The sequence below is a fragment of the Bidens hawaiensis genome, unplaced genomic scaffold, assembly GCF_021521415.1.
Source record: "Bidens hawaiensis isolate Kalapana, Puna unplaced genomic scaffold, B.hawaiensis_p1.1 tig00017458_1, whole genome shotgun sequence".
Lineage (NCBI taxonomy): Eukaryota > Viridiplantae > Streptophyta > Magnoliopsida > Asterales > Asteraceae > Bidens > Bidens hawaiensis.
In genome coordinates, this window is record NW_027492640.1 from 17,994 (window position 1) to 90,082 (window position 72,089).

The 72,089-nt window shown below is 35.0% G+C and overlaps 2 protein-coding genes across 4 annotated transcripts; one reads left to right on the top strand and one right to left on the bottom strand.

Annotated features, from left to right (window-relative positions):
* Window positions 1-5,207: 5,207 nt before the first annotated feature.
* Window positions 5,208-16,331, top strand: LOC143553941 (BTB/POZ domain-containing protein FBL11). 3 transcript variants are annotated; one of them, XM_077043820.1, is made up of 19 exons: window positions 5,208-5,384; window positions 5,453-5,503; window positions 5,582-5,699; window positions 5,862-6,000; window positions 6,773-6,819; window positions 7,044-7,132; window positions 7,209-7,299; window positions 7,400-7,436; window positions 7,542-7,693; window positions 8,028-8,547; window positions 9,169-9,444; window positions 14,141-14,286; window positions 14,370-14,669; window positions 14,748-14,991; window positions 15,241-15,296; window positions 15,488-15,568; window positions 15,638-15,682; window positions 15,764-15,832; window positions 15,930-16,329. In XM_077043820.1, the coding sequence occupies exons 1-19, from the start codon at window positions 5,209-5,211 to the stop codon at window positions 16,071-16,073; spliced, it is 2,781 nt and encodes a 926-aa protein (XP_076899935.1). In that variant the 5' UTR covers window position 5,208; the 3' UTR covers window positions 16,074-16,329. The 3 variants fall into 3 exon arrangements, with proteins under 3 accessions (XP_076899935.1, XP_076899936.1, XP_076899937.1); XM_077043822.1 differs by having other exon boundaries at window positions 5,226-5,384; window positions 5,590-5,699; window positions 15,930-16,326; XM_077043821.1 differs by lacking the exon at window positions 5,453-5,503 and having other exon boundaries at window positions 15,930-16,331.
* Window positions 16,332-17,190: 859 nt separating this feature from the next.
* On the bottom strand, window positions 17,191-54,443 carry LOC143553942 (ABC transporter G family member 39-like). The gene is made up of 20 exons (XM_077043823.1): window positions 54,364-54,443; window positions 23,793-23,913; window positions 23,634-23,722; window positions 23,469-23,553; window positions 23,073-23,351; window positions 22,634-22,724; window positions 21,597-22,497; window positions 21,359-21,519; window positions 21,018-21,121; window positions 20,724-20,889; window positions 20,345-20,428; window positions 20,111-20,241; window positions 19,697-20,029; window positions 19,293-19,583; window positions 18,872-18,955; window positions 18,666-18,799; window positions 18,355-18,582; window positions 18,058-18,229; window positions 17,585-17,839; window positions 17,191-17,496 (listed from the first exon to the last, which is right to left on the bottom strand). Exons 1-20 carry the CDS (start codon window positions 54,438-54,440, stop codon window positions 17,227-17,229), a joined length of 4,056 nt encoding a protein of 1,351 aa, XP_076899938.1. The 5' UTR covers window positions 54,441-54,443; the 3' UTR covers window positions 17,191-17,226.
* Between the last annotated feature and the right edge of the window lie 17,646 nt (window positions 54,444-72,089).

The window sequence follows — 72,089 nt, forward strand, 5'->3', positions numbered from 1 at the left end:
TGGTTATACTTTTTTTTTTGTTTTGCAAATGCACGTATAACATCATAGATAGTAAGTTTTTTTGTAGACTCTTTCTTGTAGGATTTTTTTTTAATTCTAACCGTAACATAAAGTAGTAAAAACATCTGTTATTTGTGTATGTGTTCTTTGGTGTATTATTATGTTGAGTCACTATTTCTCTTTCAATACGACTTTGGTTATTTTTCACTCTTTACCCTTTGTGTTTAACTAAAACAATTCCGGTTTCGGTTGCAGCGTTTTGCAGGTCCTAGTTTCGCAGCAATCAATGTAAAAAACAGGATTTAATCAGTGAAGGCTTGAATCTCGGGTAAAAATACAAGTTAATAGTTATGACTCAAAGTGGAGACATTGTTCTGTTAATGCCCAATCGAGCTCATATGCTGATGTTGCTTCAAGTTTTAGCAACTCTACATGTGATCTCTTGCAAAAAAAAATTATTGAATAAGGTAGCATCTTATTTTATTAATACGTGCATGCAGTATCAATTTGTTGGAGTTAAACAACAGCTATCAAGCTAGTCATGTACTACACATATGTAATACTAAGATTTTGTATGTCTACTATTGTCTACACAAATGTAATAGCATTTTTATGAATATTTCATAATTGTTACATTTTGTTATATGTACCTTTTTTTACCCAAACGAGTTCATCGTTCTGACATTCTAATGGGTTTTTTTTCCAAGTTGGTGGTGCTGATCAATAATGTAAAATATTATTTTGTATGCTACATACATGCAACATACTGTTACACATTCTTCATATGTCTGAATTTAACATGTATTTGTTCGGAAACAGTTATTACTCTGGAAATATACCATAATTTGATTGAACGAAATGCCTGAACTAGTTGAGCGTACGTTACACATATGTAATATAACTACGACTGCCTCAATAGTAGCTATGTGTTTGTCAACTTTAATATGCCATCAAAGACGAAAAAATCAACGAGATTGTCAATATTTAATGGTGTAACCATGTTTTAAGTATGATTATTAATCAAATCACAACCTTCATTCAACCTTATATGTGTGTATTACACAAATGTAGTGTAAGCTTTAAATAGTATATGTACATTTCAACATTGCATATCAACACCTAATTATAAGTAAAAGCAAACAATTAATATTTATATATGATACGATAGTAATACGTGTATTTGATATACAATAGTAATACTCGTGTGGAATACATTAGTGTTGCATATATGTTATACAATTAATATAATCGTATTAAAATTTTCAAAAGATATACGTACTGGAACTACCGCATATACGCAGTCAAAATACTACATACATGTAATGTAATCATAACTTATTTAAATTATGCAGTCAAATGTATTATATTACATACATGTAGTATACATAAACAGATGTTGCGTTAATATTATCATCACAATAATTAACACTACCATATGAAAGTACCATAATATTCATATTGTCTTAACACGTTCTATTCAAATCCAAGCTTCTGACATCTAATCGTTTATTTAACATCGCATTAACATCAACAAACAGTAGGCGAAATAGTTCCTATTTCAAAACATGTATTTTCTTTCACGCCTTAGGCTTTTTAAACTCCATACTTTTTCCACCATCGTGGTTTCTTTTTATTGATACCTTCCTTGCTTTTATGCCCTTCATCACCTAATTAAAAGCAAACAGTTAACATTTATATACAATACAATAGTAATACATATATGTAACACATTAGTATTGCATATATGTAATACATCGTTACTACATATATGCAATACATTAGTACTATAGGCCGACCCCAAGATAATAAATTAACTGAAGAACTTACTCAGTTTTACCCTGCCCTATAGTGTACATGTAATTTTCAGTCCTTATTGCCTAGGCAATTTAGTCTTGGGTTGAGTTAGGGAATAAGCCATGAAAACACCCACATATTTAAAACAAAGACCGATTACATGAAATTAGTGAAATCTGAAGGGTTGACATAATTCAAATGGAATATGAATAGCTGAGTCTTTAACCATACACAAGCATGTTATTATTAGAATAACATGTAGTTTCAAGAAATGCCATCAAGAATTAAAATAGTTTCTCTATGATTTGCTTGTTGTCATTTTCTTATATGCAAATAAGCATATAATCATTTCACTATTACAATATTATTTTGAGAAAAATGATCAATTTAACAATAATGATACACTAACTCAACAAAACTAACAAATATGAAGCCAAATTAACATGATAGTGTGTTATGATTCAATTACCAACAATAACGACTTCATTAAGATATTTCATCAAACAGTTGACGGGCATACCGTCTCAAAAGATTAATTTAACCTATAATGATCAGTTAAGCACGAAAATTGAACAATCATATATGCAATATAACTTAAACTAGTTCATTTACACATATGCATACGTTCGATACTATATATATGCAATATAAATAAAGATATTCAGTATAATATATCATTCATGTAATACATATATGTAATATTCAACTAATCATGTATAATACGTATGTGTAGTGGTATACACAAAATAATGTTTGATTTACAACCAAAACACACAATAATATCATATGTATGTTTCGATTATGTGTAATATACCAATTATTCATTTAATACATATGTGCAGTCATACATATACGATATATTATCAAATGTATTGTTACTCGATTTACAAAAATAAAACACAAAAAACAGAGTATAATGCATATGTGAAGTGGTATATGCAAAATAATGTTTGATTTACAACCGAAACGCACAATGATATCATATACATGCTTCGATTATGTGTAATATACTAATGATTCATCTACTACATATGTGCAATCACACGTATACGAGCTATTATCAACATATTGTTACCTGATTTACATAAATAAAGAACAAAAAACAGAGTATAATGCGTATGTGTAGTGGTATACACAAGATAATGTTTGATATACAACCGAAACACACAATAATATCATATGTATGCTTCGATTATGTGTAATATATCAATTATTCATGTAATACATATGTGCAGTCATATACGAGCTATTATCAACACATTGTTACTCGATTTACATATATAAAGCATAAAAAAATCAAATAATCGGCTATCGGATGATTACCTACTAGTGTTCTTCGGTTTAATCGCGTTGAATCAGCTGTTTAATTGTGTTCGTCTGGTTTGAAGAAACCCTAGGTTTATGGTTGGAATGAAGGAAATTGTGAAATCTGGAGAGAGAGAACATGGATAGAGAAAGCGATATTTTTGAGCGGGTTTTGTTATATTTTTTTAATTCCTTAATTGCCCTTTCCTAAGAACAACGGGTTTTGTTATAAATTTTCTTTTATTTTCAGTTTTATTAGGTGAAAACAATGAAAATAATAGAGTTCTCCACTTCTCTCATTTAGAGTTCTCTCTAGATCCTACCCATATATATATATATATGTGTGTGTGTGTGTGTGTGTGTGTGATTGATTTCTTTTTAGAACCTCTTTGAGTTTTAAGAACTCGAAAGAACTAAACGTAACATTTTTTTTTGAATTTTTTTTAAACATATGTAATACGTAAGTGTAAGTAATGTACAAAAAACTATAGTATTTTTTACACACTGAATCGACTCTTTACACATGTGTAACTAACATTTAAACTTGTGTAATCATCAAATATCTTTATTCTCTCTCCTGATTCATTTTTTAATCATACTTAATCTCAACCACATATTTCATACCATTTAATTAAATGTGTGGTCCAAAATTGAGTTCTTAAAGTTCTTACAACTCATCAAGGTTCTCAAAATATCTTTCCCAAATATATACATATATATATATATATTATAAAAGTTATATAAATGATAGGCTCGTTTAGGCTCGCAAATCAGATTGGGCTCGGGCTTGTTTATTAGATGAGCTTACTTTTAGGCTCGAGCTTTTTTAAGCTCGGCTGGATCTAGCTTATTCACGAGCCAAACTTGAGTACCTAGCGAGCGATTCGGCTCGTTTGCACCCTTAAGCATAACCATAGGTAGAGGAACTAGTAATGAAGAATGGAAGTAATGCATTTTTTTTTAATTTTACCTAAGGGTATATTGGTAAAATTATAGCTTTCTTTTCTTTTCCACCAACTAGGGAACACTTAGGCTATGTGTAGTGGAGGAGCTACAAAATGGGGCGTTTTGTGTCATGTGGCACCCAATCAACAAAGAGAGGGTTTTTGTTTTAAAGGTGTAATGGTGTTGTAGCCCAATATATATCTATACTATATATAATGCACCACTCATGTGCAAATTAAGACACTTATTTTTAAATAATTTACAACATTTAATGCATGAGGTAGATGCCTAAGTAGGGATACACTTGTCTTTTACACACATAAAACCCACGTTCATTTGATTTTTATCAAAATAATTAAAAGTATGGTACCTTAACTTTACTTAAATTTTTTTAATTAAGAAAATAGTTACAACTTTGATCCCTCATGATTACCCACTTTTTACTCAACTTTATTTCTTTTGGTTTTCTTCATATATGCCTCACAGAAATAAGATTAAAATTTTTTCGAACATACCTATTTAAACGTGTTTATTTTTGTTGACGTTTCAGTAAAATTATTTTTCAAAACATACGGCCGGTTTAAAATGTACAAGTTATTACTGCATGAATGTACAAAATTTTAAAGGATAAAATATACAATATCATGTTTCATTTAATTACATATATAGCCCTTTATCTTTTTTATAAAAAACATAAACAAACTTATTAAAATTCAAAGTTTAAGGAATACTTACAATTTTGACCACTTATTATCTAAATATTAATCAACTTTAATTTTTTTTCTTTTATATGTTTTATAAAAATATTATTAAAAGAACTTAAATTATATAAATAACAAAATAATCAAGACAGATTTGAGGTTGAACTCGGATTAAAGTCTGAGTCTAGTTCGAGCTAGGCTAACAACCTTTACATATTGTTTCCTGCTGAAAGAGAAAAGAAAGAAATGAGGAGGAAAATAATCACTTCATTTCATGTTCTCGAGTCTAATGAAAAACAGAAGAAAAAGAAAGAAAATGTAAGAGTTAACGGTTAGTTAATGTTATAGAGTTAATAGGTAGTTAATGATATACTTAAAACATTTTATCTCCTAATCTCTCCTATTTGAAAAGCTCATATATTCTTACATGACCAGATTATTCGGTTCACCATTTGCATACCTGATGGCTGTAGACGACGGCGATGAATTCGTAGTCTTGAAATGCATTGATCACCAGCAGCAGGCTGACGGCAATAATCCTATTAATATTATTATTATATCAACAACTGATGTTTCCACTTGGAACTTTTCTTCAATCCTCCAACACCCAATCATCAAAGTTAAAGCTCAAACAAACAGGTATTATTATTATTATTATTATTATTATTATTTCCTGTTCAATTGAATATATATTGACCACGGCACAGATTAATTGAAAATTCATCCTATTTTCATGGACTCCTTGGAGGAAACTTCAGGTAATTAACATTCTATTATTAATTGAAAGAACACTATTGATTTATGCTAAGCCTATCTACTAAATGAAAACACTTTAGGGATCCAGATGTTGAAGTCTTAGTTCTCTGGAACCGGTCGACATTTCTGAGGCTATTGGCTTCGTTGTTTGCTTCTCCTCTGGTTATCACCTCAGAAAATTTTCTCTCTCTATTTGAGGTAGCTAAATGTTAATGTTAATGTTGCATTATGATTTTTTTAACAAAATATTCTTCTTACATATAACATTTTCTTGGATTCAACGTCGTTGTATGTGAATGTGATATGATATGATATGATATGCTTTTCATTTTTCTTTTTCCTTTTCCTTTTTCTTTACAGGGTGCCCTTTATTTTGGTATGGAGATGATTCTTTCACACTGTAAGACATGGCTGACTAACGCGTTATCAGACGCCGCTGGAGTTCCCTTGCTGCAACTAACTGATCTTGTCAGCATTTGGGATTTTGGTTCTCAACTGCGTGAGTTTACATTTCAAATTTTGTATTTATTTAAAGCAGGAGTAATTTTATCAGTTTGGTTTTAGACTTGCACATGTAATGTTGGTCGTCATAATTAACCAAGATTTAGTAATCCATACTGATTTACATATTTGATATCTGGTTGCCTTATTATCACACAAATATACGTGGTTTAAGTCCTTCAACATCTGTAAATCACACGTGCTCAACATAATAAAGTCTATAGTTTTCATCTTCGATCTTGATTCAGGTGCTAAGTCTCTAGAAGGTGATAAAAATACTAATACTAACAACATGAAATAGCTGACCCAATACCTTTTAAACTTCTTAGTTTGGTGAGTGTTCAAGCTATCTTTATGCAATGAATGTAATTTAAAGGAGAAAATAAAATACAATATTCGCGTTCAACGCTTTTTGTGTTTCACAACTCATAGATTTCTTTTTAAAACTATCAAGATCTAACCAACTAATAGGATAAGAATAATTTAAAAGATAGAAATATAACTACCTAACTTATCTCTAAACTGTGATAAAACACACACACTCATGTTTTTGTACATACTCATGCTGTCCACTTTTAGTACATTATTGTTTAATTTATGAATCATAACTTATAATATAATCTACAAAGAGAATTTAAATAAAATTTTACATACAAATCTATACAAGGGTTTTCAACTTTGTTTTACTAGTTTTTAGTATTGTTAGAAATGGTTGATTTGCATGATCTTGTTAGCCTATGCTTGATAAGGTGAAGTGTTATGCTTTGCAGTGGACTATCTCCGTGAGCTTTGTACAAGCTATCTTGCAAAGAACTTTGTACGTTTGTTGCTTCACTTATCTGTACATTGTTCTATGAATTTTCTTGTTAGATGGTTTTCTTTGGATTATTTCAATAAGTTTGGTGTTTTATACCACAAGACCAGTATTTTAATTAATAAAAACCTATGTTATGTTCAACATATTTGGATCCACTTTCAAGAATATTTTTATATATTCTTAAAACTACTATATTGTTTGATGAAAGAAAGTTGTTTTTGCAGATTTGGGCCATATCCTGTCGCTCCTTTGTGGACGTTCCATACGATTTGCTGCTTTTTACCATAAATCACCCTCATTTAACCGTTGATAGGTTTGTTTGAATTTGCTATAAATCAGCTGTTATAAAGTGTAATACTTCAGATAATAATGTTTTTGGATGTCCACAGTGAAAAACAGCTTTGTGATCACCTTTTGGTTTGGATTGCTGCTAATAAAGAACGTTGTACTGAGGATGCATACATCACCCTTTTGAAGCAGGTACACAATAATGCATTTAATAATCAAAATAATAAAAATACGTTATCTTCAACTATAATCTGTCATCTTAGAAACATACTACCCTTTTGTTTGTTTACAGATTCGTATTAGCCTTCTACCACTATGGTTTGCTGCTGGTATGTTCAAAATTTCCCAAGTTTACATATTGTTAAACACTGTATACACGTTTACTGATTTGTATATATCTTTATAAAGTTCATTAGGCTCATCCATCTTTGTAGGGAAAAGCACATATCGGTTTTTATCCATGTGTTTCAATGGCAGCTCCTGTGGGGCCCTTACTTTGCTGAAACAACCTCTCACATGTTTAATGGACGGACATGGAGACAATGAGTTGCTTAATCTTAAAATCCGTTTGACTGAGTTCACTCAGGTATGTGGAAATATAGTGTTATGCAGCTACCTGTTTTACGGATGCTTTTCTCTGCTTTATGAATTAGGTTATAACTAGTAATACACCCGCATGTGTTGCTGTGACTGAGTTAGACCGTGAAATAGTTAACGTACCCGAAACTTTATAAATTAGTCAAAACTCAAAACCTTTACGTGAACCCACCCCTTGATTTGTACGTTATCACGCAAAACTCCGTTATAAATGAAACTCACATCAAAACGTAGATAAAAATAAGCACGTCTCAACAGTATATTCGAAAATCTAGTGATTTTGGTATTTTGGTTTAATATTAATTTTATTGTCTTACTTGCAGCGAGTGGATCTTGCAGGCTGTTCACAAATAACACCAGCAATTCTTCTATTATCCATGCTTCCGTCTTCTTTAATCACTGAGCCTGCGTTAAGAAACAAAATTGTGCAATTACTTATTAATCATGAACCTCTTAGTAAAAATTCTTTTAAAAGTTCATGTGAGATGTGGTCAAAGTTGACTTTTGAAGCAGTGCACGAGATGGATATCTCTAACTGTCCAATGCTACATCTTGAGAATGTGGTTGAATGCTTTAGCAAGTCCTTTCCATCATTGAGAAAGTTTAAGGCGGCTTATTATTTAAGATTCCGGACAAGAAAATTGCTGAAGTTGTTGGTGGACAAATGCCCATTGATTTGTGATATTGACTTAACTGTGGATGTGACTCCAGTAGTAATGACAGAAATGCCCTCAGTTGCATCATCAGTTGGCTCAGTCAGGTCTCCATTGCCTGTTTTAGGGTCTAAACCATTGTCATCCAATGTTACAAAGCTCATACTGGAGGGACGGATTGATGTCACTGGTATATGCACCATCTATATCTCTACTTCACTGATTTTCTGTAAAGGAGCCAAGCCCGAGCTCGACTAGACTCAAGCTCAGCTCTTTAATATACTAGTGCTGGAGCTCGGCTTGTTTTGAGCTCTATTTTTTAAGCATATATTTATTATTAAACATAAAAATCATATGAAGAACAGCCTCGATTAAGCTTGCGAGCCAGCTTGAGCTTGATAAGCGAAGCTCTGGCTCTGGCTCGTAATTAAACAAACTTAATTTTAGGCAATATATAATGTAATGCACAAGTATGATTACTAAAACATTGCATCTACAATATATTATATCTTTGAATAAAGAAATTTTAGGAGATTGTATCTGCATTATAAATACACTTCTGGGGATTTTGGACCTGTTGGACCCATTCAGCCCAATTTCTTATTCGACCCATTTGACCCTTTTCTTTGATCAACCATAATCCAAATGGATCATCTGTAAGTATCTGTTATTTTTATTTCAATTGAATCTCTACTATAAGAACCGTAACACGCTATTTCATCACCTACATATAATGTTTTAATATGCAAAAATGTTTGTCGCGTTTGGTTTTGGCCTGTGTGCTTATTTTCATCCTAAACTTTTGTGACAGATTTTGACCTCCAAAGCATATCTGAAATATGTTTTTCCTTAACTTACATAAACCTTAAAGGCTGTATTTTGGTGAGTGATGCTGGCATATCTTCACTCATATGCAGATGCTTGAAGTTAAACTCCATTGTGGCCTGTGACACTTATTTTGGACAACAATCAATTCTGGCACTTTGCTCTTTAAATGCTCGTTGTGATGATGTCCTTGCAGAACATAGTATGCAAAGCATTCCCCAGGGTTCTAATATTCAAATGCTGCATATGGGTGGCTGCAAAGGTACACAAGTTATTTCTTATGTCATTTTCTGTACAGTTGTCATATATTCTATCTATTTTTCATTCATATATATTCATACAAATTGACATGATTTGACATGTAAATTATGCCCCACGTTAATTTTTTTATGTAGTATTTCCTAATTTTCGTTGGAAGCTAATCTTGAAACTAATCATCAAGAAAGCATTTAGTATTAGTTTTTAGTTTGAGTTTAGGGGTTCGTGGAGACACAGGATTAAGCTTAAGGATATATATATATATATTGATGTAAATATATATATATATATTGATGTAAATTAAAAACTACAAAAACACTACATCAACTATAAGTTATTACTTATTAATGATCAATAATCAAATCATTTTCAACTTCCGGTTCAAAAGCATCTCCACCCACATCTTCCATTGAGTCAAAAGCATCTCCACCCACTTCCACATCCCACATCTTTACATCATCATTTGGCTTCCTTGACGAAAGTCGAAGATTATTGTGGATCTAAACCAAGTCTTCAGCACGGCTTGTGGTCAAGTTGTTCCTCCTAAGCAAGCAAATAAATGCATAAGTACTCCAATTACATTCAACACAAGAAGAACTAGGTTGTTCAAGTAATTTAAAAGTGGAGAAAAAGAGTTTGAGCACCAAAGTTTACCCACCAATTCTTGGGTTCCATAGATTACATTTGTTTAATGCTTGTTAAATCTTCAGAAGGGATAACTTTTCATTGAAAACATTGCATACTCATCAAGGACCCTACTATGCTCATCATCATTAGGAAATAATCTTTGAAAACATTTCATTCTTGTGAAATTTCTCTCTGTATACGTGGAGCAATTCTTGTAGAATCCTCAAGTAACCATGCATCACTATAATATCTACAAAAGTCAAAACATAAGTACATACTAGAAATCAAGCATATAGCAGAGTCCTTGAATATGATCCTTGTCTTGCTTCACTGCAAAGGTTGCACATAAATTTCCAAGTTCCTCCTGCTGCACCTTGCTTTTTGATTTTAGTCACATAGTCCCACAATTGAGGTTCTGCTACTGATGTAGATGATGATCCTTGTGTTTCTTGAGAAGCCCTAATCGATGATGATTGATGAATTGAGAAGTGAAGATTGTTGGTCGATAATAAATTGAATCATGAAAGGCCGAATTTGTATGGACGTATGTTGTATGGTTGTTTTTGGAATTTGAAAGGGTTAAAACCCTAAAGATAAATAGAAGACTTCCAGGATCCGTCCCCATTCCCGGGACGGGTACTCCCTCTAAATTGCCGTCCTCGTGCTACATAGATCGTAGCTAGTGTAAAGGATGGGAATCTATTACAAAAAGTAAACATAAACATGTTATGTGTGATTTTTGAATATAAAGGATGAATCTGCAACCTTTTGTAAACGCAAATGACTTTTTCTGCAATTTGTCTTGTTTTTTAATTTATGGTTTGGGTAAAGAGTTAATGATAAGACTCCACCTTATCAGCGGGTCAAGCCTTCTGGGTCCAAAAGGTCTTGGGTCAGTTACCTTGACCCAGTCAATCAGGAGCAAAGGTTTAGGGCTGAATTAGTGGGGGGTTGACTGTTGACCATTGACTGTCAAAGGCTGAATGTTAGAAGGCATTAATTACCTAAATTATGTTATAAGTATTCCATTTCTGTTTTAGTTTTCGATGTCTTGTTTATTTTGATTATCAAGTACATCTTGTAATTGGAGACTTACCATCTTGAATTGGTTAAATTGGAGACTAGCCCCTCTCGAATCGGGCCAACTATCTTCTTATTTCAATACAATATATATTTTAGTTTTTGGGTTCTATTAGTTAAAGTCAAGGTTGCTATGGTTGCAAGGCTCGAGTCGCTAGACTCCGACATGGCAGCCCTTAAACAGCGGTCTCAGCCGCGTGAAAAACCCAGCCAAGGCAAAAACAGATTCGAGGAAGTAGACGGTTCCTAGCGATCGCAACAGCAATTCAGACCCTACCATAAGATTGATTTCCCAACTTTCAGTGGAGGCGACCCAAGAGGATGGGTATTAAAGGCAGAGAAGTATTTCCATTTTTACAACACCATGGAGGAAGAGAGAGTTGATGTAGCAGCAATGCATTTAGATGGGGATGCTTTGGATCTATACTCTTGGTTAACATCCGAGCAGAGCAGGAATTAATCTACTGGGAGGAATTGGTAAAAGCACTGCAGAAATATTTCGGACCACCAGAATTTCAAAACCCCGATGAGTACCTTTGTGGTATCATGCAGACAGGTTCCGTCCAAGAGTATCGACAAGAGTTTGCGCGCCGATCAGGCCGGGTCTCAAACTGGTCCGACCATTGTTTACTTGGGGTTTTTCTTAATGGCCTAAAGGAAGAGTTGAAAGCTGATGTTAGGATCCATAAACCACGGACCGTTTACAAAGCGATGAGCTTAGCCTTGGAATATGAATCCAAGATAGAACACACCCGAACCAGGAAAGGGTCTGAAGTTAAGCCCACTTCCACGATTAACTCTTCAGCCACTGATCAGCAAAAGACACTTCCTCGTTTATCTGAAACTGAGAAACAGACACGTTATGACAAGGGGGAATGCTACAGATGTGGTGACAAGTATAGTCCCGGTCACCGATGCAATACGGGCACCTTCAAACTGCTCGAAATGGCTAATGATTTAGATGATCAGAACAGGGACAGAAGGGCAGTCACCGATACTTCTACCGATGACTTGGCTGAGATTAGCCTTCATTCACTTTTTGGCCAGTTACCTACATCGACTATGAAACTTCATGGTATTTTGGGTACAACTAAAGTTCTAATTTTGGTTGATAGCTGGTCAACACATAATTTTATTTCGGATAAGTTGGTTCGCGAGTTGAAACTCACTACCCAGTTTGTTACTCCTTTCGGTGTACAAATCGGGAACGGTGACATAATCAGATGCAATCAGGTTTGCAAGGATGTCCCACTGCAACTCTCTGGTCTTCAAATAACTCAAGAATTTTACCCGTTTGCATTAGGAGGGGCTCACGTCGTACTCGGCATTAAATGGTTGGCCACACTAAACACGGTTCAAGCCAATTGGAACGAGATGTCACTAGTATTTACCATCAAAGGTCAAGACTACAAGTTGCAAGGACTGCCTCCTAATCTTCATAGGTCTGTCACTTTCCATCATCTCACACTCAAATCGATTTGGAAACACTCCCAGAAGCTGCCAAGACTGAAGAAACACAGATCCGATCCCCTAGATGGGTCATGGATCTAATGAGTCCACAGGGTAGGATACGATAACAACTAACACAGTATGAGTACAACTCCCAAAGTCCAATGACCGGAACCTGCAAAACAAACACCGTAAGTCTCGTTACGGGAAGATAAGAGAGGGGGTCTTCCCGTAACCACCCTCCGGCGTGAGAATCAGTACAGTTCGTAAGAGAGAAAGTAATAAAGTATTGAGAGTAAGTACAGTCAGAGTATATGTGAGTGAAAGTGAATGAATACCTCATGCAGGTTGACAAGGTATTTACAGCCAAAGGATGTAGGAAGGTGATTGGGCCAGCTGTCCCCTTCTAGAAGATCTCAGTAACCATCTGGACGCGTGTCCCTTTGTGATAGGTTGAGCTATACATGTGCACGGGTATAACAACCTGGACACACATCACCTTTTGATAGGCCGGACTGAACCCTGGCCATGTGCATAGTTATAACAACTTGGCCAGGTGTCCTTCGCTCATTGGCTGATAGGTCACGTATTCTTCACGTAACAATCGTGGTTATTCTTCTAGAGGGTGATTAGTTATTTACAGCTTTCCTGTTGGCATTGCCTTCCGGTCATTTTAGCGGACAGGTGTCTTGTCCCGCGGATGCCTTTTGAGGGTGCCTAGATGCTTCCGCGTGTGGTGTAAGGATGTTCTTCCTCTACCATGTTGTGCAGGTGATCCGTATGTTCCGCGGGTAGTATATGAGGAGTTCCTTTCCCACCCGCGGATGGTACTTAAGGGTATTTGGGTCTTTTTGGTACCCTACCTCTATAAAGACAGATTCCATTTTTACGACTTGAGGACAAGTAAATCAATCAGGAGCAAAGGTTTAGGGCTAAATTAGTGGGGGGTTGACTGTTGACCATTGACTGTCAAAGGTTGAATGTTAGGAGGCATTAATTACCTAAATTATGTTATAAGTATTCCATTTCTGTTTTAGTTTTCGATGTCTTGTTTATTTTGATTATCAAGTTTTTCTTGTAATTGGAGACTTACCATCTCGAATTGGTTAAATTGGAGACTAGCCCATCTCGAATCGGGCCAACTATCTTCTTATTTCAATAAAATATATATTTTAGTTTCTGGGTTCTATTAGTTAAAGTCAAGGTCTAATCATAAATCAAACAATACTTGATTTAAGCATATGGGTTATGTTTTTGCTCTACTTAAATGTGTCTTATGATACAGTTATGATTGGTGTTTAATCATAAAATCCGTTTATTTATATGTGTTTTTTAAATCTGGGCCAACAATTTTAATAGGAAGTATGTTGTGTATATAAGGATTATTATCCTAAACAATGCCTTAGACAACAGGCAGCATAAATGAGTAGTTACATAGCAACATAAATAATTTTTTTGGTCTTTGAAAAGTGTATAAAGAAAGAGAATATAATATTTTCATTTTCAAGCAATTTGAGTTGAGACAAAAATGTACTATCTTACAGGCATCAACACGACTTATTTTCTCAACCTTATGTCGCATGCCCGCATGCTGAAGAATCTTTGTTTGAGGGACACTGAGGTTGTTGATGATTGCCTTTTTAATTTCTGTGGTTCTTCATTAGAGGTGCTTGATGTCTCCAATACCAAGGTTTGTAAACATTGTCAATGAAAACCGCTTTTTTACTTTTTATGTGGATCGTATTCTTCATTATCGTGTGCTTTCAATTTCAGGTTTCTACTGCTGCTTTGGCTCATGTTATAGGTCACAATCCCAGTTTGAAATGTTTAAAAACAAGAGGATGTAAGAATCTGCTTCAACTAGGAAGCAAAAACATTTTCATGGATCTTGGAAAGTTGTGCAAATTGGATGAAATTAGTGTTGGATGGGGATTTTCATATTTATCTCTTGAGCCTTTGAAGCCTGCCATTTCATTGCTTAAAGTGATAGAAGTGGGCTTAGGTGGGTTTTTGGGCCTTGATGGGCTACCTGTAACTTGTCCTTTACTTGAGTCAGTAGTTTTGTATTTTCAGGTATGCAAACATACACAAAAAAGTATATGAGTTTGTGTTTAAAAATCATATATTCAGTTTGTTGCTGAACTGTGGCAGGTGATTTCTGATGATGTCATAGTGAATATGCTGGAATCACTGCAACACCTGACGTCATTGGCATTATGTCATTGTCTTGGTGAGATATCTTCATTGAGTTTTAAAGTCAGCATGCCAAATTTGAGAAAGTTGAAACTGGAAAGAGTAGCACCTTGGATGAGCAATGGTGATATGATTAGTTTGAGTCAGAGTTGTGTAAATTTGATTGAGCTTTCATTGCTGGGATGCAGGCTTCTGAATTCAGGTTTGTAGTCATCAAATCATTTATTTATTTGCATGAAAGTAGGCATGTTTTGTTATTGACTATGTATACAATATACATTTAATTGTCATTGTATAATATGCTTAATATTATCATTACATGTCTTTCAATTGGTAATACTTTTTTTTAATAGTTTTGGTGTATTCATGTATGATCTCTGGCTTCCAGTGTATATTACTAAATGTACATGTTCTTCAACCGTATAATAAGATTTTGTTTTCGCCTATGTAGAAGCGCAAAAGATCATTTCTAGTGGTTGGCCTGGCTTGATATCTGTTCATCTAGAGGTTTGCAGCTAACAACTCTTCTTTGAATAACATAAATCCTTGAATAAATTGGTTCAAGTGGTTGTGTGTAATTATAGTAGAAATTGAATGGCTTAAAAGTCTTTTAACTGATATTTCTCATACGACCTGTATTTATTTGCGTGTATAAAAATGGTGATTATTGTAACCGATTGTTGTTAATACCTTCCTAGGAATGTGGACAAGTGACACTTGGCGGGGTTGATTCTCTTTTTGACTGCCAAGCCCTTGAAGATGTGTTGTTGCGCCACAATGTGAGCTTCCTTTAACTGTACTTTATGTTCTTACTAGACTTGGCTGCTAACTTTAACTTTCAAATTCAGGGTTCCGGGATTCAAAAAGGCTTCATTGGTGAAGCGGTCACCAAGGTATACATACATATAACATTATAACATCAACTTTTTCTATACAGTAGTATATATTTTTAAATTTATTTCTGATAAAAATAGCTGCCGATGCTTCGAAAGTTGTCGTTGGATATGTGTGATGCAAAAGACAGAGAGTTTGATATTCCAGAGGTAATTCATAATGAAATATGTTGCTGTATGTATATATACATGTATACAAATGAGTATATATGAAAATTTGATGGATTGTTTGTGTTCATGAATACAGTTGGATGATTGGTGCTTTTTAAGCTATGTGAAAATAGCAAGATGTAAATCTCTGACTGTTGGGGCGTCGGTACACAGGGAAACATTGGTTCTAATGTGGGATAGCAAACAGATGATCAGAACCCTAGTCAAGGAAAGAATCTAGTATTTCAGAAAGATCCTTACTCGTGAGCATAATGTGGAAAACCTCGACTGGGAGGACAATTCTATTGGTCCATCGTTTCGGACAGTTTGACATGTGTGCGGTTGGGAGGTAATGAAGTCAATTGTGGAGTTATTATGTAAGGTTGTATGAAGTTAATGTTCAGTATAGAACTTCAACACGAGGGAGGTAAGTGGCTGTGTCCCTAGAGAGAGGAAGATGATGCCTAGGCTTGACGTGTGATCTTATGGATCATTTCATATAGATATAAACTCTTGTACCATTGTAAAATCTATGCCAAACCTTAACTGTCTAATACATACACAGAAGTCACTTGTTGACCTAACTATGTAATTGTTGTGTTTGGTACTTACGCCTTGATCACATTCTCAAAGTGTTGGTCATAAGTTCATATTCTTGTTCGAACAGGTTTGATGAACTATTTTGGTTGAACCACTATGTTTCCGAAAGAGGTAAACCTAACCAGTTTGAGTTAGTTTCTGTATGTATTAAATTTTTATAAACGATTAAAATGGTTTTTGAGTATTATATGTTTGAATAACGGCATATTTGAAAAGGAGTTGACTTAGGTTTTCAATCCCTCGTGTTACCGACCGGAACTATTAATCCCTCGTCGCTCTGACCGAACCATTTTAACTACCGGCTGTTGTAGCCACTCATAATACAGTTTAGATGGCACTTTCTGAATGGAATCATAGTGTGTGTGTCAACTTTTGATCTCGGACTACGTTCTGCTCTGGAGTAATATCAGGTGCAAAGTGATTTTGATGCAAACAATTTAACAACTGATCATGTACATCCCTGAGATCATCTTTGGCATGTTTATGGAACAAAAAGTGATTTTACTTAAAACTGTTTTTATTTATATAATAAAAAGAAAGAAAGAAAGAAAGAAAACATGGCAATTGAATATTGAATTTGTAACTGTTAAACTCTTTTGAATGGAAACCTTGTTGGCATAGTAAAATTCGGCAAATATACTCAGCATTCAACTTACTCACTACACCAGGCTCCTTATCATGGTCTGGTCTGGTCTGGTCTGGTCTGGTCTGGTCAATGCTCTCTTTCATCATTTATTTTACAATTATTTGGGGTGAAAACATTGATAAAATATAACAAGGAAATGAAACAAGTTCTATCTATGCTGAAAATTAAGGAACTTGATGGCATAGACGAACGCAAAGAAAAACACAAGGATCCAGCCAACATGTGCTATTGCCACCACCGGAAGGAAGTCATACTCGTAACCCAAACCCTCTTTGATAAAACCTTTAATCGTCATGTTACCAGCTCCGAGCACCTCCACCATGTAAGCGTCCTCACCAATCTGGCCGGTCAAGAGACCATAAACTGTCCAGCTGAGAGGGTTTGCCCAGTAATACCACCTACACCATATTGGTATTTGCTGCGATAATATCCACATTCTGTTTGTTAGTATTTCCGAATACTGAAACTTTAAAAAATGATTGCCAAGGGCGTAAACAATAACATACCGGTCTTGGGACTAAGAAACCCGAGAACAAGTTCCAAAGGCATGTGAAAAAATATATCAAAATAGCAGAAAGTTCAGGTGCTGGTGTCAATGCCATAGTCATCATGCCAAAAAGAGTGAAGTAGATGAAACCCATAAACAGGTAGTGGTAGAAAGACCAAAATTTTGCAGGAGTCCACTCGAATCCAAGCATCGGGTACAAAATGAAGGCGTAAATAGTGGTCTGAATCGCGATATATATAGACTCTATGGTCACCTGAACAGTGACAGCATTCAAGTAATTATGCTTATGCGGGGTCGATTTGCGTTATGTTTTATCTTAAATGAGCGAATTAAAACAGATTAGGGGGAAATGAAACGGGTTATGAATGGGAAGTATGGATTTTGTTTATGAAAATTAAAATAAAAATTAAAGTGTTGGCTGGACATGTTAACCCGATATAAAACGTTTTGTCTTTGTTATCCCTTCATTACCTGGGCAAGTGCATAAGGTAATGATGAATACATCCCTGCAGCCCTTTCACGATAGAAAACGGTCCTCTCTACAGCAACAATCGGTTGCACAGTATTTTCATTCATTGATCCAAGGAAGAGAACAATAGCATATAGTGCTCCAGCCAAGTCTACAAGATCTTGTACCTTTTGTCTGTACGTGTACACAAACTCACAGGTAAGTTATTGATTGATACAGTACTTATTTATATTATGTTAGTTTGTTAAAATACTTGTTCTTGAGTTGGCCTGTATGCCGATCACCGGTGAGACACTTACATCTGTTCACCCTTTTTGAAGAAAACCGCAGCAAACATAGCAGCCATAACGATGGTGGTGATGAAGCGAACCGCATTATATTGCGGGTTCCTCCAATACGACCAGTGTTGTTTCCACAAACAGGCTTTGCATTGTATGATAAAGGGTTGAGCGTACTCGGTTGGAAAAAATAAATCCTTAGAACCAGTTTGAGGGGAACTAAGGTCCCTAATTAGTGTTTCATTGACCCTGGAAGTGTTCATATAACATGCATTAACTACACATACTATAATAATACAGAAATTGAGAAACAAGATTTAGAATGAATTTACTGATAAAGGGTGGAGTTGATATAAATTTGAGCATAGTCAACATTAAGTTGAGTTTCTACTGAAGAAGAAGTCACTTCCAACACCCATGTGGCAGGATTATAACCATTCTTGATCTTTGGAACTCCTGGAATAGCCTATATATAGCAGCAAATTTATATAATTTCAAGAAAGTTTCATTCAAAGTCCCCTTGAATAATATTACTCACTTCAAAATGCTCCACTAGCTTGTGAGATTGATGACCTAATGGCCCTGCATACATAATCTGTCCTCCAATCTTCATTAATAGTAACTGCAAAGCATCACACTCAATTTACCATTCACAATAATATTGTTATATTGTTATAAATTGTCTTAAAGGTGTCATCGGTTTTCTATAATTTCACGAAATAATACTAAACGATTCAAAAGGGTTGAAAGTCGTCCAAATTCTGTTTTTCATGCATACAACTTCCTAAAAAGATATAATTCAAAGACTGAAAATATTATTGTAAGAGTTTTATTATTATAAATAATTAAACATTATTTAATTTTATACAAAAGAAGTGATTATGGGTCATATGGTTTAGACTGAATAATTATTAAATAATATTTCTATACCACCTCTAGCTAGTTTGTATGCTACAAACCTCATCAAAGGATTCAAAAATGTCTATTCTTGGTTGGTGAATTGTACAAACAACAGTCCTCCCCGTGTCAACCGTGTTTCTTACGGTACGCATGACAATAGCGGCGGATCTAGCATCAAGACCAGATGTTGGTTCATCCATGAAGATGATGGATGGGTTCGCCACCAACTCCACTGCTATTGTCAACCTCTTGCGTTGTTCTATTGTAAGACCGTTTACTCCTGGAAGCCCAACTATAGCATTCCTCAGAGGATGTAGCTCAACTAGTTCCATCAGTTCATCAACAAATATCTACAATTCACATTAATTATAAATCATAGTAGGAAAAACAAAATATATAATATTTTTTACTTGATTAGTTAAAAAATTAACATATGCCAAGAAGATATTAGATAACTAAACACCTTGCGTGTTGTTGTATTAACATCCGAAGACAGACGAAGCCATGCAGAGTATAAAAGAGATTCATAAACAGTGACATTTGGTGAATGAATATCATTTTGCTCACAATAACCGCTAACACGAGCAAATGTTGCTTGATTCTTGGGGTATCCGGAAATGAAGATGTTTCCTTCAGTATATCCACTGGTCTTGCGGCCTGCTAACACATCCATCAAGGTTGTCTTTCCAGCACCACTTACACCTATAAGTGCAGTCAATATTCCCGGTCGAAAAGCACCACTAACATCCTTGAGCAATTGTAGTCGATTATCGTTAATTCCTCTAGCCTTCATTTCCTAGTCATATAATTGTGAGAATCAGTGGATGCAAAATACATATAAACAGTGAAAGGTGTTTTATTTTTGAATTTGACTAACATGAGGTGTATCGACGTAGTAATTGACATGGCTAAAAGCAAGGGAAAGAGGTTGAAATGGCAAAACCATTCGTCGTCTTTCCACGATTGAATTGTTTCTTCTTGAAGTGCTTCTCACTGCCATATCAGTACCTTCAAAAGCAGTTGCATTGTTTCATAAAGAATTCATCACCTTCATGGTTATTTAATTTTTCCCAAGACCGGCCGCGTCATAATAGAAAAGGCAAAGACTCACCTTCATAGACCTCTTCTTTGTTATCATTGATTGAATTCTTGCAATCATTATCCTCTCTGATAACTGGTTTAGCATCACCAAAAGCTGAAAGAAAAGGACTTGTATATTAAAAACTAAAGTACCAAACTAGAATGAAAAGTAGAGGGGGTGATTGTGAAAGTGATTGCTTGATTTTGATTAACTAGAATCATATATATGATTATTCTAACAAAACTGACTATAGTAGATAATATTGGGATTTCTTTTTTGCATTTTAAAGTTGTTTTAGTCTATAATGAGTTATCTAAGTGCTCTTGACCAAATGATGGAAGTCATATTGAGGTAAGTTGTGTTATTATTTTACCAAACACCCTTTTGATGCAAGCGTTAAGGTACTTACGATTTAAGAAAGTTAGAGCTACGATGGATAATATGTTAAAGACAACTGAAAAACCAAGAAGGACTCCAAGAGATATCCAAAACCAACATTCTTCTGTATAAAAGCTTCGTGATTTGAGAAGGGCTTCCCCAACCGTTGACGTGTTGATTCGGTGATCTATATTGGGCTGCATGTAGAAGACTTAAATTAAGTTGCAATGAGAAGAATGTTACATTGATTCTTTAAATGCAAATTTCAATGATAAATAGTCACAAGCTCTTGTATATGGTAAAATAAAGTATCAAGAAAACCTACACTACTCCATCTTTTGTCAAGAAACTCATTTATAACCAAGGCATTTTGTGCAAACATCATAGGAGAGGTATAGAATGCCCATGATATCCATCGCTCGCTATCGTCTGAAATTACATCATAACTAGATTTGTCAGTTTGTTTTACTTTGGAGACAATGATATATATAGTTTAAACCACAAACACGATGAAAGAAGATAACTTTATTGGACAATTACAACATAAACGTGTTAAAAAGTTGAGTGAGCTAACTGAGCCAAACCATTTTGATAGGCCTAAAAATTTACGACCCAACCCGCTTGACCGTTCATTTTCCCAAAATATCAACAGAAAGAAAACTGTACCCTTAGCCACTACGAATCCACCAAGGGTGACTATCATCATCAGAATGAAAGGACCTACAGTGTTTGAAAGTACTTCTGTTCTAGAAACCGCAGCAATCAATCGAAAAAGAGATGAACTCATTTGATGTATGGCAAAGAAGGTCAAGAACTGTTTACCCAATCTGAACCACAAAAACCGTTCATTTCGATGATGAAGAAACTGAATGATATATCAAGAAATTCTTGTGTGTTTGTTTACCTGGTGGCATCTGGAGCATATCCAATAGTGTAATATGTAAGAACAACCCAAATTCCTGATTCCATCAAAGATAAGGGGATTCTTAGTACCCAGATTGGAAGAGCAAAAGCCCATGCGGGATACAAAAACGAATATCTTTGTTTATAGAAAACCGGAAGTCTTATCACCGTCAGTGCAAGCTCGGTCATCCCGTTAAACATTACAATAATAAGACCAAAGAAAAGTGAGCCATAAAACTTCATTCCATCTTCCAAGCTTCCTGCATGCATTGTTGTTCTGAAAAACATAGCCATGCCCACCAGTGACATAAATGTTAACTGGACTGTCTTAAAAATATAGAGAAACCAGTTACGCTTCGATAACAACCACTCCCTGTCAAAGCATGCTTTCAGTAGGTCAGTGTTAGATATTCCATACTTTTCTTTTACCAAAGCATCTGGATGTGTTTTGTGTTTATCGTAAGGAATACGAATATCTCTTTCTAGCTTATGTCCAATGTGAGAAGACTTAAACGCACACGAAAATTCATCGATTGTAATGTATCTGTAAGGTTGATCTTCTAAGAACCAGTATTGTTCTTGGTCCTTTCTTGAAGTTACCTCTTGGAGGAAGTCAGCTACACCCTTCCTTTCAGGGCACTTAAATCCCATCAACTCGAAAAACTCAAGAACATTTTCGCAAGGTCCTTGGTACACAATCTGGCCTTCTGACATCAATATCAGATCGTCGAAAAGTTTGTATGTCTCGGGATCAGGTTGCAAAAGAGAGATGACCATTGTTATGTCCATTACATGGACCATCTGTCTAAAGAACTTGGTGATACGGCAAGTGGTGGAGCTGTCCAGTCCGGTTGATATTTCGTCCATGAAAAATACATTAGCAGGTCCTACAAGCATCTCTCCTGTATAAAGTTATTGTCAAAATGTATCTGATTAAACATGTTACAAAGCTAGTCCCACCAATTCAACTAAAGTATGTTGTAAAGTTTCACAAAAAATGTGTTCACTCACACTAATCAAGAGCAATATAAAACATACCAATAGTGACACGTTTCTTTTCCCCACCCGAGATACCTCTTCTCATTTGATCACCAACCATAGTATTAGCACAGGTTTCCAGTCCAAGAATCTATAAAAAATAAATAAATATAAATATATAGTAAAATACATACAGGGAAAAAATAGTCAGGAAAGTTAAAAAGAAAAAAAATAGCATAAATTAATACGATGGTCGGAAATGGGCAGGAAAATTCCCATCCGAAATATGTAGGAAATTTCTTTGAATTGCCAACCAAAGCTATTTTGTTGGAAACAGATGTTTCTTACGCATTTCCGATAATTTTTGCATAGGAAGTGTTCGAGTTTTCTAGCAGTAAAAAAGCTGCTATGTGTTGCAATTACCAATACGAACCATCGTAACCATATACCATATACGTACTTCAACTTTAAAGCAACTAACGAAGTTGATACAACAAACCTTGAGAACATAGTCTGTAATCAAATTCGTCTCTTTGCTTCCATTCATGAATGCATCCATATCACAATCGCGCTTGGTTCCTCCTTCTTTCTCCATCTTCAAAACTTCTGTAAGTAGTTTATATCTTGGCCCAATGCCCAAGCACTGTCTCGAAAAATCCAGTGTCTCTCTGACTGTCATCTCCCCGGTATGAATATTATATGGACTGATATAAGCACATGTTCTTTGAGGAATAAATTCAGAAAGTTGGTGGCCACAATACGTAACGTTTCCAGACACCTGGTATGTAAAACTATGATCCATTAGCTGACAAGCACAATGTGGATGCTTTCTAGGTACGACGTTAACTATACATAACTAGTCTAATAATATTGTTTGTAAGAAAATATATATTACCTTCAAATCATTAGCAAGTTTTGCAGCAAGTGCTAGCAGTAATGTGGTTTTGCCTGCACCTGGAGGACCTAAAAGTAGTGTCATCCTACATTAATTATATTAACAAAATTAACATCCGAAGAAGAGGATATGAAGATTAACTATTAACTAAACAAATTTAAGAACCTTGATGGTTTGATAATTCCACTAATAGAATGAAGAATCTTAACTTTTCTCTTCTTGGAAGGAGTGAGCCCAAAAAACTGTAGTGTATTCTGTAAATTGGATTTAGATAAAAACTAAAATAATAAATATAGAAATTAGAAAATGTAGGAGAAAATGCACCTCAATTGAGTTGATGGTAGCATTATATAGAGTAGGAAGAGCTCTATCACCAATATAAGCATTTCCTTCGACTAATAAATTCTCATATCTTACTTCAATATTTGGTGTTTCAATCCCACCCCTAGACAAATGATTGAATGAAGTTTTAAAAAATTATGAAAGAATCAGAATTTGGAAGTGATTAACCAAAGTATATAAATTTATTTTTTCAATAGGTTTTTGTTCCATCGTGTGTTACACTAAAGAGTTTTGCTCTTGTGGTGGCACAATGAATGTCAAGTGGCAGTTGGCGGTATGGTTTCCCGTGGGAACGCCCAAGCCAAACTCTGAAGCCATTGTGAGCCCGGTTAAGACACATAGTCTGACCAGAATGGGGCATCGGGGCTCTCCGAATTTAGTGAGTGCGGTAGCCTAAATTCAAGAAAGTCGTCATTCTAAAAAAAATAAAGGTTTTACTCATAAGCTATATTTCCTATGATCGGTAGTGTACATAAGATGCTAGAAAGAGGCAATTTCGGGTTTAATGAAATTCCCAACACAGTGAACCTTGGATCCGACATGAATACCCGAAACCCGACATAATTGGCACGGGTATTACCCGTGCCATTAGTGTTTGGGACGGTTTTGGATTAGTTTTGAAATTTTTCGCGGTTCTGGGACAATTATGAGATTTCTAAAATGCCCGATAACATTGACTCATTTACCCGATTATATACCCGACATAATTATATATAATGCGATGGTTTATGCCAGAAGTCATCTTAGTGCGATAGTGATTTCTTACCCTTGATTATTAAGATTGATTTGTGGTACACATTAATTGATTATGGTATTTTTGTAATTATTGTTATGTGTTTTTAATGTCATTTATATAAGGGGCAATTTCATATATACCCTTACAAATGTTGAAAATACCATATATATCCATGCGAAACTAAAAATATCATATATGCCATTACAAAGTAATTAATATATCATGTATACCCAGTTTATTAAAATATTTAAAAAATGACCATATTACTCTAGTTTGATTGGATACGATAAAAGGTTTATAATGTAGACATTCGATGCAATAAATCTTCGAATAGTTTGCAATTTTGAAGAAGTGAAGAGAGACGATTTGGTTGTTGTTAAAGGTGAGAAAAGTCGATTAAAATAATAACATAGAGTATAAACTTATTATGTAATTGGATGGGGTAGAATGGTCTATTCGTTAAAAATTAGCATATATAAAAGTTATTTTTTTATTGAAAAATAGTGATAAAATGGTCATTTATTAAATTATTATTAATGAATAGGGGTATATGTATGGTGTCCCATTTAGTGAGAAATATATAAGTCGTGAGTCTCTTACAAGTGGTCATGTCCCACTTGGGGGAAATATAAGTTCTAAGCCTCTTAGAAGGGGCTATTTTGCACCGGAGAAATTATGGTTATTGAGCCTCATGTGTGACATTCGTCATTTTCGGTTTAACTTGTACTTGTTTTTGTATCGGAAACCCGACCCGTTTTGGTCTTTCAGATATTTCATTATTAATAAATTATTGGGTTTTATGTTCGTTTATATTACACAATTGTTGGATCAAGAAATCATCTCTTTCGGTACGTTAAAACACCATTTTTGGCTAAAAATGAGTTAAAACAAACTTAAGGGACTAAAATTATCAAATAACAAAAGCATGTAACTCTTAAAAGAAATAGTATGGCCAACCCTTCACTCTTTCCCTATATAAACAATACCAACGCATCCCATTTGGGTTTGCTCATTCACCTCAAACTCTCCCCAATCTTGATCTAAATATTCTTTCTTCAAACTCTAGATAGTTTGACTTCTCAAGGTCAAACATATACTAATATTTGTTTCTAACCAATTCTTGCTAATTAAATATTGTTATTATATCTTGTTTAAAACATACTCCCATAGGTTTCTTTGCCCTTCCCTTCTCCGGCCATGTCGGTATAGGTGTACTTCTAGGCAAGGTTGCATTGAGGACTATTATAGTCCTTGTTAACACTTTATATTATGCTTTAAATTATGCAAGCTTACTAATGTTGTTTACTTTTTAATTAATTTAGTTTCCAAATCATTTTAATGAGTTCTATGGTATTGGGTATGTGGCAATCATCCTCGGTTTCATTCCGAGTCAAGGACCGAACCAAAACCGAACTCTTGTTTAAATGTTTTATTATTAACTTGTTGTATGTAAGACTTGAGTATTATTATTTCTAAGTTTATTTTAATAAGTTCTATGGTATTGGGTATGTGGTAACCAACCTCGGTTTCATTCCGAGTCAAGAACCGAACCAAAACTGAACTCTTGTTTAAATGCTTTATTATTAACATGTTGTATGTAAGACTTGAGTATTATTATTTCTAAGTTTATTTTAATAAGTTCTATGGTATTGGGTATGTGGTAACCAACCTCGGTCTTATTCCGAGTCAAGGATCGAACCGAAACCGAACTCTTGTTTAAACACTTTATTTTAACATGTTGTATGTAAACTTGAGTATTATCATTTTTAAATTATTTTAATAGTGTTCTATAGTATTGGGTATGTGGCAACCATCCTCGGTCTTATTCCGAGTCAAGGACCGAACCAAGACCGAACTAAACCGAGTTCACTCACTTAAGACACACTAGTGTGTTTTGGGCCACCGAATCTCATTTTCTTAAAAAAAACTATATTATAAACTAGTTTTAACTTGTTTCTCAAAATACTTGGTATGTCGGATCCAAGTTGATCTTATAACAAGTTTGGACCGACAAAGCCAATCACACGCTACACGGACCTTAAGGTTCTTCTTAATAGAACTACACACTTAGTTAAGCTTCTTTTGATTTCATTGAGTTATCTCATAACATTTATCACTTTGGAATCTCAACTTCGATCTTGACCAATTATCAAGGCTCGAACCGACAAATCCGAACACTCGTAAAATCTCGTCTTAGTATCTATTTAACAAAGGGTCTTGCAATAGCAAAATTATACCCAAATATTTGCTTAACAAAGGTTAAGTAAAACTAATGAATAGAATACCGAGACCCAATTTCGGGTAAACTTACGTTTCAAAAACCATTACTTTAATTTCTTATGTATTTACATTTTAACTCTCAAACTATAATTATTTATCTTAATTGTTATGTTATTTTGCTTCTAGCTTTTAAGATCCATCAACTAACTCAAGACCCTTTTTAATCTAAGTCTTGCCCGTTGAACTTACCTCCCCGTTTTATCGCAAACTAATCCTTCAAGTTATTTATTTCACGTGAGTACATTTCATCTCCCGTTTTCACTTTTATACTTTGGGGGTAACATGCATACTTATTCAAAACAAGAATGATTTATAATACTCGATCCTCAAACCACAAACTTTAGGGTGTATGATACTAGAATACTTGCTCTATTGTGTGTTATATGTTTCGTATGCTTTACGTGCACGAGTGTTTATTTTTATGTTGTTGTTGAGCTTCAATAAGTATGATCATACGCACCCCTAACTAGTCTAGCTTTGTGCTAGTAGAATAGGGCCTCATTATCCGAGTATGTCGGTTGTTACTGGTTAGAAAGGATCCTCATTTACTTTATGATTTATATACCGCAATACTTGCTCTTATTTATAGGTTCATATACGATTTGTGGATTTTGCATCATACATATATACATACATATATATATATATATACTCAAAACTATGAAATTTCTTAGCAGCATACGTATTGACAAATATTATTTTATGCACTGTTACAGGTTTGATTATTGGTTGATTGGATCTTGAAGATGCTATCTTATTTTGAGACCGTTAGGTTACTAGAAGAATGAACAATTAAATTCTTATATTTGGTGTTATTTTGTATGAACAAGATGTGCTACTTTTGGTGTTTGATTGAAATTAATGAGTTGTTTAAATATTGTCACTTTAGTAGTGTCTTGTGCTCTTGGGCAATCCGTTACACCCCATCATGTTTCGCCGCCTTTGGTCGGGGTGTGACAGATTTGTATCAGAGCCAAGACTATATGATAGGCGGTTAGACGTAACTGCCTAGTATAGTTTTGCTTTAGGGTTCTTATACGTGTTGCTTATATGTGTTACCCTACTTGATTGTTCATTACACTTATATATCAATTTACTTATTTATTTCATTTAATTCCAAAAATATACACATGCACACACCCTCATAGTATTCCAAAGTATCTTTACCTTACCACAAAAAGTAGGTTTTTATGATGTTTTTTTATGGATCACAAACTTAATTTGGATCCCTTTATATAATTTCCTTAAAGCTTGACTCTATAACGGGTTTGTATCCACATTAGGGGGGCGAAACACTATGAAACGATCATTTGACAAAAAGATTCCAAGAATCGAATGTGATTTACATACCTGTGATGATTGAATTGTGGTGTTCTTCTTCTAGGCCAACGAACTGTGTTATACATGTCAATAACTTTAAGTTGTCAAATGCAAGTGTTCCGGTTGCCTCCTTATATTTTTGTTGGAAGCATAAGAGCCAAGGTGGTACGTGGACTAATGGTTTCAACATCCCGATTACCTCATTGTTTACTTGTTATAGATATTATTACGATATTTTGGACAAAACGTGGAAAACACGGTGATTTCGTGCACATGTTCAATTCCCCACTTTACCGCGATTTTAAACATTTAATGTTGGGACAACTAGTCATGGTGGTTCTTGCAAGTTTTCTCGCTTTCAAATCCTAACACATTGTTTCAAACTTCAAAGATTTAAACTATTTAACATTTTATTTATTTACTTGATTTACTAACAAAAGAATTTTTTTAACATCCTCATAACTCTAGGACTCACAATCATTAAAATTCATTATTTACTCATTTCCATAATACTTATATCAATTACCCCAAACTTATATCATTTCTCTTTTATTATTTTAGAATGCCTTCACTTCGTCGCCAAACTCGCAAGCTTAACTCCGGTCATCGGATGGCCGCTATGGTTGCTAAAGAAATCGCCGATGTGATTCCCGGACTAATAACTCAAATTCAAGCCACCCAACCCACCATTACCCAAGCCACGCCTAACCCCGCACCATTCGCCTTGAAGAATTTCACCAGTTCCAACCCATCTTACTTTCATGGCAAGAACTGTGCCACTACCTTGTTGCAATGGTTCGAAAAAATGGAAAGTGTGTTCAATCTTTGTGAATGCCCTGAATCCAAAGCAACCACATACGCTTCAAGCATGTTCGAGGGGACCACCCGCACTTGGTGGAATAGCGAAATGTTCACCAATGGGTCGGAAGTAGCTATGATCTACTCATGGACCAAACTCAAGGAAGTTATGATGAAGAAATTTTTCCCAAAACATGAACTTCAAAAACTCGAATCCGAATTTTGGGAACTTAAGCACGAGAGTGGTGAAAACTCCGCCTACTCCAACCACTTTCATGAGCTTAGTCTCTTGGTTACACACTTGGTCACTCCCCTCGAACGGGTAATTGACAAGTATGTCGGCGGTTTGCCTATGCGAATCCGCGACTCGATGATGAGTAGTAAACCGAAAAACCTTCACGATGCAATTACTTAGCCGGTGCTCTTTCCGAAAACCATGTCAAAGCCGATACCCTCACTATCAAAAGCTCCAAGAAACCCAATGACAAGAGTACACCCGAACCATCAACCCTCATCAAAGTTAATCCTCAACCACAATCCATAAACTACTCCAACTCATCCCACCACTCCAAGAAGAAAAAGAAAACCTAATTATCGAAACTATGCCATCACCCACCCATCACAACCTCAATCTCAATCCCAAGCACTCCAAAACTGAAAGCCGTATTCCGGCTCGCATCCTTTGTGTAACACTTGCCAACACCATCACCCCTCCTACTCCACTTGCCGCCATTGCACGAAGTGTAACCGCTAAGGTCACCTTAGCAACGTGTGTCGGGAAGCCTCCCGTGGTCAACCCGCTCCACCAAGGTTTGCCCCACCTAATCAAAACTGTCCCGCCCCTTTTGCTCAAAATCCTCCTCCTCAACCTAGAGCTTGTTTCAATTGTGGAGTCCCAAATCATTTCCGCAATGCTTGTCCTCGACTTGCGTTTATTATCCAAGCCCAAATCTTGCCCACACCGTATTACCAAACCCAAGCCTACCAAGTTCAAACCTATCAAACTCAAGTCCCGCAACTCTTGGTTCCCCCGGCTCAACCGCTCCAAGCGATTCCAGACCTCCCACAAGCAACGCAAGCTCTTCCTCCTCCTCTGACTCAACAAGTCAACCACGACAACCAACGGCGTGCTATTATGATGAACGTCAACCAAGCTCAAGTTGCCAACGATGTGATGAACGATACGTTTTCAGTAAATGAGCATTTAGCTTCAATTATTTGATACCTGAGCTGATAGGAGTTTTATTTCTTTTAAATTTGAATCTATTCTTGTCGTACCCCGCGCTAAACTTTCTCGCCCTTTTTATGTCGAAGTCGACAATGGTAGTTCCATCACCATCGATTTGGTCATTCGTGATTGTATCCTCACTCTTTGCAAGCACAAATTCTTGATGACCTCATCCCGATGCAATAGGAAGCTTCAGCGTTATAGTAGGTATGGATTGGTTAGCTTTGCACTGTGCCGAAGTCGTTTGTTATGACAAATTCATTCGAATCCCGCTTGTTAATGGAAAAACCCTAAATTGGCAAAACGATTCCCAAGAAACTCAACCTCATGTCTTGCTCTTGATCTAGGAAGTACTTAAGCCAAAAGTACGTTCATTTTCTAGCCCAAGCGGTAGCGAAAGACCCCGAAGAAAAGAAAATTCAAAACATTCCCGTTGTTTGTGAATTTCCCTGCGTTTTTCCCGAAGACGTTTCTGGTCTCCGGCCCATTCGCCCTGTTGAATTTCGAATCGACCTTGTGCCCGGCGCGACTCCCGTAGCCAAGGCTCTTTATCGTTTAGCTCCTTCGGAATTTCAAGAGTTATCGAACCAACTTCAAGAACTCTCCGCTAAGGGCTTTATCCATCCAAGCTCTTCCCCTTGGGGTGCTCACGTCCTCTTCGTGAAAAAGAAAGATGGCTCGTTTCGCATGTGTATCGATTACCGCGAACACAATAAACTCACCATAACAAATCTTTACCCTTTACCTTGAATAAACGACCTCTTCGACCAACTCCAAGGCGCAACTTGTTTTTCCAAAATTGATCTTCGACCGGGTTATCATCAATTGCGTGTACATGGAGACGAAATTCCTAAAACCGCTTTTCGTACCCAGTACGGACATTACGAATTCTTGGTTATGCCTTTGGATTAACCAATGCACTCGCGGTATTCATGAACCTCATGAACTGCGTTTGCAAACCATTCTTGGACAAATTCGTAATTGTTTTTATCTATGACATCCTTAAAAACCAAAGCTGAACATGAACATCATTACATTCCATTCTCGATATCCTAAGAAAAGAAAAATATTATGCCAAGTTCTCAAAATGTGAATTTTGGTTGAACGAAGTTCAATGCTTTGGACACATTGTCAACGATAAAGGTATTCATGTTGATCCCGCCAAAATCGAGGCCATAAAGGATCGGAAAACTCTATCCACACCCATGGAAATCCGATCTTTCCTTGGTTTGGCCGGGTATTATCGGCGATTCATTCTAAAATTCTCCAAAACCGCATTACCCCTCACCGCACTAACTCATAAAGGAAAACCTTATGAATGGGGATCGAAAGAAGAAGAAACTTTCCAAACTCTAAAGCAAATGCTTTGCGACGCTCTCATTTTAACCCTTCTCAATGGAAACGACGACTTTGTGGTATTTTGCGATGCATCAAACCAAGGTCTCTGTTTCGTTCTCATGCAACGAGGTCAAGTTATCGCATATGCCTCGAGACAACTTAAGGTTCACGAAAAGAATTACACGACTCATGATCTCGAACTTGGTGTCATCGTTTTCGCTCTAAAAATTTGTAGACATTACCTTTATGGCATGAAATGTGTTGTATTCAACGATCATAATAGTCTTCAACACATTTTTGACCAAAAAGATCTCAACATGAGACAACGTCGATGGGCCGAATTACTTAGTGATTACGATTGTGAAATTCGCTACCATCCAGGTAAAGCGAATGTCGTGGCCGATGCCCTTAGTCGTAAAGTTAATGTCAAATCCGTTCTGTTTCATATCATCATTATCCAAACCGATCTCCAAGACCGCATCTATCGTGCCCAATGCACCTCCATTGATGAAGGCAATATGTACGACGAAATGTCATGTGTAGTCGAACTTCAACTCGAAACCAAACCCGATGGCTTGCTTTATTTTCTCAATCGTTTGTGGGTTTCTGATCGTGATGAACTTCATACTTTCATTCTCGACAAACCTTATATGTCGCAATATTCCGTGCAACCCGGTGCAGATAAGATGTACTTAGATCTTCTATCTATTTTTTTATGGCCGGGTATGAAATAGGACGTAGCAATTTACGTCTCAAATTGTCTTACATGCTCAAAGGTTAAAGCCGAATATCAAAAACCTTTTATCTTACTCGAACAGCCTCTTATTCCCGTTTGGAAATGGGAAGACATTGCTATGGACTTTATCACCAAATTACCCCCCACTCAAAAGAAAAATTATAGCATTTGGGTAATCATTGATCGATTAACCAAATCAGCTCACTTCATCCCGATCCGCGAGAAGTACTCTGTCGAACAACTCGCTCAAATCTATGTTCGTGAAATTGTATACCTCCATGGTATCCCGTTGACCATTATTTACGATCGTGATGCTCGTTTCACCTCCCACTTTTGGAAATCGCTTCAGGAAGATTTGGGCACTCGCCTTGATCTTAGTACCACTTATCACCCCCAAACCGATGTAAATCCGAGCGTACAATCCAAATCCTTGAATATATGCTTTGATCTTGTGTTCTTGATTTCGGTGGAAATCGGGATTCTCATCTCCCACTTATCAAATTCTCATACAACAATAGCTATCATTCTAGCATTATTATGGCTCCTTTCCAAGATCTTTATGGTCACAATTTTTGTTCCCCGATTTATTGGAACGAGATTGGTGAAGCCCGAATCACCAGTCCCGAAATGGTCCAAGACACTACCGATCGTATCGATCAAATCCGCATAAATCTTCTCGCTACTAGAAGTCGTCAAAAGAGCTACGCTGACAAATGTCGAAGACCTCTCTAGTTCAATGTTGGCGACCTTGTTATTCTCAAAGTAACCCCTTGGAAAGGGGTAGTCCGTTTTGGAAAGAAAAGAAAACTAGCACCCCATTTCGTAGGCCCATTCAAAATCCTTGAAAGGATTGGAAAAGTGGCTTATAAACTCGAATTACCGCAAGAACTTACCGGTGTCCATCTAACCTTTCATGTCTCGAACCTCAAAAGGTGCTTAGCAGAGGGTAACCTTCATATACCTATCGAAGAAGTACGTATTGGCGAAACCTAACAAATGATCGAAAACCCCGTTGAAATCATGGATTGTAATGAGAAACAAACCAAACGTAGCCGCATCCGTTTAGTTAAAGTCCGTTGGGAATCACGGCGCGGCGCTAAATCTAATTAGGAATGAGAATAAGAGGTGAAGGAAAGTACCCGCAATTGTTTATTATGGATTATTCTTAATTTCGTGACGGAATTTCCAAAATAGGAAAGACTGTGACATTCGTCATTTTCGGTTTAACTTGTATTTGTTTTTGTATCAGAAACCCGACCCGTTTTGGTCTTTTGGATCTTTCTTTATTAATAAAATATTGGGTTTTACGTTCGTTTATGTTACACAATTGTCGGATCAAGAAATAATCTCTTTCGGTACGTTAAAACACCCATTTTTGGCTAAAAACAAGTTCAAACAAACTTAAGGGACTAAAATTGTCAAATAACAAAAGAAAGTAACTCTTAAAAGAAATATTATGGCCAACCCTTCACTATTTCCCTATATAAACAACACCAATGCATCCCATTTGGGTTTTCTCATTCACCTCAAACTCTCCCTAATCTAGATCTAAGTATTCTTTATTCAAACTCTTGATAGTTTGACTTCTCAAGGTCAAACAAATACTAATCTTTGTTTCTAGCTAATTCTTGATAATTAAAGCTTGTTATTATAGCTTGTTTAAAACATACTCCCCTTGTTTCATTGGCTTTCCCTTCTCCGGCCATGTCGGTTTAGGTGTATTGTTATGCAAGGCTTCATGGAGACTATTATAGTCCTTGTTAACACTTTAATTTATGCTTTAAATTATGCAAGCTTACTAATGTTTCTAATTACTTTAGTTTCCAAATCATTTTAATGAGTTCTATGGTATTGGGTATGTGGCAACCATCCTCGGTTTCATTTCGAGTCAAGGACCGAACCAAAACCGAACTCTTGTTTAAATGTTTTATTATTAACATGTTGTATGTAAGACTTGAGTATAATTATTTATAAGTTTATTTTAATAGGTTCTATGGTATTGGGTATGTGGTAACCAACCTCGGTTACATTCCGAGTCAAGGACCGAACCAAAACTGAACTCTTGTTTAAATGATTTATTATTAACATGTTGTATGTAAGACTCGAGTATTATTATTTCTTTTATTTTAATAAGTTATATGGTATTGGGTATGTGGTAACCAACCTCGGTCTTATTACATGTCAAGGACCGAACCGAAACCGAACTCTTATTTAAACGCTTGATTGTAACATGTTGTATGTAAACTTGAGAATTTCATTTCTAAATTATTTTAATAAAGTTCTATGGTATTGGGTATGTGGCAACCAGTTGGAATCGATCTGCCCAAGACACATGTTAGAGTTGATATGGCTAGTGCGTTATGATCCAAGTCGGGTCATACCCAATAACAAGCTAGACAAATGCCACGATAATTATTATTAGATATGATCTAAGTAATAATAATCAACACTTATATATTTGGAAAATGGGTTTTCTAAATATTTGCATTTGTGTGTTATGTAAATTATGTGGGTAATTTATTTGAGAGAAATGTTATTTATTTGATAAATAACAAAATGTGTATAAGGAAAATAAACAAAAATTGGGTTTGAGTTTTGGGGGGAAATCCCACCCAAGGTGGCCGGCCCCATCTCTCTCTCTCTCTCTCTCTCTCTCTCTCTCTCTCTCTCCCTTTTGTTATTTTCAATACATGCAATTGATCTCACTGGGAGATCATAATTCTTGGTGAATGTGATTGCCATTTTCTCTCACACACAATTCTCTCTTATTTTCTCTTTATTGGAGCCGAGAACAAGAAGAAGAAGAAGAACAGAAAGGGTTTGTTCTTGCAAGAGTGTAAATGATCCTAGAAACCTAAGGTGTTTGTTGATTAACTCGTTGGGTATACAAGCTTGAGGTTTCCTCCGTTGGAAGCTAGCCATTCATTCTCATTCATCTCCTTCGGTTTTCTGAACTTGAAGGTATGTATGTTAACACCCTATGGTTGTGTTTTGATAACTAGATAATCGTATATGGATCCTGGTTTTGGTTTAACATAAACGGGTTTATGTGTAATGGTTAACAAGATTTAAAACTTTATTTCCGCTGCGTTTTTCCTAATAAATGGTTTATTTTGGACTTTGATAATCTTGCTCAAACCTAACAATGGCATCAAGAGCCGCTTATACGATTACATGCTTCAAAATGGGTTCTAAAGTGCTCGGGTTTGATGGTATTTTTTACCATTTTGGCCGAGAACTTTAGGCATTTTGGTTGCCCCTTGGTTTTTCAAGTTTGTACCATACATGCATGTGGTAAAATCTGGAAAAACTGGTCATTTGGATGATGATTTTGTTTGGTCAAAAATCTGGGTTTTCCAGCTTTGGCCGAGAATCTTTAGTTGGAAACCATGGTTCTCGGACTAGCCGAAAACACCCAAAAGGCCTGTTCTCGGTTGGCCGAGAACTTATGGTTGAGAACCATGAGATCTCGGTTGGCCGAAAACACATTCTCGGTTTGGCCGAGAACTCATGGTTGAGAACCATGAGATTTCGGTTGACCGAAAACTAGTTCTCGGTGTTGACCAAGAACAATAGGTTCTCGGTGAACCAAAGCTTTCGGGCTGAAAACTCTGAAGCTTTGGTCTTGCCCGAGAACTATGTGTTCTCTATTTTAGGCCGAGAACTAAGGGGCCAAAGGGGAACCATTCTGGTCAAAGGTTGACCTGTTTGTGTGGATGTTCAAAACCTAGCCAATGATCTTGTGTATATTGAAGAGACTTATTGTGACTTATGCATTTGGTTGTAATATTCTTTATTCGGGTTTGTAATCTATTTATTCTTTCAAATGGTTTGTAATAATAAGTAGAATAGTTGTATTTCTTTTATTAGACAAAATGTATTAGGATATATTTTGTAAAAGAAGATGCAACTACAACACCATTTTGGTTGGAGCCTAAGTGGAAGCCCAAGTAAAGAAGAAGGATCACAACAAGAAGTGAACGCTTGAAGCATAAGGATGCGGAGTCAAGTGGGAGTTCACCATCTTATACCTTATGTCATGCTCGTCCCTTAGGTTAGACCTTATGACCCACTTGTTTCGGTCAACAAGTATTGTCAAACTTTAGTGGCTATGGTTATGAACATGTGATTGTATTTTATGCTTGTATGGTTGATTTATGTTTATTGTTTTATCATATTTGTATGTTAGCAATTAAAATCGACAACTAGCATAAAAGTGATTCCTTTGAAATTATTAAGTTATAAAATTGGTTTTATCAACTATTAATGATTTCATAATAAAATTGGTTTTATTAAAATGAATTTGAAAATTGGTTTTCAAAGGTACCATACATTTGAATGCATGCAAATGGAAGGTACTTAAATAGTTTTCTAATATAGAATTTTGAAAACTTAAATCCCTTTTAAAACAAGTTGAACACCATTCTTTTATACGACACTCGAGTCACTTGGAGACTTGATGTGGAATAAAGGTCACCTAACCACATTTAAGAAAACTTGTGATCTTGAGGTGAATTTATAATACTTGTGGGATAAAGGTCACCTAACCACTTGTATGTGTAAACTCACATGTGTGTATAAGTAGGAGGACTTGATTTGGAAACCATGTGAATAGGGTCACCGAAGCATGGCGTACAAAGGTGTTGATGGGATTAAACATGCCAACTAAACATACGATGTTTAACCGATCCCATAAAACTAGAAGTTGCAAAGGGTTGCAATTGTCAAACGTTGACTACCTTGTTAATTTGAATAGTAAGATAAAGGTCACCTAACTACTATTTGAATGAAACGTTGGGTTCTAGATTTTAATCAATAATTGTCTTGGAGATATTAAAGGGTATTAACGATTAAAATTTATTGATATCGAAAATACTAAATTGAACTATGTTAAATTCTTTTATAGATGGCCGCAAACAATCCTCAGAACGCTATTATTCCACTTGTGCATAATCTATCACTAAGATCCATTCTGGATAAGGATCGTCTAAACTATAATAATTTCATGGACTGGTATCGAATCTTGAGAATTGTTCTCAAGCAAGAGAAGAAATCCTATATTTTGGACGATCCTATTCCTGATGAACCCGATGTCAACAACTTGGATGCCTATGTGGATTGGTTAAAGTACACTGAGGATTCGGTGAAAGTTTATTGCCTCATGTTGGGAACAATGATTCCCGAGATCCAATAGGATTTCGAGAATCATGGGGCGTATGACATGATCACCCAGCTTAAGAAAATGTTCCTTACTCAAGCAAAGGTGGAGCACTTCGAAACGGTTCGAGCACTTCATGCATGTCATATGGAAGAAACCCAATCTGTCTCATCTTATGTGCTTAAGATGAAAAGCCACATTGATCGGCTTGAAATGGCTTAAATTTCTTGTCTCAAAAGAGTTAGCCATGGATTTGATCCTAAATGGCTTAACTAAAAGGTTTGAGACATTCTTTATGAATTACAACACGAACGGATGGGACAAAAGCATTGGTGAGCTTCACGCAATGCTTAAGACAGCCGAAGCCGGCATAGGTAAAAAGGTTCTTGCGATCAATGAAGGTGGCTTGAAGAAGATGCATCATCCAGAACCCAAGGCAAAGGTTGCTAGTGGTAAAGGATAAGGCAAGGGCAAGTTCAAGGGAAAGGCAAAGACGGAACCCAAACCCAAGAAGCTAAAGGTTAGCTCTGAGGATCCGTGCTTTGGTTGTGGTGAGATAGGCCATTGGATGAGAAATTGTCCAACCTATCTCAAGGAGTTGAAAGCTAAGAGGGATGCGGGGCAAACCTCAGGTACAACTTTCATGATCCATATTTATCTTAATATTGTTTCTTCTAACACATGGTTATTGGATACCGGATGTGGAACTCATATATGCAATTCATTGCAGGAGTTCAAAAGAAGAAATGATTTCAAGAAAGGGGATATCAGTCTCTTCATGGGAAATGGAGCAAAGGTTGAAGTCCAAGCCTGAGGAGATTATGTTTTGAAGCTTCCAAATGGTTCAAAAGTTATTTTGAAAAACATTATGTATTCTCCTAGTTTGACTAGGAATATTATCTCTGTTTCTGTATTAAGACAATTTGGTTTTGATTTGAAGTTTGTTAACAATGGTATTTATGTTTTCATGAATAATGTCTTTTATTTTAAAGCAATGCCAGCTAATGGCATTTATGAATTAGTTCATGATAATGTATCCATTGATAACTCGTTGTACCAAGCTAACACCAAAAGACTCAAATTGGATTTGAGTGAAACTTTTCTTTGGCATTGTCACCTTGGTCACATAAACAAGGATCGCATTAATACACTTTAAAAGAATGGTCTTTTGGAAGCGAATGATGATTCATTTGATAAATGTGAGTCTTGTTTATTAGGGAAGATGACCAAGCAGCCTTTTAGGGGAACTAATGAAAGGGAAAAAGACTTATTAGGTATCATACATTCGGATGTATGCGGTCCTTTTAAGACAATGACAAGGAATGGTGAAAGATACTTCATTACCTTTACCGACGATTATAGTCTCTATGGGTATGTGTTCTTGTTAAGACACAAAGACGAAGCCTTTGAAATGTTCAAAGTCTTCCAAAATGAAGTACAAAATAAACTCAACAAAACAATCAAAGTACTACGTTCCGATAGAGGAGGTGAATACCTCAATGATGCGTTTCTAGGTCACCTTAGGAGTTGTGGGATTGTCTCACAACTTACTCCACCTGGAACACCGCAATATAATGGTGTGTCCGAGAGGAGGAATCTAACTCTATTGGATATGGATCGATCTATGATGGCTAGAAGCACATTACCTCTTTCATTTTGGGGTTTTGCATTGATCTCTGCTGCCCGTATTCTAAATATGGTACCAACCAAGAAAGTGGATAGGACACCTTTTGAAATATGGCATGGAAGGGTTCCATCATTATCATATTTAAAGGTATGGGGTTGTGAGGCTTATGCCAAGAACAACACCCAAAACAAGCTTGAAAGCCGATCCACTAAGTGTATCTTTGTAGGATATCCCAAAGATTCGATGGGATATTATTTATACAATCCAAGCGAGCATAAAGTGTTTATTGCTCGAAAGGCTGAGTTCTTGGAAAGAAGGTTCCTTATGGAAGGAACTAATATGGAACTCGAGGAGGGTCGAGAACCACAAGCCGATACACGTTTGGTTGACACTAGCAATCAACAAGAGGTTGTTGATATTGATCAAATGGTTGATCAAAACACACAAAACGTTGGCAAATCTGGTAGAATTAGCACCCACCTGAAAGATATGGATTTTTGAAGGATGGATGCTACGTGGTAGATTCAGATGAACCCACCACATACCAAGATGCAATGTCACAATCTGATTGTGATAAATGGCTGGAAGCCATGAACGTAGAGATGCAATCCATGCATGATAATCAAGTATGGGACTTGGTTGTACCACCTCTAAATTCCAAACTGGTTGGAAGTAAGTGGGTTTTCAAGAAGAAAACAGATATGCATGGAAACTTGGATACTTACAAAGCTAGACTTGTAGCAAAGGGTTTCACTCAAACTCAAGGGGTTGATTATGATGAAACTTTCTCGCCCGTGGCGATGCTAAAGTCTATAAGGATATTGTTTGCCATAGCCGCATACTACGACTATGAGATATGGCAAATGAATGTCAAAACTGATCTTCTAAATGGGCATCTTGAGGAAGATGTCTATATGGTTCAGCCTGAAGGTTTTGTCGATCCACAACATCCTAATAAAGTATGCATGTTGAAGAAATCAATTTATGGATTGAAGCAAGCATCTAGAAGTTGGAATCAACATTTTGATGATGAAGTTAAGAAATTTGGGTTCATCAAAAACGCTGATGAAGCTTGTGTGTATAAGAAAGCTAGTGGGAGCATCATTACCTTTCTAGCATTATATGTCGAAGACATACTACTATTTGGAAATGACATTCCAACCTTGGAAGGTGTAAAAGCCTGGCTTGGAAATTGCTTTTCTATCAAGGATCTTGGTGAAGACGCCTATATTCTGGGAATAAGGATCTATAGGGATAGATCAAGGCGGTTGATAGGTTTGAATCAAAGTGCATACATTGACAAAATCTTGAAAATGTTCAAGATGGAAAACTCTAAGAAAGGTTTAGTACCTATTCAAAGAGGAAAAATATTGAGTGCATCTCAATGTCCAAGCTTAAAGGATAAGCAAGACAAAATGAATGGAATCCCATACGCATCTGCTATAGGATCCATCATGTATGCCATGATATGTACTAGACCGGATGTGTCATGCGCTTTAAGCATGACAAGTAGATACCAACAAAATCCGGGAACTAGCCATTGGATGGCAGTTAAGAGCATATTGAAATATCTTAGGAGGACTAAGGATATGTTTCTAATATATGGCTCTGGTGAGGAGGAACTCGTTGTAAAGGGTTACACGGATGCGAGATTCCAAACTGATCGAGATGATTCTCGATCACAATCGGGAAATGTCTTCGTTCTAAATGGTGGTGCTGTCTCTTGGAAGAGCGCAAAACAAGACGTGGTATACTTGTCCACCACTGAATCAGAATACATCGCCGCCTCCTTGGCAGCTCAAGAAGCTGCGTGGATTAGAAAGTTCATTGCCGATCTAGGGGTAGTTCGTACCATTCAGGACCCTCTAGAAATCTTTTGTGACAACGAGGGTGCGATTGCTCAAATCAAGGAACCCCGTGCACATCAAAAGACTAGGCACATTGAGCGGAGATTCAACTACATAAAGTATGAAGTTGAAAAAGGAAAGATATGTATTCACAAAGTTCACACTGATCAAAACATTGCGGATCCACTCACGAAGCTCCTTGAAAGGCCGAAGCATGAGGGTCACACTTGCGCCCTAGGACTTCGATATTCTAGTGATTGGATTTGATCAAAATTTTGTATTTGGATATCGGAACAATTTTATTTTAACTCAATCATATGGTTTTGGTTATGGTCATGTTCTTGAGTTATGTTCTATTTTAGCATGTTTAAATCCGTGAATAATTTGATTATTCTAAATGTCTGTAGTCGATCATAGTTGTGGGAACAAATATGAAAGTAAGACTATTATGAACATGGATTGGTAAATATTCAAGAGGTGTGAATATAGCAAAGGGTTTGCTGCCAAGGTTCATAGATATTTATGAGATAAATATTGGACTGACCCGCCCTCAAATATACTGCATGGAATCCTTGTGATTTGTGATCATAAGTAAATTTGAGTAAAGGAGAACATCATAGTATCCTCTTACTTGAGATACATATTGGGTCTTGATATTCACCGACTATTATACTTTGACTTAGTTCTTCGCTGCTCTGAAATTTGTCAGTACATAAGGCTAAGCTCAAGTATAGTACGAGGTGATAGTGAGAGACGTATGTAGTCAATATGGGATATGTCCCTCTTATTCGTTGAGAGTTAAATGTCTAAGGCCTAATTAGTTAAATCAACAGAGAATGATCACTCTGTGTCTCTGGATTTAACATGACATTTGTGGAAAAAGGATAAATGATAGTCTCACCTAAATCATTTCAAGTAAGGGACTTGAAGGGAATGATGTTACTGAATGGCACTTCGTCATGCGGATTAGGCATAGTAAACCGTTGTTAGGCGGTATTTGCTATTTGCATCAATCTTATGTGTATCTTGTGCAAGTGGGAGATTGTTGGAATCGATCTGCCCAAGACACATATTAGAGTTTATATGGCTAGTGCGTTATGATCCAAGTCGGGTCATACCCAATAACAAGCTGAGACAAACGCCACGATAATTATTATTAGATATGATCTAAGTAATAATAATCAACACTTATATATTTGGAAAATGAGTTTTCTAAATATTTGTATTTGTGTGTTATGTAAATTATGTGGGTAATTTATTGAGAGATGTTATTTATTTGATAAATAACAAAATGTGTATAAGGAAAATAAACAAAAATTGGGTTTGAGTTTTGGGGGAAAATCCCACCCAAGGTAGCCGGCCCCATCTATATCTCTCTCTCTCTCTCTCTCTCTCTCTCTCTCTCTCCCTTTTGTTATTTTCAATACATGCAATTGATCTCATTGGGAGATCATAATTTTTGGGTGAATGTGATTGCCATTTTCTCTCACACACAATTCTCTCTTCTTTTCTCTTCATTGGAGCCGAGAACAAGAAGAAGAACAACAACAAAAAGGGTTTGTTCTTGCAAGAGTGTAAAGGAACCTAGAAAAACTAAGGTGTTTGTTAATTAGCTCATTGGGTATACAAGCTTGAGGTTTCCTCCATTGGAAGCTAGCCATTCATTCTCATTTATCCCCTTCGGTTTTCTGGACTTGAAGGTATGTATGTTAACACCCTATGATGTGTTTTGATAGCTTGATAATCGTATATGGATCCTGGTTTGGGTTTAACATAAACGGGTTTATGTGTAATGGTTAACAAGATTTAAAATTTTATTTCCGCTGCGTTTTTCGTAATAAATGGATTATTTTGGACTTTGATAATCTTGCTCAAACCTAACACAACCATCCTCGGTCTTATTCCGAGTCAAAGACCGAACCAAGACCGAACTAAATTGAGTTCACTCGCTTAAGATACATTAATGTGTTTTGGGGGCATCGAAACTCATTTTCTTCAAACACTATATTATAAACTAATTTTACCTTGTTTCTCAAAATACTTGGTATGTCGGATCCAACTTGATCTTACAACAAGTTTGGACCGACAAAGCCAAACACCCTCTTAACGGACGTTAAGGTTCTTCTTAATAGAACTACACAATTGGCTAAGCTTCTTTTGATTTCATTGAGTTATCTCATAACATTTAGCACTTTTCAATCTTGACTTCGAGCTTGACCCAATTATTAAGACTCGAACTGACAAATCCGAACACTCGTAAAATCTCGTCTTAGTATCTCTTTAATGAAGGGTCTTGCAATAGCATAATTATACCCAAATATTTACTTAACACGTAAAACTAATGAATAGAATACCGAGACCCGATTTCGGGTAAACTTAACTTTTCAAAAACCATTACTTTAATGTCTTATGCATTTACATTTTAACTCTCAAACTTTAATTATTTATCTTAATTGTTATGTTATTTTACTTCAAGCTTTTAAAATTCATCAACTAATTCAAGACCCTTTTTAATCTAGGTATTGTCCGTTGAACTTACCTCCTCGTTTTATCGCAAACTAATCCTTAAAGTTATTTATTTCACGTGAGTATATTTCATCCCCCGTTTTCACTTCTATACTTTGGGGGTAACATGCATACTTATTCAAAACAGGAATGATTTATAATACTCGATCCTCAAGCCACAAACTTTAGGGTGTATGATACTAGAATACTTGCTCTATTGTGTGGTATATGTTTCATATGCTTTACGTGCACGAATGTTTATTTTTATGTTGTTGTTGAGCCTCAATAAGTATGATCATACGCACCCCTAACTACTTTAGATTTGTGCTAGTAGAATAGGGCCTCATTATCCGAGTATGTCGGTTGTTACCGGTTAGAAAGGATCCTCATTTACTTTATGATTTATGTACCTCAATACTTGCTCTTATTTATAGTTTCATATACGATTTGTGGATTTTGCCTCATATATATATATATATATATATATATATATATATATATATATATATATATATATACTCAAAACTATGAAATTTCTTACCAGCATACGTGTTGAAAAATATTATTTTGTGCATGGTTACAGGTTTGATTATTGGTTGATTGGAGTTTGAAGATGCTATCTTATTTTGAGACCGTTAGGTTACTAGAAGAACGAACAATTAAATTCTTATATTTGGTGTTATTTTGTATGAAAAAGATGTGCTACTTTTGGTGTTTGAATGAAGTTAATGAGTTGTTTAAATATTGTCACTTTAATAGTGTTTTGTGTTCTTGGATAATCCGTTGCACCCCGGCATGTTCCGCCGCCTTTGGTCGGGGTGTGACATCATGGATGTGGCTATTTTCCATGGGGGAAATTTTAAGTATTGAGCCTCATAGATGGGGCTATTTTTAACGGGGAAAATTATAAATATTGAGCATAATAGATGGGGCTATTTTTGTATATGGATTCAAAGCCCCTCAGCTAGGCCTCCCTTTCACACTTGTGTAGAAATTATAAGTATTGTGCCTTTTAAAGAGGGTTTTATCCTATCTGGGGGAATTATAAGTATTATGCCTCTTAAAGAGGGTTTTATCCCACATGGGGGAATTATAAGTATTGAGCCTATTAAAGAGGGCTTTATCCCACATGGGTGAATTATAAGTATTGTGCCTCTTAAAGAAAGCTTTATATCACCTGCAGGAATTATAAGTATTGCGCCCATTAAAGAGGTCTTTATCCCATCTGAGGGATTATAATTAATGATCGACAAATTATATATGTTCCTCGTAAATATAAAAGGATAATTAGTTTTGATATATGTTGTAAGTCTTACACATGAACGATGATGGAAGGGGCTAATGGAAGGGACCCATTCCCCTCTTGGAATGAAAAGTATTGCTACAAGAGGTTTTCTCCCTTCCATAGCGGCTTTGTCACTCTTTAGAATGAGATTCTTCTTCTTCAAAAGGGAATCTCTTGAAGCATGAGATGTTGTTGTAGAAGACTTTCTTTCCTCTTGGAAGGGACTTTTCCAATCCTTCATTAGAAGGGGACTATTCTTCTTGGAAGTCTCTTTAAGACGGAGATTTCGTTATGAGATACATCTTCATACATAGAAGCTGATGAATAGGGTCCCCTTTACCTTATTAAAGAGACTTCAACGACAAAAACCCACGACACAATGATGCTATGCCAAATTAGTCCCCCAACTCCATATTGGTGTAGGGAGTGGGTTCCTTCTAAATGGAATTGGTCTTTCACATGTGACATCCCCTGAAAAGGGATTTCTCTTCTTTATAGAAAACTCTTGTAGTATGGGATGTTCTTGATGTAGTAAGGAGATTTGACAGAAAAAAGTACCTTCAAACAGTCCATCCCTTGGAGTGGATTCTTCTCTATCAGATATAATTCTTGTAATGCAAAAAGTTATTTTAGAAGGCTTTCCTTCCTCGCGGAAGGGGCTTCTCAAAAACATCATCCAATTGAAGGGGATTATTCTTCATTGAAGGAAAATCTTGCAATATGAGATGTTGCTGTAGAAGGCTCTCCTTCTCCATGGGAGTAACTTTTCAAATACTTCTTTCATTAGAAATAGATTATTCTTCTTGAGAAAGATATAAGTATTGTGTCTCTTAAAGAGAGCTTTATCCCACCAGGGGAATTATAAGTTTTGTGCCTCTTAAAGAGGGCTTTATCCCATTTGAGGGAATTATAAGTAATGATCGTCCAATTATATTCGTTAATCATATAGTTAAATAATTCAAATACATATTTGGATCCTCTTAAAGAGACTGACAAGCTAATGATGTAAAGAGGGTTTTATCCCATTTAAGGGAATTATAAGTAATGGTGTCCAATTATATTCGTTAATCATAGAGTTAAATAATTCAAATACATATTTGGATCCTCTTAAAGAGACTGACAAGCTAATGATGTGAAATCTTCTAATTTGGAGACCTACTCAAGAAAATGCACAAAATTTTCTAGCAAGTGGTCAGCTGATGACGAAGGAAGTTACAAGACAAGTGAATTATAAGAAACTAACATGTTAGGGGCGTTTCGGGTTTACTCTTAATTTGTGGCCAAATATTTATTTTGGGTTATTATCTTGAACTTAAAGTTGACCGTGACGGGTCAAAAGTTGTTATATAAATTGTCGGGTACAAGTTGTTGACTACATTCGTGTCAATATTTATAACGGGTCGAAAAAAGTTAATTTGAGTTATACCAAAAGTTTGAGAATATGGATTGATTTAAAAGCAAAAGTTGTCATGGATTCGAAGTGTTGACTTGAAAAGGTCAAACTGGTAAAAGTTAAAGTTTCAAATGTGATTTGGAATTTTCAAGTGGATTTTTGGAAATAATCTAAAGGTTCAAGGATTGACTAAATGAATATAAAAAATTGAAATGTCACATTAAAAATTAGTATATAAAAGATTCATGGATTACTGTTAAAAAAAAAAGTTTCAGGGATTGACTAATATGAATTTTGTCTTATATTATTCAAATTCTATATAAATGATTGAATATGACTTAACTGTTTACCATTTTACCATCATACCCTCATAATTTTGGCTCGAAATCACTTCAAATATTTATACAAGAGTTATTTATAACTTTGTAAATTGTAAATGCAAAATTTCATTTATCAGAGAGTATAATGTATAGATGTAGTATCTTATGTACGGATTGTTTAAATTAATCTTGATTTTTATTATTTTGGCTCATCCCATGTATAACACGGGCCATATAAGTATTACTTAAATAAAGACTATTGGTGTGCTTATTATTTAAATTTATTTGTGTATCTCTATTTCCATCATATTATTAGTTGTAATTTAAATATTGACCCAACCTGTATAATACACGAGCCATAAAGCTAGTAGTATAAATATTCATATTATTGTTAATAATAATAATAATAATAATTATTATTATTATTATAAAGTAATGAATCATTTCACTACTATGTGACAACTAAACAATATAATAAAATGATAATGATCCATTTCATTTATTTGTTTATTTTGTAATAACATTCATTTCATTTAATTAGAGCATTTCCAGCAGCATATATATCTATAATTCTTTAATTAAATTAAAAAAATATTATATTTTCTTAAGCCTGTTCGATTAAATAACACTTTCTTTATAATTTTATCATTATTTTTTCTCTTTATTTTTTAAAACATTAAAAAATTATATAAATAAACATTATTTTTTCAAATTTACTCATGAAGATAATTTCCGTATCTTCTCCTGTTAGCATGGCGCACTGCCGCACTGCCGTAAGTGAAGTAAAAGTTGTTCTTTTAAAAAAAAAAATTTATTTTATGGCCATGCTCTATATTAAATTTTTGGGGACCACTTGACGTTACACAACTTCCATAACTTCAATAAATTTCATGATATGATGATTGTTAGACCACCCGCTATGGGGCGTGTTCAGGTGATGTGGTGGGCGTCTATTGGCGCGGAACACCATCAAGGGGCGCTATTGGTGATGGGGCGCAGACTAAGGGTCGTCCAAACGATGGGCGTGATGCGTGGTGATTGTGGGTCCCCCTCTCACACATAGTTGCATACATATGCATATATATATATATATATATATATATAGGGGCGCTGACGTGTCCCTATATAGAACCAGTTTTCGGAACCCACGCGTTTCGATGCTCCCGATGCTTACGTGACGCTGACGTGTCACGGTGAAGGGGCTTCGAAGCACCTCATTATAGATATGGTCAGTATGTGGTGTTCAGTGTTCTGTCACTCTTAGGTGTGAGCTTCGAATTAATTTTATTTTCTCTTCTTTAATGCATTTCAGTGTTTGATAATTTAAGCCCTTTTTAAAAATATGAACCAGTTTTCGGAACCCACGCGTTGCGCCCACAATATTAATTAAACCAAAATAAAGCTGACGTAAAAATGTTAAATCGTCACACAGGCTGGCCGCGTTAACTCACGTGTTGCAACACGCTAATTAACAAAATAAAAAAACTATATCGAAGCGTATATGGGTGGTAGTAGTGCTAGTGGCGACCGCACTTGGTGGTGGTCTCGGTGGTCCGTTTTGTCATATTCCTTCGGTTCACAAATAAAAAAGACCAATCACAACCAGCACTCGCACCCTCTGCCACGGTGGTGCGGCGAAGTTGAAAATGAAGACGACGGTTGCCGAGGGTGTTATACTCAAAGCTCTATTGTAAGTACGTTGAAAGAAGTTTATAAAAAATAATGAAAAAGGAAAAAAAATACCTGGACCAATAAAACCTGTTAAAAATAAATAGTAAATGTGTGAGGTAAACACAAGTTGGTTTTTAATATATATTTAATAATAAAAATAAATTTCTTTAATAATAAAATATAAATAAAATAGAAAACACTTTTCAAGAATTAAAAACAAAATATAATTAAAAAAAATTATATAGAGTTTTTTTAAAGTAAAGATATATAAATAACTAGTTTGAGCACCCGAATCACGAGGGTTTATTTAGCCTTTTGTTTTTGTTCGTTTTGAAATTTTATATTTTGTAATGATCTGTTTTATTTTATAACGTAGTTTTGTTTTGATTTAATACGTGTATATTGGTTTGTTGCGTTTGTTATAATTTTTTAACGTTTGAGCTCTTTCAATTGATATGTATAAGTTTTTTAGATTTTTGATGACGGAACATAAACGGACACGAACATGTTGATTTTTCTAAACGACCAAAAATGAAATGAAATATTTGTCTTACAAAAAAGGACGGTTGATGTAAGTGACAATGGTAGTTGATGCATTAACGGGGATATTGACGAAGGTGGGTGGTAATCGAAAGTTAACCAATGATAGAGAAGATAGACCGGCGACGAGAACATGTAAATGAAAGAAATTAAATTATGGGTTCATAATTAAAGTGTTTCACAAATAAATGAGATGTTATAATCTGTTTAAGGGTTATCATGGTTTGTTGAGACCCATGACCCGCGGAAATCAATGTTTGATGATTAAGGGTTATTTTACAAATAAAAGAGATGTTATAACCTGTTAAGGGCTATCCGGCTTTGGTGAGACTCATGACCTGTGAAAATTACTGTTTGATAATATAATAGTTTCACAAAATATTGAGATATTATAACTGATTAAAGGACTATTCGAGTTTAGTGAGACCTATACCCACGAATTCGAGTCAAACACATAATAAGCCTCATATCACAAATCTAAGTAATTTGGTGTCTTAAGAGTGAGTGAAGGGCAACCAGAAAGTGAAACGTAAGATATTTTGAGAGTTACTCTATAGAATTTTGATAATGTCTTTCTTTATAAATTATTATTATATTATACTAAAGTTTGTTTATAGCAAAACAAACAATGTTTTAGCATAAAATAATATATATATATATATATATATATATATATATATATATATATATAAATAAATAAAGGTTGTCGAGCTGAAAATATACTAAGTATTGTGGATGTGTCTGGTGGCATCAGCATTAGGCTAAACTTTTGTCCCTGTTAAAGTATTTTCATTAGACTATCTCCATCAACAATCTCACAATCTCAATCTCACATTATAAAATTAATTTCTCTCTTTTCAATCTACAAAATTTAACCCACTCCAATCTTTTACTCCATTAACAACCCAATCTCATCTTTTTTTTTAATTAAATAAATTCAATTTATAATTAGTTTTGATTAAAATACGAAAGTTCTTATAATATTTATAGGGTTAAAATACGAATTTAGATACTTATTTTATTTTTGTGAACAGATAATGTTTGATTTTTTAGATTATAAATATTATCCAAAAAATCTGACTAACCAATAGAAAACTAGTGGTTCAAATAAGATAGTTCAATAATGGTTAAAACTAAAAGTTTATATAAAAAATACGATTTTTTAAACAAACTCCATTTTTAACGAAATTTATACCGGAATGCTCACAAAAAAAAACTAAGTAAGACTGTGTTTTTATATTTTTTTAAAAAGTTAAATATAATAAGTTATAAAATAAAAATCAAAATATATATATAATTAATTGTTAAGAATAAAAAAGAAAAAGTAAAATAAATTCACATATCCACACATATGTTGACAAGTGTCCACTACTTTTTTGGTTATGAGATTGCAAACCCAATTGCCCAGCCCGATCAGATCGTTTGCCTTTTGCTATTTTTTCATATTTTTTTAATTTTTTTAATAATGAGATTGCAATCTCAGTTGCCAATGGGATAGTCTAAGACTAATTTTTTATTATAAAATTAATTTTCTCTCTATTCCATCTACAAACCAACCAAACTCAAATTTTCATTCTCATTTACAACCCAACAAACTTTTTTTATAAAATAAAATATATATTATGATTATTTTTATGTATTAGAAATAACTTTTGATTTTAGAATAATTAAAACCTTTTCAACAAAAAAAATCTCTACTCTATAAGTACAAAAAAAAAGTAAATTTTGGTATTTTTATTATATTTTCTTGAATAAAATAGGATTATATTTTTTATTTTACTCACATTCACAATCCAACCCAAATTAATTTGTTAATTAAATATGATTTATGATAATATAAAACACAAAGAAAATATTATTTACAGAAAAAAAACCAACCCTCTGGTTGACCCAAGTTCTACTATTATATTAAAAAAATATTTTTGTTGGATGAACTCTGTTATTAAAAATATTTCTATCCGAATATTAAAAAAAATGAAGTGAAAATACGTCTTTAGATAAACTTTTTTCTTCCTCTTTTTAAAATAAGAAAATTGGTTTTAAATAACCACAACTATGCCTTACTGACAAATAATAATCTTAACTTCACATTAGCTGAAGGCGATCCCAACTGATTGTATATTTGTTTCAATGGTCCGCGACTAACGAATGGTTAACTACGTTAGTCTGTAGCTTACATGACATGTCTAACTGTAAAAAAATAAATAAATAAATAAATAACTTATGTGGTACGATTACGCAGGGACTCTTTATAAACATCTTTTAAATTATTATACAATTAAAAAATTAAATCCATTTCTTCATTCAGTTCTTAATCATGTTAGTGAATGAAGAGATGGAGTTCATTTTTTTGTTGTATAATACTCAAAAGATTTTATAAAGAGTCAATTTCACGTAATCATGTCACATAACATTCTTTTAAATATGGGCATGCCATGTAAGCAACAGACTAACATAGTTAACCATCCGTTAGTTGCAGAACGTTATTTGAGACCACCATCAGTCAAGTGTGAAGTTGAGATCATTATTTACTGATAAAGTATTTTTGGGATTATTTAAAATAATTTTCATTTAAAATATTGCTGGAATATCCTCTAAGGTATGCAAGCAAAAATAATTAATTATTTTTGTTCAATAATTGAATAAAACGTTTTTAGCCCATCGTAAACTCAATTTACCCACTTAAAAAAATTAATGTAATTAACAATTCAAGCTAAAAATCATAATAGCAAGCAAAATAATATCACTATCCTTCTAAACGAATATTCATCATCGATTAGAAGTTGTTAACTCAAAATCAGGAAATCAATTTTTTCTCAAATATCGGAATTTGGCAAACCAACATAACTAATATCGATGAACTTAAATTTGACGTATTACTTATGTATGGTCAAGATACTGTACAATAATGTCTTAACGTATGATAAGTACGCGAGAAGCTAAAAGGCAAAAATTCTAAAACGCTCAAAACGGTCAGCCGAAAACCTAAAACACTCAAAAACGGTTTCGTGAAAAAAAGTAATAAAATGATCGATTAACGATCCAAAACTGTTTTTTTAGTGAATCAATGATTAATTGGATATGTATTGACGATTCCGAGATGTTGAGATGTGATTTCATGGATCCATTTCGTGAATATATGATACTCGCGAACCTCTGATACGTTAAGATATTATTGTATCATATCTTTTATATATATATATATATATGGGAGGGTTATCCTAAAAATAAATAGTTTCTTAGAAAGACTAGGAATAAATCATAGCCATTGGATCATGTTAATCAATGGTTGAGATTTAAAATTACCAATAACTGACATAGTTTCTTAGAATTACTCTTTCATCACTATAACCGACATAGTTTCCTAGAATTGTTTTTTCACCATCATTTGAAATGCCAAATGCCAAAATTTTGTTGGTTCTTACCATTCCTAGGAAACTCATTATTCTTATTTGAACCCTTATATATATATATATGAGAGTTATACTAAAAAGAAGTAGTTTCCTAGGAAGACTATGAATAAATTATATCCATTGGATCATGTTAATCAATGGTTGAGATTTAAAATTACCAAAAACCGAAATAGTTTCCTATAATTACTCTTTCACCACTACAACCGAAATAGTTTTTTAGAATTGTTACCATATGTTGTAATGCCACTTGTCAAAAATCTATTGGTTTATATTATTCTTAGGAAACTTTTTCTTTTTATTTGAACTTTTCTCTCTCTCTCTCTCTCTCTCTCTATATATATATATATATATATATATATATAAATAATGGGTAAGGATCCTAAGAGAACCCTTTGTAAATTGAGAACTTTGAGAACCATTTTGAACCACTATATATATATATATATATGGTAAGGACCCTAAGAGAACCCTTTACAAATTGAGAACTTTGAGAACCATTTTGAACCACTAAAAACACATTTAAAAAAAATATTCAAAAAAATCATAAAATAAAAAATAATAAAAATTTTTAAAAAAGTAAGAAAACCAAAATTCTTATCTTTCATTCCGGTTTCATTAAAAAAATAAAAAAATTAAAAAAAACGTCGTATTATACACATATGTATAATGTTATATAATCTTTAGTTACGTAATATACACATATGTACAGTATCATTTGACTTAAATTATACACATGTGTTAAAAAAACATGTAAATGTACATATATGTATATATTATACATATGTCTATATAATTTAGGTAAACCGAGTTTTTTTATGAAACTGGATGATAAAAATAAGAATTTTGGTTTTTTTTTACTTTTTTAATTTTTGTGTTTTCTTATTTTATGATTTTTTTTATTTTTGGGTTTTTGTGATAAAAAATGGTTCTCATAGTTCTCAATTTCAAAAAAATTCTCTTAATATCCTGATCATATATATATATATATATATATATATATATATATAGGAGGGTTATCCTAAAAATAAGTAGTTTTCTAGGAAGACTAAGAATAAATCATAGCCATTTGATCATATCATCAATGGTTGAGATTTAAAATTACTAAAAATCGTCATAGTTTTCTAAAATTACTCTTTCATCATTATAACCGACATAGTTTCCTAGAATTGTTCTTTCACCATCATTTGCAATGCCAAATGTCAAAATTTTGTTGGTTCTTACCATTCTTAGGAAACTTCTTATTCTTATTTGAATGATTCAAATAAGAATAAGAAGTTTCATAAGAATGGTAAGAACCAACAAAATTTTGACATTTGGCATTGCAAATGATGGTGAAAGAACAATTCTAGGAAACTATGTCGGTTATAATGATGAAAGAGTAATTCTAGGAAACTATGACGGTTTTTGATAATTTTAAATCTCAACCATTTATTAACATGATTCAATGGCTTAGATTTATTCTTACTCTTCCTAGAATACTATTTCTTTTTATTATAACCCACCCCTATATATATATATATATATATATATATATATATAGGGTAAGGATCTTAAGAGAACCCTTTGCAAATTAAGAACTTTGAGAACCATTTTGGACCACTAAAACACCTTTAAAAAATATTTAAAAAAATCATAAAACAAAAAATAATAAAAATTTTAAAAAGTAAAAAAACCAAAATTCTTATATTTCATTCCAGTTTTATTAAAAAAATAAAAAAAAATACAAAAAAAATAAAAAAAAAGGGGTCGTATTATACACATATGTATAATTTTATATAATTTTTAGTTACGTAATATATACATATGTACAGTATCATTTATCTTAAATTATACACATATTATACATATGTGTATATAATTTAGCTAAACCGAGTTTTTTTTTTATGAAACCGGGATGATAAAAGAAGAATTTTGGTTTTTATACTTTTTTGATTTTTGTGTTTTTTTTATTTTATGATTTTTTTTATTTTTGGGTTTTTGTGGTACAAAATGGTTGTCATAGTTCTCTCATGATCCTAATCCTATATGTATATATATAAGTTAATATTTCAAGGGGATATTTGGAATGGCCCGCAATGGATGTTTTTCTTTTTTGTTTTCTTGCTCATGTATGTGTAAAGGTTTCCAACGTAGTAAAAGGAACAAGATTTAAGGACGACATTCTTACATATAAAATATATATTAATTTTCACGTATCGAAGTGAGAGGATTGAACGGAGAAAGATGTTTGGTCACTACGGCAAAAAAGTTAAACCATTATATTTGACTTCTTTTAATCTTAACAAGATTTTATTTACAGAGTAACTTACAAAAATAGAAGAACGAAACTATCAAAAGAAAAACCAAAAAAAAGTTTACCTTTGAATGGATTCTCTTAATGTTCTCAAAAACTCAACATGGTGATCATCCACAGCTTCAAGCACACTATCATTCATTGCAACCACTATGATAATATATAGTCTCAACGAGGCCTTTCTGAATATTTATATGATGTTGCAGAAGCATTTATTTATTGATGCATAAATGCACATGTGATGTTGCAGAAGCATTTATTTATTGGTCGCCAGTCACATCTCATTCATATTTTATATATATATATATATATATATATGTGTGGGAGAGATATTTTGAGAACTTAATAAGTTTTAAGAACTTTAAGAACTCAATTTTAGACTACATATTTAACTAAATGAGTTGAAATATATGGATGAGATTAAATTTGATTAAAAAAAGAATCAGGAGAGAGAATAAAAATTTTTGTTGATTACACAAGTTTAAACTTTAGTTACACATGTGTAAAAAGTCGTTTCGGTGTGTAAAAAATTACGGTAATTTTTTTTACATTACTTACACTTACGTATTACACATGTGTAAAAAAAATTTAAAAAAAAAGTTGTTACGTTGAGTTCTTTCGAGTTCTTAAAACTCAAAACGGTTCTCAAAAGAAATCAATCATATATATATATATATATATATATATATATATATATATATATATATATATAGGAGAGTTATTTTGAGAACCATGGTGAGTTTTAAAAAAACTTTAAGAACTTAATTTTGAACCACACATTTAATTAAATGATATGAAATATGTGGTTGAGATTAAATTTAATTAAAAAATGAAACATGAGAGAGAATAATATTTTTGATAATTACACAAGTTTATACGTTAGTTACACATGTTTAAAAAGTCGATTCAGTGTGTAAAAAAATACCGTAATTTTTTGTACATCACTTATACTTACGTATTACACATGCGTACATCACTTACACTTACGTTAAAAAAATACCGTAATTCTATATTTTTTGTATATATATAGAATTGATTTTTTTAAGAACCACTTTGAGTTTTAAGAACTCGAAAGAACTCAACGTAACAAATTTTTTTTTTTCGAATTTTTTTTACACATGTGTCACGTAAGTGTAAGTGATTTACAAAAAATTACGATATTTTTTTACACACTGAATCGACTTTTTACACATGTGTAACTAACGTTTAAACTTGTGTAATTATCAAAAATACTATTTTCTCTCCTGCTTCATTTTTTTATTAAATTTAATCTCAACCACATATTTCATATCATTTAATTAAATGTGTGATTCAAAATTAAGTTCTTAAAGTTCTTAAAACTCACCATGGTTCTCAAAATAACCCTCCCGTATATATATATATATATATATTTAAAAAGCAGCTTCACCCCAACTCACATAAGCCACTATAGATCATTCGTACGAAGCATGTTATCGTTGTAGCAGAGAGAGAGACCCAGCCGGGGGAGGGGGGGGGGGCTAATCGTGATCAACTGGTATCAATCATGAGCAACAGATGATAAATAAACTTAAAGAAAATTCATAACATGCTAGGAGTTTTTAAATTCAAATGTACAACTAAAACAAATGGGTCAACCATGACCTCTAAATTATCTAAGGTGTATAACTACATTACTTTATTCTTGAGAACCAAGGCTTCTACGGTTCACTAAGGAGACTAGGGCATAACCTGATTCCTCTCCCCAATGGCTAAGTTACCTGAAAAGTACATACTAAAATACATCAACATAATGTTGGTGAGCTCGTGAGTTTAAGACACGCAATAATAAAGTTGACACATCATGGTATATCACATATCAAGTCCACAATCCAACCTGCAACTAGCATACGTATCCCCGACTCATACTAGAAGTTAAACCGTCCCGGACTATCGCCCGGCTAAAAGCGATAATCAAATAAGTAGTTTACATGCCGCAATGATCCGCATATCTCATTGTGGTGTACCCAACATAGGGTCACTGTGCGTGGCAGTCTCCCAAATAGTACTACCCATACAAGCCTCCGGGCCATCCCCTCGGGCTAATGATTTTGTAAAAGTTGTGATAAAATTTTAGCAGTAAAACACCCCGATAATTCTATACCATATAAAAAGTTTAGGAGTATACACTAGTTCCCAAAAATTTAAGTAAAAAGGGATTACACGCGATACTCACCGAATGCTCCAAATAAATCAACGACTGACTTCCTGAAAGTGGTGGTTCCTATGGTAAAAAACAAATTATAAATACTTAATTCAATCAGTTTCAACCTTAACAAAGGTTCAATGGTGAACCGGGTATTTAATTTTAAGCGTTGGCCCAAGTGTTAAGTTCCCGGTGGATAAATTTTCCTTTTATGGAAAGTTTACACTTATACAAGTTATAATGTTGATGATCTGTGTTCAAGTATTTAGTTTAACTTCTAAATGTGTCAGTTATCTCGTTTTACTTGACCGGGTTTTAATAAAGTTTTTATATTTAGAAAGTTCGGGCCCTAGGTTCGGTCGCGGGTTCTCGTATGGCTATAAAAATTATATAACTTATTCATATCAGTAACATAATCATTTTGGGTTGTAAATCTCTGGCCTCGGGTTTCCAAAAGTTAACAATGTCGGTTGTCACCGGTGTTTTCGGTTTTAGCGATAAGTCTTGAAAATATAGTTTAAGTAAACAAATTCTCTTGCAATTAATTTTTCAAATTTTCCCGAAACATAAGGTACATAAAAAAATATGATTTCTAGGTATGAGGTTTCAACAAATTTGGTGTTGTACATATTTAGCCCTTGTACGATTCGATTAACGCTTGGCTTGGCAAAGATCGAGTTAAACAGTTAGTTAATTTTTGAAAAATGAGTAGATACTGAAATTATGACTTTATTAAATTATAGTTACTGTAAAAATTCATAATGTTCATATCTTTGTATTTTTGAATCTGCCCGTTCGGTTTATGTCGGTTCGCCGCAACTAGCGGTTAAATGTCATATCTTGACCAAAGAGGTGTTGTTTTTCCATAAATTGTTTCATACATATATACTAATTATTTTAAACATAATTTTCGGGAAAAAAAATGTGAATCTTACCTTTTTGAAACATTTTAGTCTTAAAAACCGGCCCATTTGGTTTTAAACGAAACAACACTTTAAAGCTTGCAAACGGGCCCGTTTTGTAAATACAATTTCCCTTAAACATTTTATAGCTTATATTTACCTTTTCAAATTTATAATATTATGTTTTAAAGGTTCGGTTTTATATTTTCTCGAAGTTACGGTTTAACATGATTCTTTATTTCAAAAATACCCTTTTTAAACGAAACTCACTTTTGGTCATCAAACCACATAAGGCTAGTTATGATACATATAAATAAGTTGTTTTTACACTCCATGGGTTTTAAAAACATACTTTTGGCTGTATTAATTCTAACAAACTCGATTTCGGCCCGTTTGGCTTCTAGTTCGGGTTTTAATGCGAAGTTTCGTGAAAACAGTTTCGGGTCAGCTTATTATTTTTCAAAATATCATTTTTAAAGATGTACAATAATGTTATAATCTTATTTAGGTTCACGGGTTTATTTTTTAGTTAAACGAGTTACAATATGCTGGTTTTAAAAAGCTTTTAATATACGGTTGTTGTTAATTTTCGTGGTTGGTCTCATGCAGTTTCTAGGACTTAGTTTAACTGTTTTAGCTTCTGTATATTTTGTTAAACGTCCAGAAGTCAAAGCGGTCGCTTATCGGTTTGGTTATCAAACTTGTTTGTCTTTTAAAAGAGTTACCGAATGCTTGATTGAAAGGTTTTTAACGCACTATTTATTATTAGTTTTAGGGGTTAGTTCTTTCTTTTTCCAGGTTTAAGGAGTAAAATAAGATGCTTTAACTTCTGGAACCTATTATATTAGCCCAGAAGTTAACAAGCCGCATATTTGTTCGGTTTACAAACTAGTTCACCCTTAAACGAGTTACCAAATGACCATTAACTTGGCCACGGTTTTGGGGCTTCATAATATGTGATTTTTATGGCTCCAGACCAGTATTATGTTATGCAGATTCTGGTTATTTAAACGAGGTTTTGCAGTTCAGGTTTTGGCCAGGTTTATTAGTTTGAAACCATAGTTTATGTTTATAAATTCGAACTTATTCAGAATGTTAATTTACTAATGCCCCGAATCCGATGTTTAATATGTTTATTAACATTTTGAGATAAATTCATTGCAAAGTTATCTACTTATTCGCCCATGGTTTAACAAGCGGTTTTAACACGAAGCCAAAGCTTAGAATCATATGCAAACAGAAACGAATATGGGCTGTGGTACCTGGTGCACATTTTGTTTTCACGAGTAGCCTGATTCCTTGCATCTGGACTGATTCCACGTGCTGGACAGAAAGACACACGAAGATTAGGGCTGCTGTAAGTGACCAGAAGATTAGAAATAAATGAGTAGGACTCCGAAACAGAATATAATGAGATTAGAACAGTGGATTAGGTCATGGGTAATGGGGGGTGAAGGAAGGGGCGCGGTCCAGGTGGCGGCCTAGGTGGCTCGCGAACACCACTTGTCACACCCCGACTTAGGGCCTAGGCGTGTGACCACAAGTTGGTACATGTTTTGTAAATATATTAGAGTTTTATGGGTTAATTTTAGCGGAAGACTTTAGGTTTGAATATAATATTAATTTACATTGAAAATTTACTCGGGAATTAAACACCGAGTATTAGTTTACAAAATATATGTTTCGTATTACAAGGATTTTTAGTTATCAAAAACGGAGCCATCTTGTACGCGCTTCTATCTTCATTAAGACTCCAATCATTGTTAATGCTACTTATGATTCATTACCTGCAATGGGTTGGAAAAATACGTCAGCTATATGCTGGTGAATACTTACGACTCAATAAAACATTTTGAATGACAATATAATACAAATATAGTTTCTCTACAAGCTCAGCAGAAGCATTTCCACTTCTGGTCTATGTACCACTGACCTACACACACAATTGTTCCCGAGCCACGTAGCCCTTACTGGGAGACTAGTTATGACCATTAGCCCGCGGCCACGTAGCCTTAGAAAGATTAGGCTGAACGATTATGTTTGGATCCAGACACATGTGTATTCGGTCTGAGTTGACTTTATTTTCTACTTTGTATTATAAAGTTTTAGAGATTATTTGATCTCATATAGACATTTGATTGACTCGTTAAGACGAACGCCCGTTCATCTCGTTGAGTATAAATATGTTTTGACTGATTAAAAAGGTTAATGTATTCACCTGTACCGTCGGTGTTGAAAACCTTGACTGATCGATTGATTGATTGTGAATGATATTAACCTATACATAAATAGGTTCGTATGAATGTTTTGAATGATGTTAAGCTATGATTGTAAGCTTAACCTTGAAACCGTTTATCTTTGATTGTGAATGAAAACACTTGTTTTATGTGACGTTTGATATAGTATGCTTTGGCCTAATAGGTTCTATCACGTTGGTAAGTTTCTCCAGGTAAGTAAACGGGTCCCTCGGTTGATTGGGATTTATACGAATTACTTTTCCTTATGCAAGAAACTTACTACTAATGATATCCCCCTTCCAGTTACTACATGCCCGTCAAAATATATCTTTGATTAACATTACTTAGTTATGAAGTAACGTTTATAAAAACTTGTTTATGAATGTTTATAAAACCTTTCAAGGTTAAAGGCCATAGCCTCGATTGATAGTCTAAGCTATAATTCAAATAACTTAAAAACTCCAACCTTAGATCTTAGAATGATATAAGAAAAGGCAGGATCTTGATCTACTCGCTTAAGTGATTGCTACTTGATTATAACTTCGTTTCTTGCACGAAATACGAGAAAACAGCACGTCGGCTTGTTACGGCAATGGGACACGCTTTCCAATGCTATGTGTGTGTAAAGAGAGGTGTATTTTGGGATGAATGGAGCTCATGCCCGTCACCCCCCTTTTATAGCCAAAATTTGACCCCGTCGCGGTACGCGACCGGTTCTTTGGGACATGTCGCGTACCGCGGCGCCGCAATTTTGCGCCGGCTTATGCGGTGGTGACACGTGGCCTATCATATTGCGCCACGTGTTGACACGGTGTTGGACACGTGTCCAGTGACTCACCAAGCCCGTTGCGCTACGCGATGGGTTGAGTGTTACCCCGTTGCGTACTGCGATGGGACAACATTTTCAGAAATTACGCTTTTGGTCCCTATACTTTCTAAGTTAGTATATTTAGGCTTAAATTAAAGAGGTAAAAGACGCAGTGTTACATCCTCCCCACCTTTTGAATAATCTCGTCCTCGAGATTTATTGGAATAGATTGGGATACTTTTTCTTCATTTCTGACTCGAGTTCCCACGTATACTTGGGTCCTGGTCTTGAATCCCATTTAACTTTCACGAGCTTGAGTCGTTTGCGTCTGAGAAACTTGATCATGCTATCTTCTATTTGAATCGGTTGTTCTACAAACTTAAGCTTCTCGTTGATCTTAACGTCTTTTAATGGCATTGCAAGGGTTTCGTCGGCTAAATACTTGCGTAGATTGGATACGTGAAACACGTCGTGAATTCCTTTCATTTCATCGGGTAACTCTAATCGGTAAGCAACTGGTCCGATTCTTTCGAGTATCTTAAATGGTCCAACGAATCTTGGACTTAATTTTCCTTTCTTCCCGAATCTTACTACACCTTTCCAAGGCGATACTTTCAATAAAACTCTATCGCCTTCTTTAAACTCTAATGGCTTGCGACGAACGTCCGCATAGCTCTTTTGTCTATCTCTATCGTTCTCGGATTTGTATAACTTGATCAGTGATTCTTTGAACAATTTCTGGTCCTGACAACTGACTATCACCTGTTTCTGACCAACATACAGGTGTTCTACACTTACGCCCATAGAATGCTTCGAATGGTGCAGTTTGGATACTTGTATGATAACTGTTTTTGTACGAGAATTCCATCAGCGCAAGATGAGTGTCCCAACTTCCTCCTATGTCGATAACACTGGCACGAAGCATATCTTCCAATGTTTGAATTGTATGTTCACTTTGGCAGCAGTTTGGGGATGATATGTGGTACTTAAGTTTAATCGAGTCCCCATAGCTTTTTGAAAGCTTGACCAAAAATTTGAAGTGAAACGACTATCTCTATCAGAAATGATGGATAGCGGCACTCCATGTAAGGATACTATGTTTTCGACATATATGTGTGCTAACTTTTCCATACTATTCGTTTCTTGAATTGGAATGAAATGGGCAGACTTAGTAAGTCTATCGACAATAACCCAGATTGCATCATTTTGATGAGAAGTCTTAGGTAACTTCATGATGAAATCCATAGTTATCATATCCCATTTCCATATTGGGATTTCCGGTTGTTGTAGTAATCCTAACGGCTTTTGATGTTTAGCTTTTACTTTAGAACACGTCAGGCATTTAGCTACATACAAAGCAATGTCTTTCTTCATCCCGATCCACCAATAATCATCTTTTAAATTGCGATACATCTTGTCACTTCCCGGATGCATCATGTACTTTGACTTGTGTGCTTCTTCTAAAATCTTATCTCTTAGACTTCCGACCATTGGTACCCAAATCCTAGTACCGAGTCTAAGTATTTCATCACTACCTTTGACTAATTGGTCGATTGTACCATTCTCTTTTTCAGCTTTAATGTTTCCTTCTTCCAGTGCCAAATTTTGAGCTTTTTTGATCTGACCAGCTAAATCAACTTTGAGTTCCAATCTAAGAGCTCGAACTCTCTTTGGTTTCTCATGTTCTTTTCTACTTAAGGCGTCAGCCACAACATTCGCCTTTCCTTCATGATATATGATCTCACAGTCATAATCATTAAGTGTTTCCATCCAACGCCTTTGCCTCATATTCAATTCCTTTTGATCGAATATATGCTTCAGACTTTTGTGATCAGTATATACAATGAACTTAACACCATACAAATAATGTCGCCATAACTTTAACGCGAAGATTATAGCACCTAATTCAAGATCATGCGTGGTGTAATTCTTTTCATGCATTTCCAATTGTCTCGAAGCATAAGCAATTACTTTCTTGCATTAAAACACATCCCATTCCAGTATGCGAAGCATCGCAGTAAATGGTAAAGTTTTCTAACCCATCTTGCAAAGCTAGAATCGGTGCATTGGTTAACTTTTGTTTGAGTGTTTCAAATGCTTCTTCTTGTTTCAGTCCCCATTCAAACTTAATTGCTTTCCTTGTAAGTGAAGTTAATGGTACACCTATTCGAGAGAAATTCTGAATAAACCTTCGATAATATCCGGCTAAGCCAAGAAAACTTCGGACTTGAGTCGGTGTCTTAGGTTTCTCCCATTTGGTTATGGCTTCTATCTTTGATGGATCTACTTGAATACCCTTCTCATTTATAATATGACCAAGAAATTGAACTTCGGACAACCAGAATTCACATCCGGAGAATTTGGCGTATAATTTATCGTTTTTTAAGGTTTCAAGTATGATTTTGAGATGAACTTGATGATCGTCTTTGGATTTTGAATAAACAAGAATGTCATCAATGAAGACGATAACAAACTTGTCTAAATATGGTTTGCAAATTCGATTCATCATGTCCATAAAAGCTGCTGAAGCATTAGTGAGTCCGAAAGGCATCACGGTGAACTCATAATGTCCGTATCGGGTTCTAAAGGCTGTCTTTGGGATATCTTCTTCTTGTGCTTTCAACTGGTGGTAACCTGATCTAAGATCAATCTTTGAAAAGCAACTCGCTCCTTGGAGCTGATCAAACAAATCGTCGATTCTTGGTAATGGGTATTTGTTCTTTATCGTAACTTTGTTTAGCTCTCTATAATCTATACACATCCTCATCGATCCGTCCTTCTTCTTTACGAACAAAATTGGAGCTCCCCACGGTGATGAACTCGGTCGTATGAATCCTTTCTCTAAAAGTTCATCTAACTGTTTCTTTAGTTCTTTCATTTCCGTTGGTGCTAGACGATAAGGTGATTTGGCAATTGGTGATGTTCCTGGCATGAGGTCGATCTTAAATTCTACTTCTCTATCAAGCGGGGCTCCTGGTAGCTCATCAGGAAATACATCTTGAAATTCGGACACGATTGGCACTTCCTCCATCTTCTTTGGTTCGGGTTCCTTGGTTACATAGGCTATAAATGCGAGGCATCCTTTACCTATGCAATGACTTGCTTTGATCTTAGAAATGATTCCTACTTTTCCTCCGGTTATACGAATGGTTTTGTTATTGGGTGTTCGAATGTCGATGGCTCTATCGTTACATAGGATACGGGCTTGATTAATCGATAACCAGTCCATACCTAAAACTACATCAAAACCTGCTAATGTCATAGGTAACAGTCTTACAGGTATGATGTGATTGGCTAAAGAAATTGTGGCATTATCTAAAGCCTCGGTTGTTCTACTTACATTGCCATCAGCTGTCTCGAATTCATAAGGTTTATCTAATTTAACTAAGGGCTTATTTAATAGACTACAGAATTTATAATCTATAAAACTTTGGTTTGCACCCGAGTCAAATAGTATTCTAGCATAAACATTGTTAACAGGAAACGTACCGGTGATCACGTCCGGTATATCAGCTGCTTTCTGGGTCTCTAACATAAAGACACGAGCATTTCCTTTCTTGGCATCGGTCTTCGCACCACTGCCACTTGCACCAACCGTCATCGTTGTTGATTTCTTTTTCGGACACTAATTACTATAATGTCCCTTCTCTCCACACACGAAACATTCCACTTTTTTCTTGTGCAATTTGCTTCCACATGACCCGGTCTCTTGCAAAAATTACATGTAACCGAGTTGTTTGGTCGAAGACATCTTCCAAAGTGTCTCCTACCACATGTCTTGCAAATGGGGCGACTATACACAAATCCCCTCTCTCTTTTCTTCTCCGGTTTCTTCATCTTTCCACCCACACTCGTTTTTCCATCATCCTTCTTCTTCTCATCTCGGTTCCTAAGCATCCCATCTATCAGATATCCGGCCAACTCCATGGCAGATTCTGTCGTAGACGGTATATGTGAACGAACTAAATCAAGGATTTCGATTGGCAACCTGTAAATATAGCGCGTCACTTATATTGATTTCAGGAGTGACCAAGTGAGGTATGATTCTACAATACTCAAGAAACTTGGTGTTATATTCCTTGAGATTGGTTCCCACAACCTTGTGGTTCCACAACTTGGTTTGAATCTGATCCATTTTGTTGATCGGACAGAATTTCTTCATTACCATAGCTTTGAACGTTGCCCAGTCTAGATTATATAAATTTTCTCTACCCTTGATTCCAATCAGGGTATTCCACCACTCTAATGCCTCCCCCTTGAACATCTGGGAGGTATATTGCACATTCTCACTTTTCGTACACTTGCTAATCAACACAATTGATTCCATTTCCTCCAACCATTGGAGGGTATGTATCGCTCCCTTATCCCCATGGAACTCTTTGGGGTTATAAACTTTGAACACCTTGAAATCACAATCTTCGTGTATCTTTAACTTCTTGGTTTTATCACGGAGGTCGTTCTCAACAGTCGAGCTTTCATCACTTGTTTATTTCTTTTTCGATTCTTTCTCTTTCTTACTTTCTTTCTTTTCCGATTCCTTTTTAGATTCTTTCTTTGATTCTCTTTTCGAAGTAGCAGATTCGCTTTTACTTCGACTTGTTCTTTTGTTAGAATGCGAGGCAGTACGACTTTGATCACGTTTTAATATTTCATAGATGGATTCACAGCCTCTTTTATTAGATCACAGATACCAAGCACATAATGTTGTGGTATGGCTTGTATATTTTCCACAATTGCTTTTTCTTGAATGATTTCTTCAATTGTCTTTCTTTTATTGTTTACTTGAGTTTCTTGATTACTGTTTGCTTTAGAAATGCTGTTACATGAATAAAACAAAATTTCAGAAAAGACACACTTTATATTACATTATTTATCTTTACAAGAAAAAGATCATAACAACTGCAATAGTACATAGCTATGATTTCTAATCCTTAATCCATTTTGTAACAAGACTTTTCATCTTGTCACATTTCTTGGCAATCTTTCTCCCTATTCTCTTTTTGTCCACTTTCTCGTTTCTTAGTTCGTCCATCACCGAATTTGGTGGGTTAGGATATCCCGTTGGTGAGGATGCGGCTAGAAAGAGATAAACATTCTCTTGTGGATAGAGATGCGGATTAGCAACGCATGCATGCATTTCTTCATCGGGGATATTATTGGTATAAAATTCCTCGATGAGATTTCCTCCTAGCGGATTTCATTGGCTTGTTGTGATATTGAAGGTCTTGGTCTACTATAAGGAGGAAAACAAGGATTCTCATTCTCCTCTTCCTTGGGTTCTTCCTCCGATTCATAAGGATTCTTGACTGGTGATTGAACTAATCTCTTTTTGTATTGTAAGATGACCCTCATCTTTGGCTTACGACTTGGTTCAGCAATGGTCGATGGGATCTGGTATTGATAACCTAGTGGTGGTGATCCGAATTTCCATCTCCTTTGATCAGAGTGACAATTCATCCAGCTTGATGACTCCGATTCAGTTTCTTGTTTACTTTTACTCTGCACCTCCTGCTCCTCGGAAGGATGGTATGTTGGGATTTCGATTGGACATTGTTGACTGCCTGGGAGATATACAGGTTGACTCCCATACGGTATCACCAGATTGATCGGTTGATTGTGATTGAAAAAAAAACTAGTGTAGTAACTATTGCTACTTTCCATATCGGATGGTTCGTGAATGATTGTCGGTATTGATCGAATGGCTACTCGGTGTCTACGACCAAAGTAGTTAGTATAAGACATCTGCACTTTAGTTAGATTAGGGATAGAGGTTTACCAATCCTATCTTATCCCTACGAATGATGATAATAACGGTTAAAGCCTAGGTACTAATGTTTACCTAATTCGCTGAAACCGATGGCTCTGATACCAACCTGTCACACCCCGACTTAGGGCCTAGGCGTGTGACCACAAGTTGGTACATGTTTTGTAAATATTTCAGAGTTTATGGGTTAATTTTAGCGGAAGACGTTAGGTTTGAATATAATATTAATTTACATTGAAAATTTACTCGGGAATTAAACACCCGAGTTTTAGTTTACAAAATATATGTTTCCTATTACAAGGATTTTTAGTTATAAAAAACGGAGCCATCTTGTACGCGTTTCTATCTTCATTAAGACTCCAATCCTTGTTAATGATACTTATGCTTAATTACCTGCAATGGGTTGGAAAAATACGTCAGCTATATGCTGGTGAACACGTACGACTCAATAAAACATTTTGAATGACAATATAATACAAATATAGTTTTCGCTACAAGCTCAGCAGAAGCATTTGCACTTCTGGTCTATGTACCACTGCCCTACACACACAATTGTTCCCGAGCCACGTAGCCCTTACTGGGAGACTAGTTATGACCATTAGCCCGCGGCCACTTAGCCTTAGAATGATTAGGCTGAACGGTTATGTTTGGATCCAGACACATGTGTATTCGGTCTGAGTTGACTTTATTTTCTACTTTGTATTATAAAGTTTTAGAGATTATTTGATCTCATATAGACATTTGATTGACTCGTTAAGACGAACACCCGTTCATCTCGTTGAGTATAAATATGTTTTGACTGATTAAAAAGGTTAACGTATTCACCTGTACCGTCGGTGTTGAAAACCTTGACTGATCGATTGATTGATTGTGAATGATATTAACCTATACATAAATAGGTTCGTATGAATGTTTTGAATGATGTTAAGCTATGATTGTAAGCTTAACCTTGAAATCGTTATCTTTGATTGTGAATGAAAACACTTGTTTTATGTGACGTTTGATATAGCATGCTTTGGCCTAATAGGTTCTATCACGTTGGTAAGTTTCTCCAGGTAAGTAAACGGGTCCCTTGGTTGATTAAGATTTATACGAATTACTTTTCCTTAGGCAAGAAACTTACTACTAATGATATCCCCCTTCCAGTTACTACATGCCCGTCAAAATATATCTTTGATTAACATTACTTAGTTATGAAGTAACGTTTATAAAAACTTGTTTATGAATGTTTATAAAACCTTTCAAGGTTAAAGGCCATAGCCTCGATTGATAGTCTAAGCTATAATTCAAATAACTTAAACATAACTCCTACCTTAGATCGGATACTTAGAATGATATAAGAAAAGGCAGGATCTTGATCTACTCGCTTAAGTGATTGCTACTTGATTATAACTTCGTTTCTTGCATGAAATACGAGAAAACAGCACGTCGGCTTGTTACGGCAATGGGGCACGCTTTTCAATGCTATGTGTGTGTAAAGAGAGGTATATTTTGGGATGAATGGAGCTCATGCCCGTCACCCCCTTTTATAGCCAAAATTTGACCCCATCGCGGTACGCGACCGGTTCTTTGGGACTTGTCGCGTACCGCGGCGCCGCAATTTTGCGCCGGCTTATGCGGTGGTGACACGTGGCCTGTCATATTGCGCCACGTTTTGACACGGTGTTGGACACGTGTCCAGTGACTCACCAAGCCCGTCGCGCTACGCGATGGGTTGAGTGTTACCCCGTCGCGTACCGCGATGGGACAACATTTTCAGAAATTACACTTTTGGTCCCTATACTTTCTAAGTTAGTATATTTAGGCTTAAATTAAAGAGGTGAATGACGCGGTGTTACACCTACCAAAGGCGGCGGAACATGCCGAGGTGCAACGGATTGCTCAAATACACAAGACACTATTAATAGTAACAATATTTAATCAACTCATTTAATTCCACAAAATCAAAGAGTCATATACAACAATTTTTCATACGATAACCAACAACAAAACATAGCAAATAATATATTGTTCATTTTTTTCTAATTTCCTAACGGTCTTGATTACGTTTCCTTCAAGCCTCAAGTCAACCAAAAGTCAAACCTGTAACATGGCATAAAATAAAGTTTATCAACACAAAGTTTGGTGAGAAATTTCATAGTTTTGAGCAATATGTATATAATAGGAAATGCCACAACTTGTATACTAAACGATAAATAATTGCAACAATTAGGATAAATGAAATCGATAATAAGAATACATTAGCGACACCTTGCTATAAGAGAATACCAAATAGACTAGGATTTTGTTTGAAATCGTTAATAAGAATATATTAACGACACCTTGCTATAAGAGAATACCAAATAGCTAAGGATTTATGAATCAACCCTCCAAAAGCGGTAAACACATTAACATATAAGCATGTAAGCATAGAACACCAAAATGAGCATTTATTTAAGTAAAGTTTACAATAGAATTTGTGGTTTAAGACACAAGTATAAAACATTTAGTTTGAATAAGATATGCAATATCACCCCCAAAACGAAAGATGGAAAACGGGGTATGAAAGTACTCACATTCAAGTAATAAACTTGAAAAGGTTGGTGATTTGGAGGTTAACAGGAACGACGAGTTTAACGAACAAAGCCTAAAAGAAAAGAAGTCTTGTATTAGAAAAGTTGACTTGGAAGTCTTTAAAGGAAAATAAATGTTAAGAAATGTAAACAATTAAAGTTTAAGGTTTAAAATGTGAATATTTAAGGAATTATAACACTAGTCTTTTAAAAATATAAGTTTGCTCGAAACCGAGTTAAAATATCTAGCCTTAATATTTACTCAACCTATGTTAAGTAATAAGGTGGGTAAAAATGCAAGAATGCAAGTCCCTTTATAATATAGATACTAAAACGGGTTTTAACGAGTGTTCGGATTGTTGGTTCGGGTCTTGATAATTGGTCAAACCCAAAGTCAACTTTCCAAAATAATGAATGTTATGAGATAACTCAATAAAATTTAGTAAGACTTAACCAAGTATGTAGTTCTATTGTTTTAGAACTAACAACGTCTTTTAAGTGAATGTTCGTTTTTGTCGGTCCAAACTTTGTTATGAGATCAAGTTGGATCCAACATTTCCAAGTACTTAAGAAAATAATTAAAATCATTTTATTAAAGTTTTTTAAAGAAATATACTAGTCTTGATAGCTAGAAACACACATGTGTGTCTTAAGCGAGTGAAAATCGATTTAGTTCGGTTTGGTTCGGTTTCCATCTCACAATAAGTTCATGGATGGTTGTCACATGCCCAAATATCAAAGAACTTGTATAATAATTTATAAATGATGATACTTAAGTTTTACAACCAAAAAGTTAACAATAAAGTCTTTAAACGAAAGTCCGATTTTCGGTTCGGATCTTGTTTGGGGTTAAGACCGAGGTAAGATTCTACAAAGCCATAACCATAGAACTTATATAAATGATTTTAGAAACTTAAATCTAACATAAACATGTTTAAACAATTATTTAATGAAACTAGTAAACAAAGTTCGGTTTACGGTTTAGAGCTATTTACTGTTAAACCGAGGTTAGTCTCTACAAACCCATAACCATGGAACTTCATAAATATGATATATAAACTAAAATGAACAGAAGTTAAGCATGGTTAATATGTATAAACAAGTTTTATATATATATATATATATATCAAAGACTACGAAAGTCCTCCATGTAGCCTTGCCTTACGAGGCCCGACACTCCACCGACCGAGACCGGGGAAGTTACCACCAAAGGTAACAAGGGGTTTTTATTATATATATATGTTGTGCCATAACCTTCAAGTATTAATTAAGACTAAGTAAACTAAATAAAATTCAAAACTTGATCAGTTTGACTTTTGAAAGTGATGCAGCGATATAAACAAAAACGAAGATCGAATCATGTTGATTCAATGAATACTTGTGATGAACTTTAAAACTCCCTAATCCCACCCAAAGGTCAAGTGAAAATGAAGACAAAAGTGAAAATTAATAATATTCAAGTCTGTCCATTCATATTACATAAGCAGCATATAAATAAAGTTTCTAATACGAAATGGGCCCAAAAAAGTACATGGGCCAAAAACAAACCCAAAAATAAAAACATAAAAAGTGCTGAAAAAACATAAAAAGGCCCATAACTTTATTTAGAATGCGTTTTTGGACTTCGGATAGAGGCCATTTGCCACAACGTGCTCCTCGTCTCAAGTTTCGATTTGACTGGTAATGGGCTTGAAACGGAGCTTCGTGGGCCAATTTATGCCCATTTTCGTGCAGCCCCTTTTGTAGCGCGATCTTGGGCCTCCAGAAACATAATGGCCCGGTCTTCTACACTTGGGCCTACATCAGAAAGTCAAACCTTCAAGAACAATAAAAAACAACCTTAAAGAACCTTAAATTTGAGTGAGGAAATGAATTATGAGCATGGATGAATGTAGGAGAGGTCTTGTATTTATAGGATAAGCTTAACTGGATTAAACAAGTGATTTAGTTGGTAAAAACCGGATTTTGGTTTATAGAACAAACAAGAAAACACAAAATGCAGACCTGTCTGATGCCCCCTTCGTTCCAGGCGACGGCTAGGAGGCTCCCCCATCGCGTATCGCGATGGGGTGGGTGGCTGGGTGATCTCAACTTTGAAAAATTGGCAGTTTTGGCCCTCGAAGTTCGTTTTAAGTGTTTTTAACGCGTTTTAAGGACCATAAAAGATATTTTCGAGACCCAACAAGTGTAAAACAATATTGTAACATAAAATCCATCATTTTGATTATATCATAAGTTTCGGTTTACAAAACGAGTCGGTTTACAATAAATGATTACAAAACGAATACAAATCGGACCCGAATTTGACGAATGTCACACCACTAAACCCATCCAGTGATCAAGGCAGTGGACGAGCCCCGTGGCTGGGACCGCGGGGAAATTTAGCCGTTGAAGGTTTGTTTGACTGGTCAAACTAGCCGTTAGGGCAAGTTTGTGGGTTTAAAATTATTTTTTTATATTTTTACCTATAAATACAAATCCACACACATACATAGTAAAAACTTAAACCATTCTCTCTTATTCTCTTTAAAAACCACACTTTCTCTCTGCCAAAAAATCATTTTCTCTCCATATTTATAAATGGCATCGTCGTCATCGTCTTCGTCTTCCAATTCTTCCGAAGAAGATGAACTCATTTGTCAGGCGGTTCAAACAAAGATAAACTTTTTGATAGATCAAAACGCCCCCGAGCCCCATTATTCCGGAAACCACGTATTAGTGATCGAAATACCTCTAACGAAACTTTGATACGTCACTATTTTAGTCCCAATCCCACATATGATGGGGATAGTTTTAGAACCCGTTTTCTTCTCGTTGCGATCCATGATCTCAACGGGTCGTTCAACCAATATAATCGACTCATCGACATGTACTTCGTCGAGAGGTATAAGGAGATTACCCTCGGCTAAGCACTTTTTAAGATTCGAAACATGAAAAGTCAGATGAACACCGACAAGTTCTTCCGGTAGTTCGAGTCGATAAGCTACCTTCCCAACACGTTCAAGAATTTTGAAAGGACCAACAAAACTATGAGCTAGCTTAACCTTCTTTCTGAAACGGACTACCCCCTTCCAAGGAGATACTTTTAGAAGGAAAAGATCGTCGACATTAAATTCGATAGGTTTTCGCCGTTTGTCGGCGTAACTCTTTTGACGACTTCTAGTGGCTAGGAGGTTCTTATGGATTTGATCGATAACGTCGGCGGCTTCTTGGACCATTTCGGGTCCCGTGATTTGAGCTTCACCGATTTCGTTTCAACTAATCGGAGAACGACATCTACGACCGTAAAGAGATTCAAAAGGAGCCATCTCGATGCTAGAATGATAAATGTTATTATAAGAAAACTCGATGAAAGGAATGTGAG

Coding starts and splice junctions, on each gene's coding strand:
- LOC143553942 (XM_077043823.1), bottom strand. CDS start 54,440: ATGAATGATAGTGTGCTTGAAGCTGTGGATGATCACCATGTTGAGTTT. Junction 22,498..22,633: donor AAAGAAACGTGTCACTATTG/GTATGTTTTATA, acceptor AACTTTATACAG/GAGAGATGCTTGTAGGACCT. Junction 18,800..18,871: donor AGCTAGTGGAGCATTTTGAA/GTGAGTAATATT, acceptor TGCTATATATAG/GCTATTCCAGGAGTTCCAAA.
- LOC143553941 (XM_077043820.1), top strand. CDS start 5,209: ATGGCTGTAGACGACGGCGATGAATTCGTAGTCTTGAAATGCATTGAT. Junction 6,001..6,772: donor GGATTTTGGTTCTCAACTGC/GTGAGTTTACAT, acceptor TATGCTTTGCAG/TGGACTATCTCCGTGAGCTT. Junction 8,548..9,168: donor GGGACGGATTGATGTCACTG/GTATATGCACCA, acceptor CTTTTGTGACAG/ATTTTGACCTCCAAAGCATA.